The following is a 72089-nucleotide window of genomic DNA, read 5'->3' on the forward strand; positions in this document are numbered from 1 at the left end:
CCAGTTTTACTATTGGTGGTATGTGATCCCTTCAGATCTTCAAAAGCTGGTGAAGCATAGCAACTCCGACAAGACAGGAGAGATTAGAAGCTCCTCTATCAAAATGCAATGAAATGCAGCAAATTATCTTCAGCAATGGTTATGCTATAATGGATCTGCACTTGGACCTTTCAAAGTTTTGTATTAATTGAGATAAAATACCCCCCCCCCCCCCGAATGCTGCCACCCTGACAGATTTTTTTTAAATATCGCTCTTGCGCCCCGCTGAGCACGAAAACTGTGGGGAGGGGGCACAGAGGGGCGCAAGAGCGATATTTTAAAAAATCTGCATCAGCGGGGGTTACCCCGCAAGTAAAGGTATTTATCTAAATGAACACAAAACCATGAAAGGTCCTCTTTAAGAGGACCTGTCAGCTCTCCTTATATATGTCTGTTTTAATAACTATTTGCATCCCACATGAAATAAGTCTTCTGGAGCTTCTATTCTTAGGACTGCTTTTCCTCGATTACTCCTACTAGAAGTTACAAATTAATTGCCAGCAGTCTGCAATAAAGGTCCATCTAGGTATTAATAATTGGGGGTGTGCCCTGGATGATCTGGCACTGCCAGCACTGATTAAATAGTGGAAGACACACCTTCAACTGGTAAGACCCAGTTGGACCTTTATTGCAGGCGGAGGCAATTCATTCACAAAACTCTAGTAGGAATAACAGAGTAACAGCACGACATATAGGTATAGGAATAGATGTTCCAGAAATGTTGCTACATAGGAAAAGCAAGTAGTTCCTAAAACAGAAATGTCTGGAGGGGTGACAGGTCCTCTTTAACGGTGGTCAATTCAATTACCTCCAGGATTAGATATTTATAATTGTGGGAGTCTCGGTTCTTTCACTCGCATTGTACACTTCAAAATAGTTGCTGGGGAGGATCACAAAGCCGGGTCCATTTTTATAATCTAACACTTCTTTTTCCAGTTTTTCCAGATTGCGCTCTTGTCTTCGGCACCTCTGGTTTGCAATTCTAAGCTTTTTTCTTAGCTTATTAACCTGTTCTTCCAGCTGTTGTATTCTCCTCCTCTGCTGGACAGTATCTTCTACTGTGTAGTTGTGGTCACATATCACTGCTATATGACTAGGAGTATATGGAGGAGGCAGCAGCAAACCAATAGCAGGGTCTATTTCTGGAACGGCCGGGACAGGTGCACTTTGGTCCTCTTTTTTAACATCATTAGTGCTCTAAAATAAACGACAGAAACTTATGAACGGTACATATATATATGGAGTACTTATTATAGTATTAAAATTGTAATTTCTTTAGTTCTGCCCTGTAAAATCAAAAGTTTTGTTCCCCACTTGATGGGGTTGTTCTAATAGTATGGTAAATGGCAAGTCCACTCACCTACTTGCCAGCCCTGCAGAGGGTTCCGCCCTTCCCCATTTACACAGGAGAACTAGCTCATGCGAGGTCTGTCCCCAATCTGTGTAAATGAAGAGCAGCACTGACAAGCATGTAAACATGCATTATACATATTAAACCATTGAACATCTGTGCCAATAGTTTAATAATTCTTATTAATAGCTGCACAGTGCTCCAGACTAAAAAAAATAACCAAGAGCCATTGGCTCCTAAACTGAAAACTTTAGGAGCCAAATTAGATTTTTAGTCGCCAAATTTAAAATGCATATAATTATAATTAAAAAAAGGACTTGGAGGAGAAGATGAGACACAGGTCGCAGTAATGAGCCAGCACTACATATAGGAGAATACAGCACCACATACCTATTACATCTAGTGACATCTTCTGTCATGTAGATCTTCTCTTTCCTCTTCTCTATTTGACCCAGACCGCCATGACTAATTCTTTCAACCGCATCTCGTTTCTACAGAGTTTGTTACACAGACACGTTAGATTTCTCAATTTTTCCATCAACCTCCCCATCCTGCCCCGACAGTGATATCCTGCCACTCCCAATACTGTGCCCATTGTGCTCCCCAATGCCCCAGGTAGTATACTGCTGAAAAAATAGTGACCCCAGTAGAAAAAATGTCCCTATAGTGTCTACAGCTATTATAAATACCCCCTAGAGTACTCCCAGTAATAATAATACAACCCTAGATTGTGCTCCAGGTAATAATGCCTGTATAGTGTCCCCAAAAATAATGTCCCTCAATATGTCCCTGTAATAGAAATGCCCCTACAGTGCCTCCCTAATAGTAATTTATCCCCACATAGTAATTCCCCCTCCCCACACTGCTCCCACAGTGATTTCCCCCCACAGTAGTAATCCCCCCCACACACACTGCCCCTACATTGTAATTCCCCCCACACTGCTCCCACATAGTAATCCCCTCCCCACAGTAGTAATTTCCCACCACACAGTAATCCCCCCACACACACACTGACCCTACATAGTAATTCCCCCCACATAGTGGTTTCCCCCACAGTAGTAATTTCCCCACACACAGCCCCCACATAGTAATCCCCCCGACAGTAGTAACTTCCCCCCCACATAGTAATCCCCCCCACATAGTAATTCCCCCCGACAGTAGTAATTTCCCCCCCACATACGCTGCCCCCACATAGTAATTCCCCCCACACTGCTCCCACATAGTGGTTTTCCCCACAGTAGTAATTTGCCCCCACAGTAGTAATTTTTCCTACAAGGCCCGACAGTAGTAATATGCCCCACACTGCCAGCACATAGTAATTTTCTCCTACACTGCCTCCACGTAGTAATATGCCCCAAAGTTGCAATTTTCCCCCCACACTGTCCTCCATTGCCCCCCTTCTGCCCAGTAATGCCCCCCAGTTCTACCCTTCTGGCCAGTAATGTCCCCCCAGTGCCCCCCCCTTCTGGCCACTAATGTCCCCCAGTGCCACCATTCTAGCCAGTAATGTCCCCCAATGCCCCCCTTCTGGCCAGTAATGTTCCCAAAGTTGGCACAAAAAAAATAGTCTAAAATGTTTTACTCACCTGTGTCCTTTCGCCGGCGCTCACTCGCTGCTGGTACGGCCCGGGATGGTGCGTCACAGATGCGCACACATCAGTGCTCTGCGTCCTGGCAAAGGCAGGCGCGATGACGTCATCACACCCGCCAGATCTGGGCTTTTACTACCACATAGGCCTCAGGCCTTCTAGGCTTGAAGCCTATGACGGCGTCGGGGCAAGGAGTTATGGGCTCCCGTGCCCCGCCGCAATATTCAGCTGCAGCGCTGCGATCCAGTCCCAAATGACTTCTTAGTCTTGTCGCCATCTGCAAATTTTAAGGCGAATTGGCGACCGTTTTGGTCGCCATCTGGAGCGCTGCTGCAGACGTGCTGGTCCCAGCTAGTAATAGATACAATAGATTTGAAGGGGTTGGCCACTTTCTGGCTACTGTTGATCAATGCGTTTGTAAGATGAATATAGGACAATTACAAGTATAGCCTTGGTTGATATTTTTCTGTATTTCATAAAGTACGTCCCTTGTTGGCCAAGTCTTTTTTGCTGTCCACATGGACGTCCTGTCCATAAAATGGCTGACGATATAGGGTCACGTGACCAAACATATCAATCAATCAGTCTCCTCCAATACATTGCACATGACATTTGGAGTTTGGTGCATGTGTAGTGTGTTTGAATGGAGAGGGCTGCATGTCCGTCAGCAGCCATCTTTAGGACAGGAGAAAATTATAGATAGTGCTAATAGGGTGGCTCACCCCCAATGACTCTGGATAGGTGCTAAAAACCCAGAATTTAATCACCCTATTCAATAAATACAAAAAGATAAAATAAAACTGGTGGGCAAGCACTCAAAACATCATGGAGCTGACAATATTTAATACTGCATCAATAAAATAAACAACAATAAAATAGATTAAAATAATGAGATAAAATAAATAGCACAATATCGATATAATACTCGCAATAAAATGTCACTTTGGAAGATGATTCAAGGAAATGTTCCTGCCGGAATAAATATATTCCAAGTTATGTCCTTATTCGCACATCTGATATTACCGCTGATTTTATAACAGCCTGTATGTAGCAGCTCGTGCACGCTGTGGTCTAGCGTTGTAGCTTGTATGCCGATTATCTCAGAGCCGCGAGCTGGGAAAATTTGTAACCGCAGTAAAAGTGTCAACGTACGGATAAGAGTATTACACTCACCGGTAATCCGGTTTCCTGGAAGTCTCCATGACACCAAGTTCTGAGATTGACTTCCTTCTGATTGGACAGGAAAAACACAGAGAGGTTAAAACCCCCACCCCCTCCTCACATCACCAGTGTATTTTAACGAAGAACCCCAGGATGAAAGGATAATAGCTAATAGCAGAAAAAAAGGGTGGGATATATGTGGTGTCATGGAGACTTCCAGGAAACCGGATTACCGGTGAGTGTAATACTCTTTTCCCCAGTCGTCTCCATGACACCAAGTCCTGAGACAATATCAAAGATACAATTAGGGGGGGGACGACTGCCGACAGGACCTTACGTCCAAATCTTAGGTCATCATTAGCAGCTACATCTAGTCTGTAGTGCTTAGTGAAAGTATGAACTCTTTTCCATGTTGCTGCCCTGCAAATCTGTTGTAAGGAGGCTGAGGCTTTTTCCGCCCAGGAGGCAGCCATGCCTCTCGTAGAATGTGCGTTTAGGGAAGCAGGGACGTCTTTTCCCTGAGCTTTATATGCTTCGGAGATTGCCATCTTAATCCATCTGGAGATGGAACTTTTTGCCGCTTTCTTCCCTTTGTTAGGACCTGAAAATTGGACAAACAGATTTTTGTCTATTCTCCAAAGGCTGGTAGCTTCCAGGTACTTTAAGACCGCTCTCCGGACATCTAATGTGTGGTAAGTGATTTCCTGATCGTTTTTCGGATCGTCACAGAACGAGGGGAGAACAATGTCCTGAGACCTATGGAAGGTCGAGACTACCTTGGGGAGGAAAGTCGGAACCCTTCTGGCTGAGGTTATTGCCACCAGAATAATCGTTCTAATGGTAAGCCATCTGATGTGAATAGAGTCCAGAGGTTCGAATGGATCGGAGGTTAGACCCCCTAGTACCGTATTAAGGTTCCATGGTGGCACCATGTTTCTAATCGTAGGTCTGATCCTATCTGCTGCCTTAAGGAATCTAGATATCCAGGGATGTTCCGTTAGCTTGGTATTATACAGGGCTCCTAAAGCCGATACCTGGACCCTAAGGGTATTGGGGGATAGACCTAAATCTAGCCCTTCTTGAAGAAAATCCAGGATTAGTGAGATGTTGGCTCTAAACTGGTTGAAGGAGGTTCCGGACCAGTCCGCAAATTTCTTCCATATTTTTTGGTACTTGTCGTTGGTACTCTGCTTCCTGCTAAGAAGTAAGGTGTTTACTACTTTTTTTGATAAACCAAAGTTTAATAAGTTTGATTCTTCAGAATCCAGGCTGTTAACTTTAGTATTTTCAGGTCTGGGTGAGTGATGGGCCCCTGACTTAGAAGGTCCGGCCTCTGAGGTAGAAGGAGAGGAGCTTCCACGCTGAGGGCTTTCAAGAGGGAGAACCAACTTCTCTTGGGCCAGAAGGGGGTTATCAGGATTAGTGTACAATTTTCTTTTAGGAACTTCTGTAACACTCTGGGGATAAGCGGAAATGGGGGGAAAGCGTAGACTAAGTTTGTTGTCCAACTCTGGTTGAAGGCGTCTACTGCCCGAGGATGATCCCTGGGGTTGAGGGAGAAGAACTGGTTTAGCTGATGATTTCTCCTGGACGCAAACAGGTCTATCGTCGGCCTGCCCCATTTCTTTGTGATTAAGTGGAAGGCTTCTGGAGCTAACCTCCATTCCCCTGGGTCTAGTCTGTGCCGGCTTAGGTAATCGGCCTGAATGTTTAAAACTCCCTTCAGATGAACCGCTGAAAGAGATTGGATGTTGCCTTCTGCCCAGGAAAAGATTTTGTTTGCCAGGTTCTGTAGCAGGCGATGCCTTGTGCCTCCCTGGTGTTGGATGAAGGCCACGGCTGTAGCGTTGTCCGAGTAGACTAGGACGTGACGACCCTCTGCCAGCTGACTCGTGTGTTTCAGTGCTTCCCACACTGCCCTCAGCTCCTTGAAATTTGAGGATTGCTGACTCACATAGTTCCCCCATGTTCCCTGGTAGGAGTTTCCCTGGACGACCGCTCCCCAACCGTGGAGGCTGGCGTCTGTTGTGATGACTAGAGGGAGATCTTGTGCCCAGAAAATCCCATTTTCTAGGTTGGATTTGCTGAGCCACCAAGTTAGTGATTTTTTGGTCTCTGCATCCAAGAATATTTTTCTTTCTAGGGTTAGTTGTGATCTGTTCCATTTGTCTAAGACGAACTTCTGGAGTGGTCTTAGATGGAACTGTGCCCAGGCTACTGCTGGAATGCAAGAAGACAGACTTCCTAACACCTTCATGGCCTGTCTTATTGAACAGAATTTCTCCTTCTTGAACTTCCTCAAAGCTGTTTGAAGTTTTACTATCTTTTGAGGTGGCAAAAAGGATCTTTGGGAGACTGTGTCTAAAGTTATGCCCAGAAAAACCTTCCGTTTGGTTGGGATTAAATCTGATTTTCCCCAATTGATGAGCCAACCTAGGTTCTGTAGATGATCCAGGACTAACCCGAGATGGATTTCCATGGTCTCTATGTTGTCTGCCACTACCAGTAGGTCGTCCAGATAGGGGATCACACAAATTGCCTTTTCGCTAAAGGTAGTCAAGGCTTCCGCCATTATTTTGGTGAAAACCCTTGGGGCAGACGAGATCCCGAAGGGGAGACACCTGAACTGGAAATGCTGAATGTTTCCCTCCAATTCTATCGCGAACCTTAGGAACTCCCTTGACGACTTGTGAATTGGGACGTGATAATAGGCGTCGCTTAAATCTATTGTGGCCATCACTGCATCCTTCTTTAAGAGCTTCACTGCTGACTTCAGGGTCTCCATTTTGAATTTTTGATATCTTACATATTTGTTTAGATGTTTCAGATTTATAATTACCCTGGATTTCCCGTTTGGTTTCTTTATAATAAAGAGGCGGGAATAGAATCCCAGTCCTGTCTGATTTTTTGGAACGGGCTCTATGGCGGCCAAGGTTAATAGGTTTTTTATGTCGTTTTTTAAGGTCGTAGTTTGAGATGGGGGAAGGGTAGTGATCACATATTTCTGTGGAGGGGAAGAGAGAAGATCTATCAGATAACCCTCTTGTATAATACTTAAGATCCACCGGCTGTTTGTTACGTGCTCCCAAGATCTTAGAAAGGAGCTGAGTCTTCCCCCCACTGGTATGGCGTCATTGTTTACTGTTGGATGAGGAGGCTTCAGCCCGATTTGGGTTGAAGAGGAAACTTCTCCCTCTGCCTGCCTTCGCATAGCTCCACCTCCCAGTCTTCCCTTTATCTTTTTTATTCTCGGGCTGAAAAAATCGGTCACGAAAGGACTGCCTTTTTTGTTTATATCGTTCCTCTGGAAACCCCCTTTTTTTATTTGTCGCGTTGTCTAGGATTTTGTCTAAATCTTCTCCGAAAACGTACTGACCGTGGAAGGGGAGTGCGATTAATTTATTTTTAGATGTGATATCTCCTGACCACGCTTTAAGCCATAGTGCCCTTCTCGCTGTATTTGAGAGAACAGCTGTACGGGCGGATAGTTTAACTGATTCAGCTGCTGCGTCTGCTAGAAAGGAGGTTGCCATCTTTAATAGAGGCAAGCTCTCTAGAATTTGATCCCGTGGTGTCTTATTGACCAGATGTATCTCCAGCTGGTCTAGCCAAAGGTTTAGTGTTCTGGCCACACATGTAGAGGCAACGCCTGGTTTGAGAAGGGCCGCCGTAGTCTCCCAGGTCTTTCGCAAGAGACTCTCCGCTTTCCTGTCTAGAGGATCTTTCAACTGTGCTGAGTCTTCAAACGGCAGGGCCGTATGTTTTGCTACCTTGGCCACTGGCGCGTCTACTTTTGGAATGGTCTCCCAATCCGTACAGTCCTCTTGGCTAAAGGGGTAGCGCCTCTTAATTCCCCTTGGGATAAAGGATCCTTTATCCGGTTTTTCCCATTCTGACCGAATTAATTTCTGGACACTATCAGGGACTGGAAAAACAGCCTTCTTCCTTTCACCTAGACCCCCAAAAATTTCTTGCTGGGTAGACTTAGGAGCTTTAGGCATCTCCATCTGAATGGTGGCCCTGATAAGTTCATCAATATCTTCAGGATTGAACAGGAAGCGCTTATATTCACCCTCTTCATCTGAAGATGCCGGGTGTTTTTGGACAGATTCGGAGTCTGAGACCGCCAGCCCCTCAGAGTCGGAATCCAGGATAAGTGATTTAACACTACGGGAGTCCTGAGTGGGGGGAACTTTGGGGGGAGTAGGTTTTCTGGTAGTTAAGGCTAGCTGAACCTCTTCTTTTACCACTTTTCTAATGTCTTCAATTAAACTAGAAGACTCGGCCTTGATGACATTGGCGGTACATTCTTTACACAGGGGCTTGGATCCAGTGTTAGACAATCTTTTGCAGCAAATACCACATTTTCTAGTTTTTTTAGCTGCAGAAGCCGAATCCTTTTCTCCCTGAAATGGTAAGGGAGGAAAGGATGAGCAGACTGAACCCACCATACAAAGCATGTACCTGAGAACAGGTTACTCACTGTCCCAGGGTTTGATGCAGGCTCGGTTCCAGAGCCCGGCGTGAGGGGGGTGCTCATCCTGACTCCCGACCGCTTCAGAGATGCTTCACCAAATGTGAGAGCCGCGCTATGCAGGGCGCCGTTACACAGGTCCTGAGCGTTTTTATAGCGTCTCCATGTGCTTCTCATGCTGCAGGACCTGTGGCGCATGTTGATGACGTCAGCACGCTTAGCTCCGCCCCCGGCGTCTGACGTCATCCGCCTGCCGGCCGGAAGGGACACATCACAGTGCCGATCCGCCGTGTTCCTCCTTCCCTCTGCATCAAGCCCTCCGGGACCGCCGCAGAGGGAATCTTCGCAGGGGCACTACCTATGCGCCCGAGCCCAGGCCTAACCGAACGGAGGAGGGAGAGCTGCACTGCAGATCCGACCTCAGCCTGCAGATGAAAAAATAACTCCAGGTGAGCCCAAACGAGCTCCGTGCACCTCTCCTGCTTCCTATCCTGATGGGACAGGAAAAACACTGGTGATGTGAGGAGGGGGTGGGGGGTTTTAACCTCTCTGTGTTTTTCCTGTCCAATCAGAAGGAAGTCAATCTCAGGACTTGGTGTCATGGAGACGACTGGGGAAAATAAAATCTTGCTCACTGAGCACTCACCCCACCTGGCATAGGATCTTCACACTGGCTGGTATGCGCTCATATGTACGCACTTAGAGCAGATCGATAACCTATGGTGGGGTCCGACTAGCGTGCAGTTGTTCAGACTGCTCTGTGTATCGCTGGATTCGTTCGTAGAGTTTTTAAAGGGAACCTGTCACTGGGATTTTGGGTATAGAGCTGAGGACATGGGTTGCTAGATGGCCGCTAGCACATCTGCAATACCCAGTCCCCATAGCTCTGTGTGCTTTTATTGTGTAAAAAACCGATTTGATACATATGCAAATTAACATAAAAGAGTCATATCTTACTTGTGTGATCAGAAAAGAGATATATTTTCAAGCTCTGACTTATCTCAGGTTAATTTGCATATGTATCAAATTGTTTTTTTTTTACACAATAAAAGCACACAGAGCTATGGGGACTGGATATTGCGGATGTGCTAGCGGCCATCTAGCAACCCATGTCCTCAGCTCTATACCCAAAAACCCAGTGACAGGTTCCCTTTAAAAACTCTACGAACGAATCAAGCGATCTACGAGACGATCTTTCAGCCACATCCGAATATAACGCGAGAAAAAACCCAGCCCGTGATTTCACCCTCAAGGTCCCGTGAGAACCATACACGGAGCAATACACAGAACAGTCTGAACAACTGCACGCTAGTCGGACCCCACCATAGGTTATCGATCTGCTCTAAGAGCGTACATATGAGCGCATACCAGCCAGTGTGAAGATCCTATGCCAGGTGGGGTGAGTGCTCAGTGAGCAAAATTTTTATTATCCGCACGTTGACACTTTACTGCGGTTACAAATTTTCCCAGCTCGCGGCTCTGAGATAATCGGCATACAAGCTACAACGCTAGACCACAGCGTGCACGATGTTTTGAGTGCTTGCCCACCAGTTTTATTGTATCTTTAGGACAGGACCTGTACGTGGATAGGACAGAAGATTTGCCAAAAAAGAGGGCATGGCTTATGAAATATAGCAAATAGCACAGAATATGAATGAAGGCTATATGAGTAAGTTTCATATAATCATCTTACATACACAAATTGGTCAATAGTAGCCAGAAAGTGGCCAACCCCTTTAAGGACAGAGGAAATGTTATTTTTAAAGACCATAACAATTTTTTCCCCTAGTCAGCAATCTGAAACTTTGACTCTTGCATCAACTTCACTATATGAGACCTTGTTTCTTTCTGCATGATTTGTACTTTAGTTTTTTTTTTTTATTCCATTAATCAACTGGCCTGATCACTTTGATCAGATTCTAACAGTGATAACAACTTTAGCTATCACCATTACAAGGAACTCCACTCCGACCCAATCACTGACAGTCAAGTGCCAGAACATACGGTACTATTATTACACTAAGGCTTATTTAGTGTACACAATTTAGCATTTTATTTCTACATGCTGAATATAACCAGAAGGTGATAAATGGTTTCCTTCTATGAAAATATAGTGTGTCATCGATGCTCTTTAACCCATTTGCACACCTTAGGCCAGTTTCAGAAGGGCAGAAGTGCACTGTATTAAAGGGAGTCTGTCACCAATTTGACATTATAGACTGCTTACATAGTGCTGTAGCATAACTATACATGAGTCAAATTGTACCTTTGTTGTGTTGTTCTGAAGTTCGCTGGTTTATTCATATGTAAATGAGGGCTCGGACTGTCTTCTTGTCACATAACTCCTCCCTAGCCTGTTGCTTGGCCCTGTAAGCCCCTTGCGTCATCCAGTGTACTGGCCGAGATCCCACGAGTGCGCAGTTCACCGCCGGCCCGGGCATATGCAGTGTGATGACCATTGTGGGCAGCGGCATCGCCCCATGCATCAGCGGGATTTTATGACAAGACACGGAGGCTCCTATTGCATTAACTCTCTTTACTGTTACCATAGCAGCAAAGAATGAACAGTCAATCACAAGAAGAAAACCATAGTAACCAAACTCCTCCCACCATCCCAGTATATAATGGCTCAGCCCCTGGGATCACCCTCTTTCTTTGCTGCTGCCATGGCAGATGAGTATCCTTACTATCATATGTTTTTTCTTGCATTGTGATTTTGCTTATTTGTCCGCAGGGTTAATTCCTATTATTATCGTACCGTTATCCCGTTTCCCCCATGGGTTAATTTCGGTCTTATTTTGTTTTACAGTGTTTTAACCTACTTTTATCCCTATATCAGCCAGCATACCTGGGGTAGCTCCCCACATCTTTCGCCGCTTTGTTTCCACTCACCGGACGCTCCGGTCCCCCCTTAGGCCCTCTTTTCGTCTCCCCCTGCTCTCTGTTCTCTGCCGGCCGAACTCCCGCTATCGCGAGACTTCGGCCGCCATCTTGGTACTCCCTCATTCTTTCCCCGCGATCCCGCGGGATTTCGCGCTCTTTTGCCGCCGTTTTTCACCGAGATCTCGCGACATCTCGGCTCCATCTCCCCAGCACTGCACGGCACCCTCCTGGAGTCTCCGGTCGCCGTTTTTTCCCGGTAAGTTCTCCCCTCATGCGCCTATACATGCGCTTATTTATATCTTCAGGCCCTCATTGCCTTTTCTTTCTTTCTTCTTAGGTTGTTTTTCTGCTGCAGCTTCTGGTGGTCTGGGGTGAATTACTCCTGCCACTTCACCCACTATGTCCCGCCGCAGTGCTAGTTCCACCTCTAGACAGAGTGACCCCTCTGTCCCCACAAATCCTCCTGCTGTAAATAACCGCATAGAAACTTCCTCACAGGATAGGCAGAATGCCGTTTTACAACAATCTATTTCTAATGCGATCAGGGCAGCCATGGGATCTATGTCCTCTGCCCTGTCACAGTCTATTTCCCAGGCCTTATGCTCTCAATCTGCACAAAATGCAGGAGTTGATACTAACTTGCCCTCAGCCTCCAGAACCTCTATGACTGATGGTGAGCCATCATATGATCACGCGGTTGTCCCGCGTAAAAGAGCCTGCTCGCGACAGGCAGAACGCACTCGCGCTTGGAAGACGGCCAGGACCTTACCTGAGCCTGTGTCTGATTCTGATAAAGAATCCATAGAGGAGGCTCAGAACGAGTCCAATTATGACTCTAATGAGGAACTTGAGGATGTGATTCTTGATCCTCTTGACCTGTTGCCTAACCCAGCCCCCACTACGGCAACGACGGCTATGCCAGAAGGGCACCCCACTCGGGACAATCTCTTGGTTGATCCCCTGGGCGATCCATTATTTAACCCTGATGAGCTCCATCACCCCCGCTCTGCGGAATGGCTCCCGGCTACTCATGTAGCGCAATACCTGGAATCTAAGATCCGCACTCCGTTAAGTAAAGAGTCACGCAATAAATTGCGAGCAGAGTGCCCACGTCCTCTCATTCCTCACAAAGTGTGTGAGACGCCAACAGTGGACCCTAAGATGGTCCAATTCCTGTCGAAGATGGGGGTTTAACCCCAAAAAAGGGTTAGATTCGGCCCTAAGAGCTGTACAGGATAAACTCCTGGATATTACGGGCCCACTTGCCAGGATATTTGACATGGCGGAGTCCGCCAAAGCAGAAGGTACATCTGTGGACCCCATTGAACTAGGGGGATGGATTCAAAGGGCCATTTGTATTACGGGTAACGTAAACACCTCGTTGGCCATAGAAAGGCGGAAGGCCATTTTGATTAAGGTGGAGCCAAAACTCTCCAACCTTGCCCTGTCTGAGGCGGGCAAAGATGCGCAGGGTCTCCTATTCGGGGATTCATTTATAAAAGAATTGGGCAGATATGTCGGGGCTTTCACGGCTCTTGACAAAGCTCAGTCCTCAATGAAAAAAGAGTATTCAATAACCGTTTTTCCAACAGGGCCGGCAGCTCTAGGGGCCGACTGTCTGGCCGCTCTAACTTCCATCCCTTTAATTACAGATCCTCCCTTCAGGACCCCAGACACCAACCTTCCTTTTTCCCCTCCCGGGGTACACCAGGACGTTCCAGAGGTTATCGAGGAGCACCCTCCTTCCGCCGTCCAGTCGGTAAGTCTCCATCCCGCTCTCAAATTGTCTTCTTCAACAGATTGTGTCGGAGGAAGACTCCGTCTCTTTTTCCATGCTTGGTCCGCGATTACCACAGACCGGTGGGTTCTCAACACCGTCAGAGGTTTCACTATAGATTTAGTAGCCCCTCCAAACCTCTTACCTCCTCCCCACCCTATTCACCTATCCGGTGCTCTCCAATTACAACTTCACAGGGAACTTATGGAGTTATTCCACAAACAGGCAATAGAACATGTCACGACCCACACCACTGGTGTGATCAGCAATATGTTTCTAGTACACAAAAAAGGAGGTCAGATGCGCCCAGTCATCAATTTGAAGCCCCTCAACGCGTTAGTTCAGTATCGTCACTTCAAGATGGAGGGCATCCATCTTTTAAGGGACATGCTCCTGGCCGGCGACTGGATGGTCAAACTAGACCTAAAAGATGCGTATCTCACAGTCCCAGTGGCCCCGGCATCCAGGGATCTACTCCGTTTTCTTTGGAGAGATCAGATCTGGCGGTTCACCTGCCTACCTTTCGGCCTGTCCTCCGCCCCTTGGTGCTTCACCAAGGTAATGAAACCGGTTGTTGCTTGGCTCCGCAGCAGGGGTGTACGCATGATAATATATCTAGACGATATTCTTATCATGGCACAAACCCCGTCCCTTCTCCTCAGACATCTTTCCATGTCCATCAACCTTCTCTCGGGGCTGGGTTTTATCATAAATCAGGAGAAATCGTGCCTCACACCAGATACTTCGATAGAATTTCTGGGGTTCAGGATAAACTCCTCTTCCCTGACCCTTCATCTTCCCATATCCAAGGTCCGGTCGATTCGCAAGGAGCTGCGCCATGCTCTGCTTCGACCGCAATTTTCTCTACGACACTTGGCACGACTAATAGGACTTCTGGCATCGTCCATACAAGCCATTTTTCCGGCCCCCTTGCATTACAGGGCCCTACAACGGCTCAAGATTGCCCACCTCCAGGCAGGAGCCGCCTATTCCGACATGATCATTCTGGACAGGGAGACAAAGGACGAGATTCTATGGTGGATCCAGAACCTATCGGTCTGGAATGGCAAAGCCCTATTCGGCCCTCTTCCGGATCTAGTGATAGAGTCGGACGCCAGCTTGCACGGATGGGGAGCGCACTGCAATGGGGTATCCACAGGAGGCCCCTGGTCCCCCGAGGAGGCTCGTCTCCATATCAATGGTCTGGAACTGCTAGCAGGGTCATTAGCGATTCGCAGTTTCGCCAACGACACGGTCACAACCTGTATCAGACTACGGATGGACAATGTCTCCGCGGTCCGTTACGTCAACGGTATGGGAGGCACACGCTCTTCAGTCCTGACCTACCTGGCGAAAGACTTTTGGGAATTCTGTCTCGACAGGGGTATCGTGGTGATTGCAGAACACCTCCCGGGTCTTCACAATGTGTTAGCAGACTGGAATTCACGATACATTTCGGATTCCAGCGATTGGAAATTAGACGAGGGGATATTCCTAGCTTTGTCATCTCGGTGGGGTTCCCCCTCTGTGGATTTATTCGCGAACCATTTGAACACCCAGCTTCCCAGATTCTTCAGCTGGCGTCCAGATCCTCTGGCGGAAGCTGTGGACGCGTTCCTGCAACACTGGGGAGGAGCGTTAATGTACGCTTTTCCCCCCATTTGCTCTGATCCCGCGAGTTCTCCTGCAGGTTCAATACCAAGCAGCGGAACTCATTCTGGTCCTACCCCTTTGGAGGTCACAGTCGTGGTTCCCGCTGGTTCTGGAACTATTGGTGGATTTCCCGCTTCTCCTTCCGGACCAAATCTCCCTCTTACGGAGTCCGTCGGGGGAAGCCCATCCCCTTCTACAAGCAGGTCTCCTCCGTCTGCTAGCTTGCAGGATCTCGGGTGTCCCAGCTCACTGTCTGGAGTTTCAAACACGACTATTTTCCTACTGGAAAGCGCATGGGCCCCCGGAACCAGACGGGCTTATCGTTCCGCCTGGGACGCTTGGGCTCGTTGGTGCGGAGGACACTCTCTGGATCCCTTTCGTGCCCCTGTAGCTTCTGTCTTATCTTTTTTGTCTTCTCTTTATGATTCAGGTAAGGCCTATCGCACGATTACCTTTATAGGTCAGCGATTTCCTCTAGACACGAGGGTGTTGAGGGTTACCCGGTGGGCCAACATCCTTTGGTGTGTCGTTTGCTCAAAGGCTCTCGCCTATCTCGTCCTCCCAGACCTCGTTTTTCTACAACTTGGGATGTAGAATTGGTGTCAAATTTCTTATCCTCTTGGTCTCCTAATGCTCAGCTATCCCTACGCCAATTATCGGCGAAATTAGCAACTTTGTTATGTCTAATTTCTTGTAAGAGGGTTTCGGATGTGCGCGCCCTAGACTACGATGCGCGGTCATTTATCCCGGAAGGTGTCCAATTTAACATCTCCAGACGTACTAAAACAGGCATCCGTTTGGTATCCTATCCTTCTTTCTGACAGCTCCCGCAACTTTGCCCAGTTGCTTGCTTACAGGAGTACGAGTCCCGTACTTTGGCTCTGCGTTCTCCAGAATTTCCGCATTTATTTATATCTTTTCGGAGACCTTATGCCCCCGTCTCCAGTGTCACCTTATCACGCTGGGTCTGGCAGGCATTGATACTAATACCTTTACCGCCCATTCGGTTCGTAGTGCTTCCGCTACGTCCATGTCGGTTTCTGGAGCCCGTTTGGAAGATGTAATGCGCTTAGCGGATTGGTCCAGGGTATCCACGTTTCGGGAATTTTATTTCCGTCCCATGTCACATGCATTTACTTCTGTTGTTTCTCAGCTTTAAACTTGCAATAGGAGCCTCCGTGTCTTGTCATAAAATTTCATGATTTTCCTATTCCATGACGTAAAGTCATGATTTTATTAAAGACACGGAGGCGAGTATTGCCCACCCTACCCTCCCTAACCTAGATTGTAGGATGTTCGGATTGTATTATGTATCCTCGTCTCTCTTTCATCTCAGTTATTTAAGTGAGTTATAGTTAATTCTGTTTGGTGCATTCCTTTACCTTTTTGATTCTACCGCTGCCGTGTGTTTCGATTCCACAGGTTGAGACGACGATTGGTTTCCAGAGTTTGTTCCAAGAACAGGTCCCGTGTTGCTACGCCGTCAAGGTTCGTTTTCCTTTCTGTTGAAGGTGTTATCCTGTCTGCGTGGTCAAGAGTTTCGGTCCGAGATGACCAGTTTCGCAAGGTTTACAGTTCGGAGCAGCTGTACAAAGAAAGAGGATGATCCCAGGGGCTGAGCCATTATATACTGGGATGGTGGGAGGAGTTTGGTTACTATGGTTTTCTTCTTGTGATTGACTGTTCATTCTTTGCTGCTATGGTAACAGTAAAGAGAGTTAATGCAATACTCGCCTCCGTGTCTTTAATAAAATCATGACTTTACGTCATGGAATAGGAAAATCATGAAATTTTCTCTAGTACACTGGATGATGTAAGAGGCTTACAGGGCGGGCCAAGCAACAGGCTGGGGAGGAGTTGTGTGAGAAGAAGACAGACCGGCCTGGATACTTACAGTCCTCATTTACATATGAGTAAAACATCGATTTTGCCTCTGTTGAACTTCAGAACAACACAACAAAAGGTACCATTTGACCAGGGTGGATTTGATTTAAATCAAACTGATTTAAATCACGATTTAAATCACTAGTCAGTAAGGCTTGATTTAAATCATAGTTTTCTACATAAAGACTAATTCTTGCTGGTATAACTTATAATATGCAAGTAGATGAAGATTTTTAGAATAACAACTTTTCATATTAGGCTACTTTCACACCTGCGTTTAGGTGCGGGTCCGTCTGGTATCTGCACAGACGGATCCGCACTTATAATGCAAACGCTTAGATCCGTTCAGAACGGATCCGTTTGCATTACCATGAACAAAAAAAAAATATATATATATTTTTTTTTGTTCATGATAATGCAAACGGATCCGTTTTGACTTTACATTGAAAGTCAATGGGGGACGGATCCGTTTGAAAATTGAGCCATATTGTGTCAACTTCAAATGGATCCGTCCCCATTGACTTACATTGTAAGTCTGGACGGATCCGTTTGCCTCCGCGCGGCCAGGCGGACACCCGAACGCTGCAAGCTGCGTTCGGGTGTCCGCCTGCTGAGCGGAGCGGAGGCTGAACGCTGCCAGACATGCATTCTGAGCGGATCCGCATCCACTCAGAATGCATTAGGGCTGGTCGGATCCGTTCGGCGCCGCTTGTGAGAGCCTTCAAACGGAACTCACAAGCGGAGCCCCGAGAGCTAGTGTGAAAGTAGCCTTAGTTTGATTAGGTTAATTCTGTATTCATAGGTTTGTAGAAGTTAGGATTAAGGTCTTTTTCTCAACTCTGTTCATGTTATAACATTTTTGCTGTGAAGAGGCATGTGATCTCTGCTGAGTCAAATTCAGTTTTGAGAACTGCAAAAGTAAACCAAGCATCTGTGATAATATCTTGTAGGCAGAGAAACTGCCCAATAATCTTACAAAAACCTCTGGAACAACATGACATTGTGAATGGATTAATGGAATTTATTTACCCAAAAAATTAAACATATACAGCCTTATTCTACATAATTAAAAAACTAATCTTTATTTCATGATGGAATAACCTTTGGATGATAATATATTTTCCTCAAAAAGCATATTATATAAAAAAAATCCGATTTAAATAAAAAAATCCGATTGTGGTGACAGACTCCCTTTAATTATTGTGTTTCTGCCAGGCTTTTTCTGAAATGATTTGTACTGTCATAATGCTGTCAGTACAAATCAATACAGTTGAGGTTGTGGAGAGACACAGCATTATAGATCATTATAATCCATTTATCACCTTTTGGGTATATTCGGTATGCAGAAGAAAAATGATAAATTGTGTGTAGTATGCAAAACATAAAAAAATGCCCATCAGTATAAAAAAATAAATAAAAAAAAGACGCTAGAATAAGTGCAAGCAGGTGTTTTTGTGCTACCCATGGTTTCTGAGGTACTTTAGTGGTGGTTTTTCTGGCGTTTTTTGCACACCATGGTCCAGACTCACTAATGTGTCTGTGCCTAAATTCTGTCAAAAAGTAGCACAAACTGGCACAACTATGGTTTCTACACCTCTGACTTGCTCCAAAAAAAGTGAAAAGGAGGCAGAGCCTTACAGGGAAGGGTGTGGTCTAAATTTTGCACAAAACTGCTCTACAACTCTGGTGTAAAATTCTGTCCCTCCCTCTGGGGTCAAGGTGTTGAGGATCTAATTCTCTAGTCTTCTTCCTGCATCCTGTCAGTACATCCCCCTCTGGCCCCCTTCTCCACGATGGCTGAGATCACAGCTAACTGAAGGGGTGACTATTTTAGCTGCTATACAGCCTGAGTTATTCCAGGTTAGAGATATGAGTTACCGTTACAATCTTTGTTTCATTTTGTAGCTCAGCTGTAGCCTAAGGCCTCATCCACATTTCAGTTTTTCACTGACGTGTGCTGTCCGGATTTTCCATGGACAGCACAGTAGCCATTGACTTGAATGTGTCTGTTCACACATCAGTATTTTTTACTGGGTCAGTAAAAAAAAAAAAAAAAAAAAAATCAGAGACATGCACTACTTTGGTCCATGAAAAAAACACGCCCACTAAAATTTATGGGTCCGTGAACATCATGGAAACAACAAGGATGGCATCCATTTTTCACTTTAGACTAATTGGAGATGCTCTGGAAATTTATTTTCGGCTGAGCAACGTCCGTGGATTACAGATGACACAAGGAGGCTAAAAATAGACCAAACACTGATCCTTCAAGGGACATCTTCACAGATGAAACACGTACGCTTTTTTCACAGACATCAAACTGACACGGAAATGTGGACGAGGTCTATAAAAAAAAGCCCTAGAAGCGCCCCTTTCCCCTGCTGTCACACAGTCCGAACCCTGTTTGATTGTAACAGTACTGTCCTTTTCCAGTTGAACAAAACATAAAAAAATGCCCATCAGTAAAAAAAAAAAAAAAAAAGAAAAAAGGACGCTAGAATAAGTGCAAGCAGGTGTTTTTGTGCTACTCATGGTTTCTGAGGTACTTTAGTGGTGGTTTTTCTGGCGTTTTTGCACACCATGGTCCAGACTCACTAATGTGTCTGTGCCTAAATTCTGTCAAAAAGTAGCACAAACTGGCACAACTATGGTTTCTACACCTCTGTGGTCTGATTAGTGGGGGTTAAGATGATAATATGATAGATGCAAACTATGACATTTCCTTCACACAGTATTTTGCATTTTTTGGCTTGTAAAAAGGAAAAAAAGCCATGAATTTCAGGCATTTTTACAATAAATTTTTTGGGTGGTATTTTTGTTTTACAATTGTAACATGCTTTTTTTCCCTACAGAGAAGCCTATGGGAAAAAAAGAACTATGTGGATTGAAAGAACTACTAGCCTTCAGCAAACATTTGGCTGCAGAATTATTTAAAGGGAACCTGTCACCGGGATTTGATGTATAGAGCTGAGGACATGGGTTGCTAGATGGCCACTAGCACATCCGCAATACCCAGTCCCCATAGCTCTGTGTCCTTTTATTGTGTATAAAAAAACTATTTGATCCATATGCAAATTACCCTGAGATGAGTCCAGCGTGAAGAAGCCCAGCACCGCCCCGCATCCTCAGAATCTCCTCCTTGCTCCCCGACGTCAGCCAGCCAGAGCGCCGTAATCTTGCGATGCACGTTTTTTTTCCACGATAAAAGCACACAGAGCTATGGGGACTGGGTATTGTGGATGTGCTAGTGGCCATCTAGCAACCCATGTCCTCAGCTCTATACATCAAATCCCGGTGACAGGTTCCCTTTAAAACCTGCATAAAATGCTAGGAATAACGATACTAAAGGCAAATTTGTGCCTGACGAGAGAGTGAAGCTAGTATACTACTCTGGGCTTTTGGGAAAAATATATTCAATGCCTACTGGGTACCCTTTCTCATTATGGAAAGTGGCTAGTATGCGTGAGTAGTATTGTAGGCCAAGAAACACTGCTCTGGTAAAAAATATATGCAAATTAGCTTTTGTTTTTACTTATGCTGGCATCAGACAGGCTTAGGGTACTTTCACACTTGCGTTTTTCTTTTCCGGCATAAAGTTCCGTCACAGGGGCTCTATACCGGAAAAGAGCTGATCAGATTTATCCCCATGCATTCTTAATGGAGAGTAATCCGTTCAGGATGCATCAGGATGTCTTCAGTTCAGTCGTTTTGACTGATCAGGCAAAAAAGAGAAAACTGCAGCATGCTACGGTTTTATCTCCGGCGAAAAAAAACGGAAGACTTGCCTGAATGCCGGATCCAGCATTTTTTCCCATAGGAATGTATTAGTGCCGGATCCGGCATCCAGAATACCGGATCCGTCCTTCCGGTCTGCACATGCGCAGACTGAAAAAAAGGTGAAAAAAAATAAATGCCGGATCCGTTTTTGCCGGATGACACCAGAAAGACGGATCCGGCATTTCAATGCATTTTTTCGACTGATCAGGCATTTTTAAGAATGATCAGTCTTACTAATGCCATCAGTTGGCACACGTTTTGCCTGATTGCCGGATCTCTCTGCCGCAAGTGTGAAAGTACCCTTAGCTTTCTTTTTCTTTTGGAAGGAAAGAGAAGGAAAATTTCCCAGAAACACAAAAGGTATATTAGCTTTCCTTCCAAAAAGTAAAGAACATTAAGTCTTTCTGATGCCAGCAGAAGTAAGAAATGCAAATTTGTGTATATTTTCCCCAGAAACCCAGAGCAACATTGCCTGGCCTACAATACTGCTCATACATACTAGGTGCTCTCCATCATGAGAAAGCGTACCCCCCAGGCCCCAAAAAAGGACTCTCGTAAATCTTATTAAGAAAATACACTGAACAGTTCGAGGCTACCTTCTGATTTTCCCCTGGTGGCAGCCTCAAACTGTTCAATCACTGCTTTTTCATAAAAAATATTTTAAGACTATATTTAAGATTTTTTAACCCCTTCTCGACATCTGCAGTACATGTATGGTGGATTATGGGTGTTTAAATATAGCACTGGCTTAGGAACTGTATCACATATTCATGTTAGGTCCGTATATTCACTGATAACAAACATGGGAAAGGCGATAGTGTCTAACATGTTGACAATGATACTCCCAGAGATTAAGTCTAAACAGTAATTTTAACTTACCGCCACTGGCTTGATATCTGTGTAAGAGAACACCGTTGGGACAGCATTATCCTTGAGTAGTTTATTATTACAGGCTCTCTTAAAGCAGTCAGGTGTAAAGTGGTCAGAACAGATGCTACTGTACTTGGTTGGTTTAAAGTCAGCCCTTCTGACCGCAGCCTCCCATTTCTTACAAAGAAGTGGTCGAGTTAAGGGAAATCTAAAGAAAAAAGAAAAAACAATAAATTAGCGTAATACTCCTGGAAACTAAAAATGAATCAGAAAAGCGTCAAAGATTTGTCTTGGATATTCAATTCAAAGCTGATAACCTTTATGCACATAAGCTTCATTCAGATGAACGTAATAAGACCACATATTAGGGTCTGTACTAAAGTCCCAAGTCCTGACCTGAACTAACAGCATATGTCAGGAGAGTCACCTGGTGTATGCCCCAAACTGGGGACACAAAAGAACATCTAAGTAGTTGCATTGAACGCTATCCTGGTTGGGGGTGGGATCTTTCACCTACAACCTGTTAACACAGAAGTAAATTTTATACTAAAACATGGTTCCTAAGTATATCCAACAAAGTGAGCAATAATGCAAAAGCTGAATAAGCCCTGCCCCCTCCTTAATTCCCCAGCCAAAATGGAATAGATCAGCACAAGACTTAAAAGGGGTTATCCCCTGTTTACTCCTACTCTTCCCCGTCCATCTTCAATATGGCAGACTGTCCCGCTCCTCCCCACCTGCTTTCCTTCACACTGCCACTGCCCTGCCACAAGCCGAACATGAGCATTTACCTACAACTAGGGATGAGCGAATCGACTGTACTGTAAAAAACCATTTCCCGAACTCGGGTTCGGTTCCAAGTGGGAAATCGTTTTTTACAGTACAAATTAATGTCTGAAGTTATTACCCGAAATCTCGCAAAACTTGTCAAAGCAATATCTTCGGCTCATCGGAGCCAATACATTCTAATACTGTACGGAGCTCCTGCCCCGTACAGTATTGGAACGAAGTTTTATGCAAATTGACTTTGGATGTTTCATCCGAAGTCGATTCGCTCATCCCTACCTACAACCCATCAGCTGCAGCACTATTTGTGACTGCAACTGAGCGATTCACTTAGGGCCCTCTTCTGCTGTAGGCGGGGGAGGCCGTATGAATAAATGAATATATATGCATACAGCAGAAGACACGAATAGTGCTGCAGCTGATGGGTTGCAGGTAAACCGCATAGGGAAAGTGGTTAACAAAAAAAACTAAAGCCATAAACCTACGTTGGAATGCAGCACTCAATGGCCGCCAAGGCGCCTTAAAATTTGCAGATGGCGACAAGACTTTTTTAGCCTTGTCGCCATTTGAGATAGGGCTGCCACGCTGTAGCTGAATATTGCAGCGGGGCACGGGAGCCAATAATTTCTTGCCCCGCCGCCGGCATGTGTATTCAGGGCAGCGGCCCGCGCACCGAGTGCGGAGCTGTGTGGGGATAGATGTGGCCCGCACCGGAGTGTGCCGCTTTCCCTATCAGTCCAGACAGAACGGTGAATGTAATGTTACGCAGGAAGCTTTGCTCGCTGTTCCTCTGCCTGGAATGTGTAACACACCCCTTACTGGCCGCCGAGCTGCCGTGTGCTTCATATAACTATTGACAGTGAATAGAAGTGAACAGTGCGCACTTCCAGAACAAAGAGCCCGAATCGCTGGAAACAGGGGGCCAGCGGTTTAGACATGATGACGGTATAGTTGTGGAAACGCATAAGAGGCAGTGACTGGAGGGCTGTCCGTCCCCTCTGTGCTCCCCACACATAAGTGTACAGTGTGGCCCGTGCACCTGCATGTCTCTTCACAAGCAGTGCTTGCCCGTGTTTAGTGTAAGGCTCTGTTCACATCATGGATCTGGACCATTGTGCAAGCTGTTGGTATGCTGCGCAGTAAAATGTTGTTTTTTGCAGCTGAAACCTGACAGATCTTGTTATAGTGAATTGGGTGCCGTTTGTTTCTGTCATTTTAACCTTGCTTGTCATTACCGACCAGAAAGGGGGCACTCGGGGGGACATTACTGGCCATAAGGGGGGCACTGGTGGAACATTACTGGCCATAAGGGGGGCACTGGGGGGAAATTACTGGCCATAAGGGGGGCACTGGGGGGAACATTACTGGCCATAATAGGGGCACTGGGGGGACATTACTGGCCATAATGGGGGCACTGGGGGGACATTACTGGCCATAATGGGGGCACTGGGGGGACATTACTGGCCATAATGGTGCACTGGGGGGACATTACTGGCCATAATGGTGCACTGGGGGGACATTACTGGCCATAATGGTGCACTGGGGGAGCATTACTGGCCATAAGGGGGACACTAGAGGACAGTATGGGGGGAAATTACTACTGTGAAGCATATTTCTACTGTGGGGGCAGTGGGGGAGTAATTACTATGTGTGGGGAAATTACTATATGGGGCAGTGTGGGGGGAAATTACTATGTGAGGGCATGGTGGGGGGGATTAATCTAAGGTTTTATTATTATTACTGGGGGCACTCTAGGTGGCATTTATAATTGCTGTAGACACTATAGGGACATTATTTCTAGTGGGGTCACTATTTTTTCAGCAGTATAGTACCTGGGACATTGGGGAGCTCAGTATTGGCAGCAGGATGACATTGTTGAGGCACCAGGATGGGGAGGTTGATGGAAAAATTTAAAAATGTAATGTGTCTGTAACAAACTCTGTAGAGGCGAGATGCGGCTGAAAGAATTTGTCATGGAGGTCGGGGTCAAAAGGAGGAGAAGAGGAAAGAGAAGGTCTACATGACAGGAGATGTCACTGGATGTAAAAGGTATTTGGTGCTGTATTCTCCTATATGTAGTGCTAGCTCACTTCTGTGACCTGTGTCTCATTTTCTCCAAGTCTTTTTTAATTTTATTATATTATATAATATATATATATTTATTTATTTTTTCAATTTGGCAACTACATTTTTCAGTTTAGGAGCCAAATGGCTCCTGTTTATTGTTTTTAGTCTGGAGCACTGGAATGGCAGTGAGTTCCAGCGGGTACTTTTATAGGATGCCACCATTGTAACAAGTCAGTTCATGATATTCCAGCATCATCTATGAGTGGTAGTCTAGTAAAGTGCAAGCATTTAAGGAACCACAACCACTCAGTCACAAAGTAGCAGACCACAAAGTTGAAGAGTGGGGTCACTGAGTGTTGAGGCACACTCTCTGCTGACTCAGTAACTGCAGAGCTCCAAACCTCCTTGGACATTAAAAAAAAGTTATCCAGGAAAAGATATTTATGACATCCTCAGGATGGTTTATCAGTATCAGATCTGTGAGGGTGCAACACCCAGGCCTCGAGAGGCCTTCAAGTCAATGGGCCAAGCACTGCCACTATACGATGTACGACGCTGTCCTTGGGAATGTTGTAGAAATATTAATAGTTGTAATCTGCTCGCATCAAACTTTGTGTAAGGAAATGTAAACCCCCTTTCCCTCAGCCGCAGTCAGAGGTAGACACAGGTGTTACCATCTTGCTTGAATTCTCCTGAGCAACTCCTCCTTCGCCCTGCCCAGTCTGTTTCTTTTATTTACTCCCAAAAGGTGTAAAAGGGGCTGGCCCATAACAAGGATGCAGGAAGTGATGACATAGGAAGATGAGAACATAGCCAGCTCACAAACACATGTATACAATAACCACTGGAGCGAACTTTATCCAGCCTTGCTCAGTGATCAATGCCAGATAAAGTTACTATGATCCTCATGCATGTTTATTTACAGGACAACGTCATTATCTCCAGCGGCTGATCAGGCGCACTAGAGACAACAAACGCACGTTCCTTTTTTATATATTGTTCTCTTAACAAATGCATCCACGCCAAGCCAATACATCCGCGTCTTGCGCGGGGGCCCTAGCCGGCGTCCATACATCAGCCAACAAAACACTACTCTGCTGAACACATCAGTCTCCCCCGGCCCACAGCCCAGTGCTTAGCACGTGGAACATTTGCCGACGGAGACCTCTGCGCCCAGCAGCTGTGACAGGACATACACAGGAAGATATCCACTCCAATGGTTTACCCTGACACTGAGAGACATGGTGACAATACACAATATATTAAATACACATCCTAATAAAATGTCCACAACAGAAAGCTCAGCGGGGATGCCAAAACTTGGACTCCAGTTGATGTGATAATGATGACCTATCCAGAGAAGAAGTCTTCATTGTCATTTAACATGAGCACAAAAACTGTGCATGAGGAGCTTCATGGCATGGGTTTCCATGGCCGAGCAGCTTACATCACCAAGCGTCACACGGAGAGGTGTAATGAATGGCGTCACTCAGCTTTGGCGGAACGGAAACGTTCTGTGGAACAGTGAATCACGCTTCTCTGTCTGGCAATATAATGGATGAGCGTAGGTTTGGAGAATGTCAGGGGAACGTTACCTGTCTGACTGCACTGTGCCAACTGGGAGCAGAGGGATAATGCTATGGGGTTGGCCTAGGCCCCTTAGTCCCAGTGAATAGAAAGCTTAAAGGGGTTTTCCAGGTGTAAAATATTGATGATCTAGTCTCAGAATAGAGTTGCTGTATGGAGGACCTTCCTATAATAGCTGAAAGGTCTTATTCACACATCCATGACCGTGACAAGATCAGCTTTTCATCCATGAAGCATCCGATGATGGTCTTGGTGTCCATCCTTTGCCCTGTGTGTGTGCAATCATGGCGAGGTTGAAAAGGAGATATCCATTGCATCTTCTGCCAATGGTCAGATAAAAGCACTGACAGAATAACTCATGCTGCATTTTTCTGCCCAGTAAAATGGTGGACACAACAAGAGAGACACTGCGGACCACCATGTAGTCAATGGGTATGTATTCATCATAGAATGGATCCACCACATTTGTTGTTCTTCTCAAATAACAGAGCAGAAATGAAAGCACGGATGGGAACCCAGACGTACATATATTTATATGCGTGCCCTTTGATTGACATGCCCGGACATCCCACCTGACCCTGTCAATCTCGCGCCAGCGCCAATGCTCAGAGTAGCAGCGCAAGCACAGAGGTTCTGCCTCCACTACTGTTCATATGCTGCTTCCCAGAAGTGTAGCTGCGCAGTCGCTGCAAGTGAGATGTCCGGCCCTGTCAATCAAACAGCAGGGGGGAGTGACCTCAACTTTTCGGACACCCATCACAGGTGCAGAATTTTCATGGATTTGCTCATCTCTAGTCCATGGCTATTGATAAAAGCGCATCATGGCTCCAGGGTACTGTTGAGCGAACTTGTGTTTTAAAAGGGAACCTGTCACCTGGATTTTGGGTATAGAGCTGAGGACATGGGTTGCTAGATGGCCACTAGCACATCCGCAATACCCAGTCCCCATAGCTCTGTGTGCTTTTATTGTGTAAAAAAAACTGGTTTGATACATATGCAAATTAACCTGAGATGAGTCCTGTATGTGAGAGGAGTCAGGGACAGGACTCATCTCAGGTTAATTTGCATATGTATCAAATCGTTTTTTTTACACAATAAAAGCACACAGAGCTATGGGGACTGGGTATTGCGGATGTGTTAGCGGCCATCTAGCAGCCCGTGTCCTCAGCTCTATACACAAAATCCCGGTGACAGGTTCCCTTTAAGTTCGGCGTCTAAAGTTCGGGTTATCGAAGTATCCCGTTATGGATTCCGCTACCACGGACCATAACCGAAGTTAGAATCCATAACGGGATACTTCGATAACCCGAACCCAAACTTTAGACGCCGAACTGAAAAACACAAGTTCGCTCAAAACTACTGTTGAGCGAACTTTTGTTTTAAGTTCGGCGTCTAAAGTTCGGGTTTTTGAAGAATCGCGTTATGGATTCTAAATTCCGTTATGGTCCGTGGTAGCGGAATCCATAATGCGATTCTTCGCAAACCCGAACTTTAGACGCCGAACTTAAAACACAAGTTCGCTCAACACTACTCCAGGTGTCTACTAGAATGGAGCTTCTATGAGTCGGTCCATTCTAGCTACCTCACTGTCTAGAATAGAGCTCCTGCCGGTAGACCCAGAGAGTGGAGGAACCCCATCCCACGCACCCGAGCTCTCTCACCTAGCCGATACACCCCGGCCACCCCATGAGCGCGCGCCGCACAAAGCTCCACAGCGCATGCGCACGTCAGTGTATAGCCGGAGCGCGGAGACTATGGCTTCAAGCAGAAGTAAACCCCACCGACCCCTCACTTCTGTCCCGTACTTTACTCACTTGTGAAACGAGACGGGTCTATCCTTGTCATATCGGTTTTTGCAGCCGTAAGCAGAACAGGACTGCACCATGATGTCAGCGCCCTCCGCCTCGTTATGTTTTACAATGATGAGCTGGGCCGGTGTTCTTCCTCGCAGACAGAAACAGTCACACTAATAACGTCAAGCCTCCCGGTTCACCGTCCTAATGGATAACTATGTCTCACCAGCCTCTAATTGACGTTTTTAAAAAGAGAGGAAAAATTAGCGGAGTAGCCGTCCTCCCGGCTCCAAGATGGCTGACAACGCTTCAACTGTCCTCACGTTTGCTAACTCAGTGCGCGCTACCATTGGCCTGCTCGAGTCACGTGCTGATTATTTGCATATTCCATGACCAGTTCTCGCGAATTCGTCCTAGCGTTTTTAAAAATGACTTGGCTACGTCACGGCGGGGGTCGTTTGACGAGCTTACCTAATTAAATAACCCAGAGTCGTGTATTTCCTATGCAATTTGGGTTTTGGGGGGATTTTTAATATTGGCTATTATGCAGCTGCCTTGTGCTGGCACATACCTGGGTGTATGCGTTCTGACGTCAGTACCTGTGGCCATGTTGCTACACTGGTTGACTGAGGCAAAATAGTCTCCATAAGAAAATCCATTTCCAGTGTCCAATTCAATCATATCAAAGTCACAGAGAGGAGACCCACTATTAGGCTCCATTCACACGTCCGCAAATGGGTCAGTTTCCGCAATTTTGCGGACCCATTCATTCTCTATGGGGACGGAATGGATGCGGACAGCACACAGTGTGCTGTCAGCATCCGCATTTGCGGAGCGCGGCCCCAATCTTCAGGTCCGCAGCTCCGCAAAAGATAGAACATGTCCTATTCTTGTCCGCATTTCTATAGGGGTGCCGGGCGGGTGTGTTGCGGATCTGCAATTTGCGGGTCTGCAACACACCACGGACGTGTGAATGGAGCCTAAGTGAGCATTCATGTGACTGGATTTTTAGTCCGCGTCCCATCCGCATTTTCCGCAGTCTATTCATTTCTGTGGGGCAGCATTGGCAGACAAAAATGGCAATTTTTTATTTTTTTGGGTCCCACCAAAAGTGCAAGATACACATGCACTACATCCATATTTTATTTGAACAGGCCCTTCGGTCTCCTCACACCTTAGCAAGCACAGCGCCATTGATTGTATACTGGCTGTGCTTGGTTTTGCTGCTGATCCCTATTTACTTGAATGGAACAGAGCTTTGCTTATGCCACGTGACCGATGTAACATAGTACATAAGGCCGAAAAAAGACATTTGTCCATCCAGTTCGGCCTGTCATCCTGCAAGTTGATCCAGAGGAACATTGGCTTAGAAAGATGCGTAAGTGTTTACGGAGCGTTGCAGTCTCTTCAAACTGCTGATCGGCAGGAGTCCAGGGTGTCGGATCCCCGACGATCTGATATTGGTGCATCTGAGGGTAGACCATCAATGTCAAATTCCTGGATAACCCCTTTAAAGGGAACCTGTCACCTGCAAAACGCATATTAAACCGACCACAGTACCTTACAGTATCCCCCAGTGTGTTGCTAATCATGGTTTTCTTTCCTCTTTGTGTTTCTTCATACTTGTTAAAAACGCTGTTTTAATGCCGGTTGGCGCTGTCTCCGAGTCAGGCTTGAAGTCAAGGGGGCAGCGGCCTCCTTGCTTCAAGTAAAGCTAAGCCCGCCCCTTACCCCTCCTCTCTACAATTAGATGGACATGCTGGCGTGATGCCAGGATCGTGCTCTTCTAGCGCATGCGCGGTACGCTGCCTGTTATAGCGTGACGGCCGGGCGCGCGCACAATCGAACTGTCCGCCGCATCCGCAGTCAGCAAAATGCAGGCGGGTGAGTGAGGATCACGCTGTAACAGGCAGCGTACCGCGCATGCGCTAGAAGAGCGGGATCACGGCAGCATGTCCATCTAATTGTAGAGAGAAGGGGTAAGGGGCGGGCTTAGCTTTACTTGAAACAAGGAGGCCGCTGCCCCCCTGACTTCAAGCCTGACTCGGAGACAGCGCCAACCGACATTAAAACAGCGTTTTTTAATAAGTATGAAGAAACACAAAGAGGAAAGAAAACCATGAATAGCAACACACTGGGGGATACTGTAAGGTACTGTGGTCGGTTTAATATGCGTTTTGCAGGTGACAGGTTCCCTTTAATGAGGTATTCCCATCTGGAACATTTATAATATATCCATTGGATGTGCCACTTCTGAGACCAACTTCTGTCTGAAGAACAGGGCTTTGGAGCACTTTACATTCACTTCTATGGGACTTCTGAAAATAGCCAATGCCTGTGCGCTCAGCTATTTTTGAAAGTCCCATAGCAGTGAATGGAGAGCAAAATTTGTATGTGCGGCCATCTCTCCAATCGCTGCTATGGGAGTTCTGTAAATAGCCAAGCTGACACGGCTTTCTCTTCATTGACTTTGAGACCCGCTTCTTGAGATGGGAGCAGGTTCCAGAGGTGGCACCTGCAACTTTTTAAAATTTATGCCCCAGATGGGAATACCCTTTTCAAGGCGTTTTCTGATCCTCAAAGCAGTTTTATTTATGGCCCTGAAAGTGGTTAGCGTAAAGAAAAAAGAGCCACTACCAATTACCACATTTATGTAATTTTTATAGTGTTTTAATACTTCATAAAATAGTTAACACTTTACATTCCCCATATGTCTACTTTATGTTGCCATAATTTTGTAAATGTCATTTTATTTTTTTCGGAGGTTAGAAGGCTTAGAAGTTTCAAAGAACATTTAACATTTTTAAGAAAATTTCCAAAACCCACTTTTTTCAGGACCATTTCAGTTATGAAGTCACTTTGTGGGGCTTACATAGTATGAACCACCCATAAATGACCACATTTTAGAAACTACACCCCTCAAGTTATTCAAAACTGATCTTACAAACTTTATTAACCCTTTAGGTGTTCCGCAAGAATGAAAACAAAATGGAGGGGACATTTTAAAATTTCATTTTTTGGGGGCAGATTATCCATTTAAATCCAATTTTCCTAGAACACATCAAGGGTTAACAGCCAAAGAAACCTCAATATTTATTACCCTGATTTTGCAGTTTACAGAAACCCTATATTCACAGCCTGATGAACGTTTAAAAAATTAACAAAACAAAACCTTTATTAGAGTTTGTTTAAAAGGGGGCAAAAAGCCTATATGTCACAGTCTGTGACCATCAGGCAACCAGTCTCAAAAGTGCACAGAGAAGAGTAATAAATAAGTCCTCTGTGCAATTGAGGGACTGGGCTAAAGATCTGGCTTGCTGGCTAGTAATTGCCAATAAAATGCAAGTCAGAAATTGGAGCACGGTACACCGTGTGAATGGACGCTAGTGTGTTTCTGGCCTATATTGCTGCTGATTGGATATACCAGGTGTGGTTATAAAGCCTAATTCATAAGTCGCATGATGCTACAGTCCAGCTGGTCGCGCTGTCTCTACATAAGTGAAGCCTCTATGGACATATGTATACACTTTAATGTAGTGCAGTGTTCAGACCTGCCTATTTTTTTTATATATATATATATATATATATAGCTTGCGGCCAGGATAAGAAGTCTCAGCCCCACACCTGCAGCCAGTATATTGGACTACACACAATCGCTCTCAGCCAGTGTGTTTTGGCTCAAATCACACAGCTATAGCCAGTATATTGTGGCTCCATCCATACACAGCATTCACACTAAGGCTTCAGGGTAACGTATTGTATCAAGTACAGCCCTGCCTAGAGAGCCGTGCTCTAATGATTAACAGCAGCTCAACGCGTTTCCACGTGACAAGTGGTTGTCACGTATCATCAGGAGCTTATGTGCCTATGTCAGGACTACATGCCGCACTGTAGCGTGCTATGGCTCTGGCGCTGTAGTGGCCGCGCGCGGCCAGAAGAACGCCGACCTCATATGGCCAAAGCCCCGCCTATCGGGAGGGGCGTGCCGGTAACTCAGCCAATCAGAATTAAGGGCGGACTGCATAGTTCCGTCCTCTGACCGGAGGAAGCCGCAATACCGTGCTCCAATTTCTGACTTGCATATTATTGGCAATTACTAGCCAGCAAGCCAGATCTTTAGCCCAGTCCCTCAATTGCACAGAGGACTTATTTATTACTCTTCTCTGTGCACTTTTGAGACTGGTTGCCTGATGGTCACAGACTGTGACATATAGGCTTTTTGCCCCCTTTTAAACGAACTCTAATAAAGGTTTTGTTTTGTTAATTTTTTAAACGTTCATCAGGCTGTGAATATATTATTATTTAGGAACGTCTACCGACTCATCTGTCTTAGTGTGAAATAGTTTACAGAAACCCCCCATATGTGGTTGTGAACTGCTGTATAGGCACATGGCAGGGCTCAGAAGAAAAGGAGCGCCATATTGTTAATGGAGATCAGATTTTGCTGGAATGGTTTTCAGGTGCCATATCACATTTGAAGAGACCCTGAGGTACGCCTAGAAAGAAAACCCCAAAAAGTGACCCCATTTTGGAAACTACCCCCCTCAAGGAATAAATTTAGTGGTGAAGTGAATGCTTTGCCCAACAAGCTCTTCATAGAATTTAGAAACAGATGGCTGTGAAAATGAAAAATTAACTTTTATTTCCAATATAAAGTTGCTTTAGCCCCACATTTTTTATTTTTACAAGGGGTAACGGGAGAAAATGCACCTCACAATTTGTTATGCATTTTTTTTCTGAATATGGCATCACCTCACACGTCATAAACCACTGTTTGGGGGAATGGCAGCATTCAAAAGGGAAGGAGCGGCATCGGGATTTTCTAACATGTAATTTGCTGAAATTAGCTTAGGGCCCATAACTAGGTGTTGAGCAAACCCGAACTGTAAAGTCTGTACCGAACTTTGCGAGTTCAGGTACCCGAACACGAACTTTTCTGGAAAAGTTTGGGTTTGGTGTTCGGGCATTTAATAAAGCTTTTGAAAGGCTGCAGGGCAGCCAATCAACAAGTTTTTAAGCTGTGGGCACATAGAAGCCATCACATCCATGCCTAGTAATGGAATGGTTGTGATTGACCGGTGCATCATGTGACCCAGCCTGTATACAAGCTGGATCACGTGTAGCACCGCCCATCAGCTCTGAGTAGTGCAGGGAGCTGAAGCGAGGGAGAGTGTAAGGAATTCGTTTTGTGGGTGACCTGTAGCGATATTTTGTGAGTGCAATGCACCATCTTTGTACCCCTGACAGAAATATAATAATAAATTCTGGCTGTTAATTCTGTGGTTGACCTATAGTGATTTTTTGTGGGTGCAATGCACCATTTTTGTACCCCTGACACAAAAATATAATAGTTAAAGGGAATCTGTCACCTGGTTTGACCATATTAACCAGCTCCCGACCGCCTAACGCAGGGATGCGTTCTGCGGGCGGCCGGGTTATTCCTCCTTGACGTATCGGCGCGTCATCTCGCGAGACGCGAGATTTCCTGTGAACGCGCGCACACAGGAGCACGCGTTCACAGGATCGCGAAGTAAACAAGTTTATCTACAGCCTGCCAGCAGCGATCATTTGCTGGCAGGCTGTAGATGCGATTTTTTTAACCCCTGAAAGGTATATCAGACGCTGTTGGTCCCTATCGACCACCAGAGGACACAGGCAGCTCTGTAAGTAGCACCAAGCACCACACTACACTACATCCCCCCCTGTCATTTATTAACCCCTGATCACCCCATATAGACTCCCTGATCACCCCCCTGTCATTGATCACCCCCCTGTAAGGCTCCATTCAGACAAGAATAGGACATGTTCTATATTTTTGCGGAACGGAAGTGTGGACCCGGAAGTGCAGATCCGCAATTCCAGATCTGAGCGGGACAAAGTCTGTCCCCATAGAAATGAATGGGTCCGCAATTCCGTTCTGCAAAATGCAGAACAGAATTGCGGACGTGTGAATGGGGCCTAAGGGTCCCTTATCACCGCCAGTTAGTTAGCCACTTGTTAGGTAGTTAGCGCCCACCGCACCGTAGTCACTGATTAGTCGCTGATTAGCGTCATCGCTGTCGCTAATCAGCACTAGTACTATATAGTATCTGTAAGTGATCAAGACTGATCGCAATCAGATCTATATCAGTACATTAGGGTCACCTTAGGCTCTACAAAAAACGCAGTGTTCGCCCGATCAGGCCTGATCTTGTGCGCACACTTGCGTTCAAAATGAGTTTTTTTCTGATCACTGCAAAAACACCGTAAAATCGCTGCGGCGCTATAAAAATCACTTTTGAACTTTTTGGATCTTTATTAGCGATCGCAGCTTTTTTTTTTTTTGCACATTTTTTGGCAGACATTTTTTCATCCATATTGATCGATGCGAATGAAGAAATCTGTGCCGTTCATTTTTTCTTTCAGCCCAGAGGCTGAACGAAAAAAATAAAAATCTCATTACCCGTATGCTCAATATAAGGCCTCATGCACACGACCGTGCCGTTTTTTGCGGTCCGCGGATGCGCAAAAAATGGAAGGCGCCCGTGTTGACTTCCGCAATTTGCAGAACGGAACGGGCGGCGGCAATATAAATGCCTATTCTTGTCCGCAAAGCGCGGACAAGAATAGGACATGTTATATTTTTTTAGCGGGGCCGCGGAACGGAGCCACGGATGCGGACAGCACACTGAGTGCTGTCAACATCTTTTGCGGCCCCATTGAAATGAATGGGTCCGCATCCGAGCAGCCAAAACGGCGGCTCGGATGCGGACCCAAACAACGGTCGTGTGCATGAGGCCTAAGGAGAATAGCAGAAACTCCTAATGCTGGCCATACATGTAATGATTGCGGAGACCCTCAAATGCCAGGGCAGTACAAACACCCCACAAATGATCCCATTTTGGAAAGAAGACACCCCAAGGTATTCGCTGAGGGGCATATTGAGTCCATGAAAGATTTAACTTTTTGTCACAAGTTAGCGGAAAGGGAGACTTTGTGAGAAAAAACAAAAAAAAATCTATTTCCGCTAACTTGTGCAAAAAAAAAAACTCGCCATGCCCCTCACGGAATACCTTGGGGTGTCTTCTTTCCAAAATGGGGGCCCCTAAAATACCAGGGCAGTATAAATACCCCACAAGTGACCCCATTTTGGAAAGAAGACACCCCAAGGTATTTCGTGAGGGGCATGGCGAGTTCATGTAAAATTGTATTTTTTGTCACAAGTTAGTGGAATATGAGACTTTGTAAGAGAAAAAAAAAACATTTTCCGCTAACTTTTGCCCAAAAAAAATATATTCTAGGAACTCGCCATGCCCCTCACGGTATACCTTGGGGTGTCTTCTTTCCAAAATGGAGTCACTTGTGGGGTATTTATACTGCCCTGGCATTTTAGGGGCCCAAAAGCGTGAGAAGAAGTCTGGAATCCAAATGCCTAAAAATGCCCTCCTAAAAGGTACTCGTTGGACTTTCGGCCCCTTTGCGCATCTTGGCTGCAAAAAAGTGTGACACATGTGGTATCACCGTACTCAGGAGAAGTAGGGCAATGTGTTTTGGGGTGTATTTTTACATATACCCATGCTGGGTAAGAGAAATATCTCTGTAAAATGACAACTTTGTATAAATAAATGGGAAAAGTTGTCTTTTACAGAGATATTTATCTCACCCAGCATGGGTATATGTAAAAATACACCCCAAAACACATTGCCCTACTTCTCCTGAGTACGGCGATACCACATGTGTGACACTGTTTTGCAGCCTAGGTGCACAAAGGGGCCCAAATTCCAATGAGTATCTTTAGGATTTCACAGGGCATTTTTTATGCATTTGGATTCCAAACTACTTCTCACGCTTTAGGTCCCCTAAAATGCCAGGGCAGTATAAATACCCCACAAGTGACCCCATTTTGGAAAGAAGACACCCCAAGGTATTTCGTGAGGGGCATGGCGAGTTCATGTAAAATTATATTTTTTGTCACAAGTTAGTGGAATATGAGACTTTGTAAGAAAAAAAAAAATAATAATCATTTTCCGCTAACTTGTGCCAAAAAAAATTAATTCTAGGAACTCGCCATGCCCCACACGGAATACCTTGGGGTGTCTTCTTTCCAAAATGGGGTCACTTGTGGGGTATTTATACTTCCCTGGCATTTTAGGGGCCCTAAAGCATGAGAAGTAGTTTGGAATCCAAATGCATAAAAAATGCCCTGTGAAATCCTAAAGATACTCATTGGAATTTGGGCCCCTTTGTGCACCTAGGCTGCAAAACAGTGTCACACATGTGGTATCGCCGTACTCAGGAGAAGTAGGGCAATGTGTTTTGGGGTGTATTTTTACATATACCCATGCTGGGTGAGAGAAATATCTCTGTAAAATGACAACTTTGTATAAATAAATGGGAAAAGTTGTCTTTTACAGAGATATTTATCTCACCCAGCATGGGTATATGTAAAAATACCCCCCAAAACACATTGCCCTACTTCTCCTGAGTACGGCGATACCACATTTGTGACACTTTTTTGCAACCTAGGTGTGCAAAGGGGCCCAAATTCCAATGAGTACCTTTACAATTTCACAGGGCATTTTTTACGCATTTGGATTCCAAACTACTTCTCACGCTTTAGGTCCCCTAAAATGCCAGGGCAGTATAAATACCCCACAAGTGACCCCATTTTGGAAAGAAGACACCCCAAGGTATTTCGTGAGGGACATGGCGAGTTCATGTAAAATTTTATTTTTTGTCACAAGTTAGTGAAATATGAGACTTTGTAAGAAATAAATAAATAAATCATTTTCCGCTAACTTGTGACAAAAAAAATAAAAACTTCCATGGACTCACTATGCCAATCAGCGAATACCTTAGGGCAGTGATAGCGGACCTATGGCACGGGTGCCAGAGGCGGCACTCGGAGCCCTCTCTGTGGGCACCCGCACCCTGGAGAAAGTCTATGGTGTACCAATATGCCTTTGACTTTTCCTGCCATTCATCAGTGCAGGACATGCTATGAACAGCACAGGCAGCACATTAAATGTAGGCAGGTTATTATAGACAAATGATAAAGTACATGGAAGATATATGATATTGGTGTTCAGGTTAAATTGCCGTGTTGGCACTTTGCGATAAATAAGTGGGTTTTGGGTTGCAGTTTGGGCACTCAGTCTCTAAGAGGTTCACCATCACTGCCTTAGGGTGTCTACTTTCCGAAATGGGGTCATTTGTGGGGTGTTTCTACTGTCTGGGCATTGTAGAACCTCAGGAAACATGACAGGTGCTCAGAAAGTCAAATTGCGTAAATTAATTTTTTTGCACCATAGTTTGTAAACGCTATAACTTTTAATCAAACCAATAAATATAAACTTATTGCATTTTTTTTTATCAAAGACATGTAGAACAATACATTTAGAGAAAAATTTATATAGAAATGTAGTTTTATTAGAAAAATTTTACAACAGAAAGTGAAAAATGTCATTTTTTTGCAAAAATTTCGGTCAATTTTGATTAATATCAAAAAAAGTAAAAATGTCAGCAACAATGAAATACCACCAAATGAAAGCTCTATTAGTGAGAAGAAAAGGAGGTAAAATTCATTTGGGTGGTAAGTTGTATGACTGAGCAATAAACCGTGAAAGTAGTGTAGTGCAGAATTGTAAAAAGTGGTCTGGTCATTAAGGGGGTTTAAGCTAGGGGAGCTGAGGTGGTTAAGCTCTCACCATTGCCATGTTTAATAAAATACCTTATCTCCTGCAGTGGTTTTCTTTCTTATATTCATGCTTTTATTTTGCTAAAAAAGCGATCTTTGTATTATGCAAATGAACCCTGAAGGTGTTCAGAGGGGTGTTATTCTTCAGCCTCTGAGGCCAATAACGCCCCCTGCAGTGCCTAGACCGCCTTAATTTAGAGCCCAAGCACGCCTCCTCGTTATGCAGTATCGTCCCACACCCTAGTTTAACGGTGCTGCCCCCTCTGCTACGTCAGCTAATTCATTCAAGCCACGCACCTGCAATCTTGAATTCGTCCGGCTGAAATCTCGCGCAGGCGCAGTACCGCCTACTGCCTGCGCCTGTGCGATCCAACCACTAATACAAAGATCGATTTTTTAGCAAAATGAAAGCATGAATATGAGAAAGAAAACCACTGCAGGAAATAAGGTATTTTATTAAACAGGGCAATGGTGAGAGCTTAATATGGTCAAACCAGGTGACAGATTCCCTTTAATCCGTCTGTTAGTTCGATGGGTGATATATACCCTTTTTTGGTGTGAGATACACGTGCACTTTATACGTGACAGGGAAATTAATATAGTTAATCCGTCTGTTAGTTTGGTGGGTGACATATACACATTTTTGGTGTGAGCTACACCTGCACTGCATATGTGACAGGGAAATTAATATAGTTAATCTGTCTGTTAGTTTAGTGGGTAACCTCAAAGAATGAGGAGAGCATCAAATAAGGGATGTGGCCCTGGTCGTGGTGCTGCTGGTGGAGCTCCTGTTGCAGGGAGAGGACGTGGTTGATCTGTGCCAGCTAAACACCCAAATGAAACACCTTCCTCAGGTGCGAGTAAGCGACAGAACGTTCAGCATCATTTTGTAGGCCCGAATACCAGTGTACGAATGGTGAGGCCAGAACAAGTAGAGGCGGTAGTAGATTGGATGGCTGACAGTGCCTCCAGTTCTTTCACATTGTCTCCTACCCAGTCCCCTGCTGAAAGCGCTAAGTTGGCACCTGCATCCCATGGGCATCTATCACTCCCTTGCAAATCAGCCAAGCAGTCTAAACCCCAAGTTATGCAGCAGTCTCTTATGCTTTTTGATGACTCTGCTGGCGGGGTTTCCGTGGGCCATCCACCCAGCCCTGCCCCAGAAGTGGAAGAGATTGAGTGCACTGATGCCCAACCACTTATGTTTCAGGATGTGGACATGGGAGGACCACCGCAGCACGACTCTGATGATGATGACGAAACATAGGTGCCAACTGCTGCGGCTTTCTGCCGTGTGCAGACTGGCAAGGAGGGCAGGGGTGAAGAGTGGGTGGACGATGATGTGGAGTATGATGAGGTTATAGACCCCTCATGGAATCAAGGTCATGCGAGTGTTGTGTGCAGTTCGGAGGAAGAGGTGGTGGTCCCATAGCACCAGCCACACAGCAAAAGAGGGAGCAGGGTGCAAAAGCAGAATGGCCGTCCCCTGGCTAGTATGCCTGCTACTGCCCACCGCACCCAGGGACTGAGCACACCAAAGCCAGCTCCAAGGAGTTCCCTGGCGTGGCAGTTCTTCAGACAATGTGCTGACGTCAAGACGCGAGTGGTTTGCACGCTGTGCAATCAGAGCCTGAAGCGAGGCATAAATGTTCTCAACCTGAGCACCACCTGCATGACCAGGCATCTAAGTGCAAAGCACGAACTGCAGTGGAGTACACACCTGAAAAACTACCAAAGATCTCAGGCTTCTCTTGCTCCCTCTTCTGCTGCGGTCTCTTCCTCCCCCTCTGGAGTGACAGTGGCACCTGCCACCCCGCAAACAGAGGATGTGGCAACAACAACACCATCGTCAACCAGAATGTCCACACTGTTCCATGAAAGTGTTCAGCTGTCCATCCCCCAAACACTGGAGAGAAAGAGGAAGTACCCCCCTACCTACCCGCGATCCCTGGCCCTGAATGCCAGCATTTCAAAATTCCTTTGAAATGCTGTCATTCTGTCTGGTGGAGAAAGAGACTTTTAAAAACCTTATGGCGGTGGCTGTCCCACAGTACGTGGTTTCCAGCCGCCACTACTTTTCCATTCGAGCCATCCCTGCCCTGCACAGCCAAGTGGCGGACAAAATCAGGTGTGCACTGCGCAATGCCATCTGTGGCACGGGCCACATAACTACCAATACGTAGACCAGTAAGCACGGGCACGGATTTTCCTAACTGCACACTGGGTAAATGCAGTGGTGGCTGGGCCTGAGGCGGATAGCAGTTTGGCGCATGTCCTTCCACCATAGAGGATTGCCTCCTCTACCGCCTCCTCTTCCGGTCAGCGTATAACCTGCAGCACCAACTTTAGCATAGCCACAAAAATAAAACACACCGCACAGAAGCTGTGGACGGGCATGGAACAACAGACCGATGAATGGTTGGTGCTGCTGAGCCTCAAGCCTGGCCTAGTGGTGTGCGATAATAGGCGAAATCTTGTAGCAGCTCTGGGACTAGCCGGTTTGAAGCACATCCTTTGCCTGGCGCATGTGCTGAATTTGGTGGTGCAGAAGTTCCTGAAAACTTATCTCAATATGTCAGAGCTGCTGCAGAAAGTGCGGGCCGTCTGTGCGCACTTTCGGCGTTCTCACCCTGCTGCTCGCCTGTCTGCGCTGCAGCATAATTTCAGCTTTCCCGCTCACCGCCTCATATGCGACATACCCACAAGGTGGAACTCCACCTTGAACATGATGAAGAGACTGTGCGACCAGCAGCAGGTGATAGTGGAGTTTCAGCTGCAGCACGCACGGGTGAGTCTCTCTGCGGAACAGCACCACTTCACCACCAATGAGTGGACCTTCATGCAGGACGTGTGTGCCTTGTTGCGCTGTTTTGAGTACTCCACCAACATGCCCAGTGCTGACGACACAGTCCTCAGCTTTACTATTCCACTTCTATGTCTCCTTGAAAAAAACACTTCGGGCGATGATGGAAGAGAATGTGGCACAGGAGGAAGAGGGATAATTTCCACGGTTTTCAGGGCAGTCATTCACAAGTAGCTCGGAGTTCATTCACCAACAGAGGCCAGGTACACAACTGTCCAGCCAGGGCACAGTTCTGGAGTATGAGGAGGAAGAACCATGTTCACAGCAGGGTGGCACCCAAAGCAGCTTATAGGCATCAATGGAGCATGGCTGGGGGGATACAGAGGACACAGACGATACACCTCCCACAGAGGACAGCCTTTCGTTGCCTCTGGGCAGCCTGGCACACATGAGCGACTACATGCTGCAGTGCCTGCGCAACGACCGCTGAGTTGCCCACATTCTAACCAGTGCTGATTACTGGGTGGCCACCCTGCTGGATCCCCGTTACAAGGACAACATACCGTCCTTAATTCCGTCACTGGAGCGTGATCGGAAGATGCGTGAGTACAAGTGCACGCTGGTAGACGCGCTGCTGATGGCATTCACACCTGGCAGCGGGGGCTCAGTGGAAGCAGAAGGTGAAGGCAGAGGAGAAAGAAGTCGCCAACGCAGCTGGGGCCCCACCAGCACCTCAGAAGGCAGGGTTAGCATGGCCGAAATGTGTAAAAGCTTTGCCAGCACGCCACAACAACCAGCACCACCAGTTGATACGGAACGTCTTAGCAGGAGGCAGCATTTCAGCAACATGGTGGAACAGTAGGCGTGTACATGCCTACACGTACTGACTGATGGGTCTGCCCCATTCAACTCCTGGATCTCCAAATTGGGCATATGGCCTGAGCTTGCCCTTTACATCTTGGAGGTACTGGCCTGTCCTGCAGCAAGTGTATTGTCCAAACATGTGTTTAGCACGGCACGGTGTGGTCACAGACAAGCGCAGCCGCCTGTCCACAGCCAATGTGAACAAGCTCACGTTCATTAAAATGAACCAGGCATGGATCGCACAGGACTTGTCTGTACCTTATGCTGAGTAGACAAATATACCGGCCGCACCCAGCCATTTTTATACTCCAGCGCACTTTCTCTTTGCATTCTCTTTTCTATTTTACAATGTTTTGGGGTCTTCCCAAATTTATAAAAAAATAAAGAAGGAAAGAAAAAAACAAAAACAGTGTTGGCTACCTCCTCCACCGCCGCTTCCACCTACATGTCCACATCCATCGCTTCCTCAACCTCCTACTCCACTTTGACCTCCGCCTCCTAGTTCAAGATTATTATTTTACATTTTTTTTTATTCTATGTTATTTTAAGTAATTTCCCTATCCACATTTGTTTGCAGGGCAGTTGTCTTGCTCTTACCCCCATTTTACTTCCTTTTGCAGCCCTCTAGCCCTTAGGCCTCATGCACACGACTGTTGTGTGCACCCGTGGCCGTTGTTCCGTTTTCCGTGATTTTCTGCGGACCCATTGACTTTCAATGGGTCCATTGAAAACTCGGAAAATGCACCGTTTGTCATCCGCGGCCGTGATCCGTGTATCCTGTCCGTCACTGGCCACCAATGATATTCAAACTGAGGAGGGAGGGGGGTCTGCCCCCTGCTGCCTGGCAGCCCCTGATCTCTTACAGGGGGCTATGATACGCACAATTAACCCCTTCAGGTGCGGCACTGAGGGGTTAATTGTGCTGATCACAGCCCCCTGTAAGAGATCGGGTGCTGCCAGGCAGCAAGGGGCAGTCATGTACACAGTTCGTAGTATATTCTAACTTGAAGCGTCCCCATCACCACGGGAACGCCTCTGTGTTAGAATATACTGTCGGATATGAGTTTTCACGAAGTAACTCAAATCCGATGGTATATTCTAACATTGAGGCTTTCCCATGGTGATGGGGACGCTTCAAGTTAAAGTGTACCATCTGATTGGAGAAAACTCAGATCCTATGGTATATTAACTCCTGACTTTACATTGAAAGTCAATGGGGGACGGATCCGTTTGAAATTGCACCATATTGTGTCAACGTCAAACGGATCCGTCCCCATTAGCTTGCATTGTAATTCAGGACGGATCCGTTTGGCTCTGCACGGCCAGGCGGACACCAAAACGACTTTTTTTTCATGTCCGTGGATCCTCCAAAAATCAAGGAAGACCCACGGACGAAAAAAAATTTTGCATCGCCATATACTAAAGTCCATAACTTTTTTTATTTTTTCACCTATGTAGCTGTGTGGGGGCTTGTTTTTTACAGGACGGGTTGTAGTTTTTATTGGTATCATTTTGGGGTACATATATCTTTTTGATCACTTGTTATTTTTTTTGTGGACGTGAGGTGACAAAAACATCAATTCCATAATTTTTTTCTACATTATTTTTTATGGCGTTCACTGCGCGGAGTTAGTAATATGATACTTTTATAGATCAGATCGTTATGGATGTGGCAATACCAATTATGTGTATTTTTTTTTTATTTATTTCATTTTTTTAATGACATAAATGAACGGATATGAGAAAAAAAAAATGGTATATTATTTATTTCTATATATATATTTTTTCACTTTTTTTAAATATATATTTTTTAAGATCCAGTGGGCCTGATGGCTAGTCATCTATTGAAATGCACTGTATAGTGTCTATTACAGTTACACTAAGGCTGATCAGACCCTCAGGGTCTGATCAGTCTTAGGCCTAGTTCACACAAACGTGTGTGATCCGTGGCCGTATTGTGGCCCGCAAATTGCGGGCCGCAATACACGGCCACAGTTCCGTGTGCATTCCGCATCACGGATGCGGACCCATTCACTTCAATGGGTCTGCAAATCCGGAATTGCGGAACGGCCACACGGAACGGGACCCGTACTTCCGTTCCGCAAAAAGATTCAACATGTCCTATCTTTTTGCGGAACAGGCGGATCGCGGACCCATTAAAGTGAATGGGTCCTCGATCCTATGCGGCTGACCTACGGCCGGCAACCGTGCATTATGGCCCGCAATTTGCGGGCCGTAGCACGGGCATGGGTCACACATGTTCGTGTGAACTCGGCCTTAGGTACATGGCATTCATCGGGCTGCTGCCATCACAGCAGTGGCGGCCTGGTGAAAGACAGAGAAAGCTCCCTCTTAACCCCATGGATGCCGTGGGCAGCTGCTGACCGCGGCATCTATGGGGTTAAACGGCCGTGATTGGTGCCAGCGCCGATTTCGGCCGTAGCAGCAGAGTGTCAGCTGTAAGTTACAGCTAACACTCTCTGCTGATGGCAGCGGCTTCTGAGCTCCTGCTATCACACTGAGGCCGGCTGGCAGGAGGCAATGGGGGCATCTGGGGGGCATTATGGGGGTAATTAAATTACTAGGTGCACTGGGGGTCATTATATCAATGGGGGCACAGTGGCAGTCATGCCTGAAACCAGCATTTTTTTAAACTAAAGCGCTCCGATTGGTTAGTTTGCAGAGACTAACCAATCGGAGTGCTTGCCAGCAAAGGACCATTCTGATTGGTCCCTTGTTGGCTTCCCCAGTGTCTCTGCTCTTGAGGAGAGCGGAGACTCCGGGGCTTTTGACGCCTTATAGTGTCACAGCCCCGGTAAGCAGTTTGGACGTGACTGTATGTCCAAATGCAGTAAATTGTGTGAAAGCAAATTTTTGCTGGGCAATGTGTCATTTTTATTGAAACCATTTGGGAGTGTTTTATGCCTTTTTGATGACTTTTAATTCAATTTTTTGGGTGGCGAAACAATGAAAAAATGGCAAGATAAATATGTTTATATTTTAACAGTGTGGGCTGCGGTGATGCCTATTATATGTATTTTCTAAAATATGGGGAAAGGGGAGGTTTGAATTAAAAAAATATATATTTTTAAAACTTAAATATATTTTTTTACTTCTTTTAACTCCCCCTAGGGGACTTGAACATTTGATTATCTAATCGCTTCTTCCATAGACTGCAATGAATTATCACTGCAGTATATTGGAGATTCACTGTGTTCTTATGGAGCCCTGCCACAGGAAGGGTTCCAAAGAAACATCCGTGTGACAGGCCAGGGTCCAAGGCTGCTATAGAAACCGAACGGCTCCCTCGATTTCAGAGAAAACGGATCTGTCCCCATTGACTTACATTGTGTAAGTCCCAGGACGGACAGAAAAACGCTGCAGGCAGTGTTTTGGTGTCCGCCTCCAGAGCGGAATGGTGACTGAACGGAGGCAAACTGATGCATTCTGAGCGAATCCTTTTCCATTCAGAATGCATTAGGGCAAAACAGATCTGTTTTGGACTGCTTGTGAGAGCCCATGATGAATGATCTCACAAACGGAAAGCCAAAACGCTAGTGTGAAAGTAGCCTTAGGCCTCCTGCACACAAACGTGTTTTTTTTCCGTTTACATTCCGTTTTTTGCGTTCTGTATACGGACCATATTTGGAACCATTCATTTCAATGGATCCACAAAAAAAAATGAAGATATTCCGTATGCCTTCCATTTCCGTATTTCTGTTCTGTTAAAAGATAGAACATGTCCTATTATTGTCCGCATAACGGACAAGGATAGTACTGTTCAATTAGAGGCCATATGTTCCGTTCTGCAAAAAAACTAAATGCACACGGATGTTATCCGTATTTTTTGCGGATCCGTTTTTCGCGGACTGAAAAATACTGAAAAAGCCATACGGTTGTGTGAGGGAGGCCTTTCCCTGATTCTGCAGTTTACAGAAACGCCCCATATGTGGTTTTAAACTGATGTAAGGGCACACGGCAGGGCGCAGAAGAAAAGGAGCGCTGTATGGTTATTGGAAGGCAGATTTTGCTGGAATGGTTTTTATATGCCATGTCCCATTTGAAGCCCCCCTGATGCACCTCTACAGTAGAAACTCCTAAAAGTGACTCCATTCTGGAAACTAGGGGATAAGGTGACACTTTTAAGGGTACTGTTTTGGGGTACATATGATTTTTGGCCGCTCTGTTATGTTTTTTGTAAGGAAAGGTAACCAAAAAATTGCTGTTTTGCCTCTGTTTTAATTTTTACCATGTTCATCTGACAGGTTAGATATAGAGCAGGTTGTTACGGATGCAGTGATATCAAATATGTCTACTTTCTTTGTTTGTTTCAGTTTTACATAAAGCATTTTTGAAAATAAAATATGTTTTTGTGTCTCCATTTTCTGAACGCCATATTTTTTAAAAATTTCCGCCGATGGTCTTGTGCAGGGGCTAGTTTTTTGCAGGAGGAGATGACATTTTTATTGGTGCTATTTTTGGGTACATATGATTTTTTTGATCATTCATTATTACACTGTATGGGGCAAGGTGACAATTGGTGTTTTTGGCACAGTTTCTATTTATTTTTACAGTGTTTATCTGAGGGGTTAGATCATGTAATTTTTTTATAGAGCAGGTAGTTACGAACGTGGCAATATGTAATATGTATCCTTTTTTTCTTTTTTTAAGTTTTACACAATAATATAATTTTTTAAACAAAAAAAATCGTTCATTTCTAACGATAATTTGTTTTCCCTTAGTCCTAACAGTGGCACAAATGGGGTATTCTGCCCCTGTGGACTGGTTAGGACAGGTGGAAGTTTAATGAACAAATAAAAAAACACCGGCATGCACACGCCCTCCCTGCCCCCAATAAAGAGGGGTGTGACCCTCCAAAGAATGTGTAATTACAAGTAGACAAACATAATCATAATAACCTAGGGGGGGAAATTTGTGTGCCACTGTTAGGACTAAGGGAAAACAAATTATTGTTAGAAATTAACGATTCCCTTACGTCCTAACCAGTGGCACAAATGGGGATTTAGCAAGTAGAAACCCCCATGGGAGGGTCCTCATGCCTGGCGGAAGATAACACTGTCCGGCCAAATGAGGAATAACTATGTATTCTGGTATCCACTCTATAGTGTGAGATAAAAGTGGAGTGAGAACTCCAAGAAGCTGACTTACAGATCACATCCAATGGGATCGAGCTTCTCTCTGCAAAAGAAGTGGCCACTGCTCGAGTAGAGTGGGCCCTTACAAATTCAGGGGGCTCCGAGCCCTGAGACATATAAGACTCCCGAATTGCCTCTTTAATCCAACGACTGATGGAGGGCTTAGAGGCTTTCCTCCCCTTATGGGTACCGGAAAAAAGGATAAGGAGGTTTTCATCCTTCCTAAATACCTTGGAGCGTTCCAGGTAAATCCTAAGACATCTCGCAATATCGAGAGTATGGAGCCCTCTTTCCTCAGAGGAGGGGGGTGGAGCCAAAGTTGGTAGGGAGATCACCTGATTGATATTGTCAAAGGAAGGAACCTTTGGGATGAAGGTAGGTAAAAATTTTAGAAGTACCCGATCCTGTAGGAACTTTGTATATGGCTCAAAGGCAGAAAAAGCCTGGAGTTCCCCAACTCGCTTTGCAGAGGTAACAGCTAACAAGAAGGTGATCTTCCAGGTCAGGAACCTGAATCCCGCCTCCTCTAGGGGCTCAAAGGGGGGAGATGATAACCCCCTGAGCACGACCGACAAATCCCAGGCCGGGATAGGTCTGATTACTGTAGGCTTTAATCTTGAGGCTCCCTTCAGGAATCTCTTGATAAGGGGGTCTTGAGAAATAGCTCTGTTGAGACAAGCAGAGATAGCTGAAATCTGCACTTTAAGGGTAGCTGGTGATAGCCCCCTGTCCAGACCGTCCTGAAGAAATTGGAGGATCATCGGGATGGAAGCTTCAGCGGATCTTTGCTGATGTCTTGTACACCAGGATGAAAAGATCTTCCAGATTCTGGAGTAGGCCTTATTAGTAGCTTCTGATCTGGAGTGCTCCAGGGTTCTCAAGACAGACCCCGATAGCCCTTCTATCCCTGGAAGGGACTGATCAACCTCCAGGCCGTCAGGTTGAACATTTGAAGATTTGAGGAGACCTGGGTGCCCCCCGACACCAGTACTCTCTCTGGGGGAAGCCTCAGAAATTGACCCCGACTCATCTGTAAGAGTTGGGTAAACCAAGCTCTTTTCGGCCAGTATGGGATAATGGCGATAACTGACGCTTGGTCCTGCCTGATCTTCATCAAGACCCTTGGTATCAAGGAAATTGGAGGGAAGATGTAGGCCAGCCTGAACCTCCATGGGATTGACAGTGCATCTATTGCCACCAGGTTGTCCTCCCTGTAAAGGGAGCAATACTTCTCCACCTTGGTGTTGAACCTCGTTGCCATGAGATCGATCTCTGGCATGCCCCACCTGAGCGTTATCTCCTTGAAGACCTCTGGATGGAGTGACCATTCTCCGGTTGGAAGACCTCCGCAATCACATTGTGAACTCCGCGAATGTGAACGGCTGATAAGTGGGTGAGGTTCAGTTCTGCCCAATCCAAAATCACACCTATCTCTCTCAGGAGACTTTGTGACCTCGTGCCTCCCTGCTTGTTGATATACAGTACAGCGGTCATGCTGTCTGACTGTACCTTTACTGCTTTCCCTCGAATGATGGGAGCAAAATGAAGAAGAGCTAGTCTGATTGCTCTGATCTCCAGGAGATTCGATGACAATAACCTCTCCTGAGGTGTCCAAGTTCCCTGGACTGTCTTGTCCTGAAGATGCGCACCCCAGCCTACTAGGGATGCGTCTGAAGTAAGTATGATCCAAGAGGGTTGGATCAGGGACTTGCCGTCCGTGAGGTGGGACCACCACCTCAGAGAGGATCGGACTTTGTAAGGCAGGGAGAGCACGGAATTGAGTCCCACCGGACTGTGATACCACTTGGCTAATACCTCCGACTGGAGCGGACGTAGGTGCCATAATGCCCAAGGTACCGCCTCTGCGGTTGAAGACATTAGTCCCAACATCCTCATCCACGTTCGAATCGTTACCTGTTTTGGTACAGAGAGAGAACGGGCTGTTTGTTGCACGGATTGCCTTCTTTCGGGAGTGAGATGAATTGTCATCCTGATTGAATCCACCATGAACCCCAGGAACCTTACCGAGGTGGCTGGTTGAAGTTGGGATTTGTCCCAATTGATTATCCATCCTAACTGATGTAGGAATGTAACAGCCTGTTGGATGTGTTGGGACAGGATCGCTTGGGAAGGAGCTCTGAGGAGCCAGTCGTCCAGGTATGGAACTATGCTCAGGCCCTGAAGCCTTAGAGCGGCCACCACAGAGACCACTACTTTGGTGAAAGTGTGTGGGGCTGAAGAAATCCCAAATGGGAGGGCCACAAACTGAAAATGTTTTAGGACCCCCCCGATGTTTACCGCGATCCTTAAGAATCTTCTGGACCCAGGATGGATGGGAATATGGAGATAAGCATCCTTGAGGTCTAAGGTTGCCAAGAAATCTCCCGGCATAAGAAGATTGGTCACTGACTGGATAGTTTCCATACGGAACTTCTTTTGTTTTATGAAACGGTTGAAGAACCTCAGATCTATAATCATCCTCCAACCTCCGGTATTCTTGGGTACCAGGAAAACTGGGGAGTAGATACCTGTTCCCCTCTCTTGGAGAGGAACCTCTTCTAAGGCCCCCTTCTGGAAGTATTCTAGCACGTAGCTTTCTAGAATCTTCTGTTTGTTGCTGGGAAGAAGCCTTGTCTGAACAAACTTGTCCAGAGGCAAACAGCTCAAGTCTACAAGGTAGCCATGCGAAATTACACGCAGGACCCAACTGTCCTGGATATGATCCTGCCAACAAGGTAGAAAGTGCTGTAGGCGGCCGCCTACGGGAATGTGGGGAGAAGGGAGCCCGAGATCTCCAGTCAGGCCGGCTAAATACCAAGAGCCTCGAGGAGGCCCGCAATCAGAGCGCCGAGGACTTCTTGGGGGGTCTAGAACCCCGAGAGGATCTTCCTCCTCTACGGGAACCCCAATTCCTCTGGGGTCTGGGTTGCGGTTCCGCTCTGGAACTATACCCCCTGCCCCGACCACAAAAGGACTGCTGGGGAAGGGACTTGCCCTTCTTGTCCGACAGCCCCTCCATTATGTGGTCAAGCTCTGCACCAAAGAGTTTGCCGGGTTCATATGCCATGGCACAGAGGTTATGTTTTGAGGCCGTATCGGCCTTCCAAGGTTTCAACCAAAGCGGACGCCTGCCCGCGGTTGAAAGAGCCATGGTCTTGGATGCCAACTTCAGTTGTTGTGGAGCTGCGTCACACAAGAAGTCAATGGCTAGGCTGGCCGTCTTACATGAGGCCAGAATGTCGTCCCTAGAAACCCCTTGGTCCAGGTCAGACTGGATTTGCGAAAATCTAGATCTTAGAAAATTCGCCACTTCGGACGAGGAAATTGCGACTGAGGCGGAAGCGGAGGCCAAGGAGTAAGTGCGGCTAAGGGCGCAGTCCGCCTTCCGGTCCATTGGGTCCAGCAAACTTGACCCGTCGTCTGAAGGGATCAGGGTCCTTCTGGATAACTTTGCTATAGCCATGTCCACTTTAGGGACAGGCCCCCAGGACGATACCTGATCCTCTTTAACCGGGAACACCGCCTTGAACCTTTTGGTCAACACTGGACCTTTCTCTGGCTTTCTCCACTCTGTTTTCATCAGAGATAGGAGAGAATCATCCGCTTTAAAGGCCCTAGGCCCCCTAGAGGCAGAGGATGAGGCTTCCCCCGGATCAACGTCCTGGTCCCCCGACCGGACGGATTTTAGTAGTCGCTGGGCCTTCTCCAGCGGGAAAAAATATGCGAAACCATCCTCCTCATCCGAGGAGGAAGAGGCTGAACCCTCTCTCGCCTCCTGAGCCCCTGAGACCTCCATAGCACGATGGGGGGAGGAGGGACGATGACGCTTGGAGACCAGGGCACTCTTCAATTCTTGTATGGAGGCGTTGACCTGGGTCATGTTGGACTCCATGTACCCCTTCACCCAATCGACCACGTCGTGGACAGATGGCTCCAGCTGGGGGAGGGTCTTGGCCCTGCAGGATGGGCACCGGGAGAAATCGAAAGAGTCCTCCAGGACGATCTGACAGTCATGGCACTGCAGGTGGCGCCTCTTGCCCGCGGACTTCCTGCTGGGCTCTCGCTCACCGTCACCGGTAGACGACATGGCTGAAAATTAAAAAGAGAAATGAATTTAGCAAAATTCAAGAAAACAAGGCTTAATCGCAAGCTTTAGGATCTTTACCCAGAAGATCCTAGCAAGCTCAATATAAACAGCACAAAGAAGATTTTCAGCACAGAGGTAACAACACTCTAGCACCAAACCACACTCAAGGTTAACAGCAAGCTGCGCTCCAGGAGACTGAACCTGGAGCTTCATCCAGTTTAAATAGGGTTGTTGGCGCCAAAAGAGAAAGCCCCGCCCACAAGGGGGCGGGGTAAACCTCTGAGTATATATCTTTAAACTAAAAGACGAACTAAAAGAAATAACTTTATATTGTGGACCCAGAGAGGGCCCTGAAAACATTTAAAGGCCCCCCACGGCCCTATAATATGGAAATACACCTCCGGCCGATGATCCGATCGGCCGGAGCAAAAACCTGGAAGTGACGTCACCTGACGTCACTTCCGCAGGATGGCGGCGCCCAGCAGGACATGTGGGACGCAGCCACCGCCGCTCCAGCACTCCAGCACGGAAAAGGAGGTAAGCCCCACAGTAGCAGGGCTCTCTGCAAGGGAGGCAACCAGCGGCATAACCGGAGGACCCCCTCCGCCGCATCGGAGGAGCGGAGCAGTTCCCAAGGGAACATGTAAAACCTTATGAGATTCAAAATAGAATAAAAGGGGGGAAAAAACAACACTCTCTCCACCGCAGGGATGGAGGAGTGCACCACCCGTCCCGTCCTGTCCGCAGGACAGAAAAAAACACATTCTTTGGAGGGTCACACCCCTCTTTATTGGGGGCAGGGAGGGCGTGTGCATGCCGGTGTTTTTTTATTTGTTCATTAAACTTCCACCTGTCCTAACCAGTCCACAGGGGCAGAATACCCCATTTGTGCCACTGGTTAGGACGTAAGGGAATGATGTTTTAGTGCAGGCATCGCCAACCTGAGGCTCTGCAGCTGTTGTAAAACTACAACTCTCACAATGCCCTGCTGTAAGCTGATAGCTGTTGGCAGTCTGGGCATGATGGGAATTGTAGTTTTGCAACAGCTGGAGAGCCTCAGGTTGGCCATTCCTGTTTTAGTGTCTCCATAGTCTGAAAGCCATAGCTTTTTTATTTTTTGGCCGATTGTCTTAGGTAGGGTCTCATTTTTTTGTGGGATGAGGCGACAGTTGGATTGGTACTATTTTGGGGGGCATTCGCCTTTTTGATCACTTGGTGTTGCACTTTATGTGATGTTAGGTGACAAAAATTTGCTTTTTTGGCACTGTTTTTATTTTAAAAAAATTATGGTGTTCACCTGAGGGGTTAGGTCAGCGTCCTCAGTGATCCCTCTGTGCCTTACAACTATTGGGTGTCCAAGCTGGTCACGTGGCACGATCTGTCGCTCTACGCCTTGGAGGGGCTGGCCTGCCCTGCCGCCAGCGTTTTGTCAGAGCGGGTATTTAGTGCTGCTGGCCGGGGGCATAATAACTGATAAGCGCATCCGCCTGTCAACTGAAAATGCTGACAAGTTGACTCTTATCAAAATAAACAAGGCCTGGATTGCCCCTGACTTCTCTACTCCACCAGAGGAAAGTGGCTGAACATAACAGCACTTTAAATGTGGCTTTTATGGTGTATTGAATACACTGTATTCCCATGCACCCCTTCCACCACTAAAAAGGGTATATGGTTCAATCTTCCTTTTCTGCTCCTCCTCCTCCTTTATCATATCAACATGCTTATTAGGCTGCCCTCGCTCCTAATGTTTTAGAGGGTCAGCTCAGCAGCAGACCCTCACCCCTAATGTTTTAGAGGGTCACCAGCCGGCCCTCGCCCCTAATGTTTTAGGCTACTTTCACACTGGCGTTTCTGGGTCCGCTTGTGAGATCCGTTTCAGGACTCTCCCAAGCGGCCCAAAACGGATCAGTTCAGCCCGAATGCATTCTGAATGAATAAGGATCCATTCAGAATGCATCAGTTTGGCTGCGTTTGGTCTCTGTTGCGTTTTTTAGGCGGTCACTAAAACGCAGCTTGCAGCGTTTTGGTGACCGTCTGACTATGCGGAGCCAAACGGATCCGTCCTGACTTACAAGGTAAGTCAATGGGGACGGATCCGTTTTTCACTGACACAATATGGTGCAATTGAAAACTGATCCGTTCCCCATTGACTTTCAATGTAATTCAAGACGGATCTGTTTTTTTATGAATAATGCAAACGGATCCGTTATGAACGGATACAAGCGTTTGCATTATCGGTGCGTATCCGTCTGTGCATATACAAGACTGATTCACACCAAACGCGAGTGTGAAAGTAGCCTTAGATCGTCAGATCAGCAGTAGGCCCTCGCCACTAATGTTTTAGATGGTCAGATCTGCAGCAGACCCTCACCCCTAATGTTTTTGATGGTCAGATCAGCAGCAGGCCCTCGCCCATAATGTTTTAGATGGTCAGCTCAGCAGCAGGCCCTCGCCCCTAATGTTTTAGATTGTCAGATCAGCAGTAGGCCCTCGCCACTAATGTTTTAGATGGTCAGATCAGCAGCAGGCCCTCACCCCTAATGTTTTAGATTGTCAGATCAGCAGTAGGCCCTCGCCACTAATGTTTTAGATGGTCAGCTCAGCAGTTGGCCCTCGCCCCTAATGTTTTAGATTGTCAGATCAGCAGTAGGCCCTCGCCACTAATGTTTTAGATGGTCAGATCAGCAGCAGGCCCTCACCCCTAATGTTTTAGGCCTCATGCACACGACCGTTGTTGTGTTCCGTTCCGCAAAATGGGGTACCGTTGTTCGGTGATTCGTTTCCGTTTTTGTTTCCGTGTGTCTTCCATTATTTTTGGAGGACCACCATACATAAAGGAAAGTAAAAAAAAATCTAAGACAGGTTTGCCATGGGTCTGCAAAAAATCACGAAAAACGGCACAACGGACACGGAATAAAACAACGGTCGTGTGCATGAGGCCTTAGATCATCAGCTCAGCAGCAGACCCTCACCCCTAATGTTTTAGATGGTCAGATCAGCAGCAGGCCCTCGCCCCTAATGTTTTAGAGGGTCACCAGCAGGCCCTTGGTCCTAATGTTTTTGAGGGTCACCAGCAGGCCATCAATCATAATTTTTCAAGGGTGTGTATGATGCCCTCCTTTATGTATAATAAAGGGTGTATTGGAGTGCAGCTTTCTTGTAATTTTTGGCAGCCCTTTCACTTAGTGCATAGGCTTTATGAGTGTAGGAGTCCCACTACCTGAACAATTGTACCACAGTGTGAATGAGGCCCTCCTTTATGTGATATACAGGTTGTATCAGAGTGCCTCTTTCTTGTACTTTTTTGGCAGCCCTTTCCCTAAGTTCATAGGCTTTATAAGTGTAGGAGTCCCACTACATGAACTATTGTACCACAATGTGAATTAGGCCCTCCTTGATGTGATATACAGGTTGTATCGGAGTGCCTCTTCCTTGTAATTTTTGCCAGCACTTGCACTTTATATACAAGTAAATATACAGGAAAGAATGTTTCCTAACAATTGTTCACCTAAAATCGATTTTATATTTGGTTTTGTGCGTATTATTGTCAGTCTGTAAAAGTGGCGTACTACTCGGACAACATCGTTCCAAGCAGCGACTTGGGAGTCCAAGATGCATCCAGACATTCTCCCCATGCTGTTCCTGAACCATTTCAGTGGTGTTTCCATCAATTTCTGACCTTTTCACGTGAACCAGACACCCTCCCCTCTTCAGATCAGGGGGTGCCTGGTTTAATTCTGGTTCTCCTATTGACTTCCATTGTACTCTGGTGCTCTGTAGAGCACCAGAGCATCCCAAAGTGTTCTACTCAAGCACCAGAGCACCTGAGCACTTTGGTGCTCGATCAACACTACTAGGAAAACCAGTCTGGGGCTGGATCTCCTCGGCTTCCATAGAAGGCAGGTCCCCATCCCGTGCAAGGCATTGGGCAGCCTCTGCACGGCATCGGGCTGCCTTGTCATCCATCGGTTCCCCGCCACAGCAGCTCGGAGACCCAATGGGCTCCCTCACCCGCCGCAAACCCCTTATATGCCGCGGTCAGCGCTGACCACGGCATAGAAGGGCTTAATCCGCCAGCATCGCTGTAAAAGCCAATGCCGGCGGATTAAGCCCTTCTATGCTGTGGACAGCAGGGGCCCGGCTATCAGTGACTGCTGGGCCCCTCCAGTGATCGGGCGCACACTGCTCAGGTGTCCACCAATCACCATGATGTAATATTACGACCAAATGCGGAAAGTCACTTGCCGCCATGACGTACTATTACGTTATGTGTCAGGAAGGGGTTAAATAATGGACTTCCACGGCCATCCTTATGGGGTTAAAAACTATTTGTTTATTTGTGTCACCGCATTCCATGTGCCATAATATATATTTTTTTTATTTTTCTATTAGGCTACTTTCACACTAGCGTCGGGGTTCCGCTTGTGAGCTCCGTTTGAAGAGTCTCGCAAGCGGCCCCGAACGCATCCGTCCAGCTACCAATGCATTCTGAGTGGATGCGGATCCGCTCAGAATACCTCAGTCTGGCAGCGTTCAGCCTCCGCTCCGCTCAGCAGGCGGACACCTGAACGCTGCTTGCAGCGTTCGGGTGTCCGCCTGGCCGTGCGGAGGCAAACGGATCCGTCCAGACTTACAATGTAAGTCAATGGGGACGGATCCGTTTGAAGTTGACACAATATGGCTCAATTTTCAAACGGATCCGTCCCCCATTGACTTTCAATGTAAAGTCTGGACGGATCCGTCTGAAGCTACTTTCACACTTAGAATTTTTTCTACAATATAATGCACACGGATTCGTTCTGAACGGATCCCAAGTCTGCATTATATGAGCGGATCCGTCTGGGCAGACCCCAGACGGATCCGCTCTGAACGCAAGTGTGAAAGTAGCCTTAACGAGGCTGTGTAGGGGCTTGTTTTTTGTAGGATGAAGCATAGTTTTTATTCTGTATTTTGGGTGACAGAATAAACAAAAAGCTGTGCTTCTGGCACTTTTTTAATTCACATGTAAGATAATTTTACATGTTCATACATTACACATCATTACACTTGTAGCAATACCAGAAACCACAGTTTTTCTCATAATAAAACATATTGTACTGGGAAAAAGTAGTTGACAATTTTTTTTTTAGCTTTTTTCTTTTCAATAAACTTAAAACGGTTATCCCATCTTAGACAATGGGGGCATATCGCTAGGATATGCCCCCATTGTCTGATAGGTGGGACCCGCACCTACAAGGAGAACAGAGCGGAGAAAGTGGAGGAGGGCGCACTGCGCATGCGCAGCCGCCCTCCATTCATTTCTATGGAGCCGCCGAAAATAGCCGAGCGCTGGCTCGGCTATTTCTGTCGGCCCCATAGAAATGAATGGGAGCGAGGCCGCTAATGCGCGGTGTGCTCCCATTCACTTCAATGGGAGAGGCGGGGAGCTGCGCCTGGTGGTGGACGGATCCTGGGAAACCCGGGGTCCTCCAGCCACAACTCTCCCCGCTCCATTCTCATTGTAGGTGCGGGTCCCAGAGGTGGGACCCGCACCTATCAGACAATGGGGACAATGGGGGCATATCCTAGCGATATGCCCCCATTGTCTAAGATGGGATAACCCCTTTAATGATTTTTTTAAAAATTATTTTTAATCCCATCATGGAACTGAAAGGGATTTTCCGGTTGTAGAATATTTATGAGGTGTATCATCAATATCTTATCTGTGGGGGTCCGACTCCTGACTAACAGGGGTAGGCAACCTCTGGCACTCCAGCTGTTGTGAAACTACAACTCCCAGCATGCATGCTTGATCTGCTCTTCCCATAAGGCCTCATGCACATGACTGTATGTATTTTGTGGTTCGCAAAAAATGGATCTGCAAAAAATACGGATGACGTCCGTGTGCATTCCGTATTTTGCTGAACGGAACTGCTGGCCCCTAATAGAACAGTACTATCCTTGTCCGTATTGTGGACAATAATAGGACATGTTCTATTTAATACGGAAACGGAATGCACACGAAGTACCTTCTGTTTTTTTTGCGGACCCATTGAAATGAATGGTTCCGCATACAGTCCGCAAAAAACGAAACGGACACGGAAAGAAAATACGTTTGTGTGCATGAGCCCTAACTCTCACAGAAATGAATGGAGCATGTTGGGAATTGTAGTTTCACAACAGCTGGAGTGGCGAAGGCTGCTGTCCCCTGATCTATGGGATTGAATATTTGAGTAATCTCCGATACTGTCCATTAGTAGGGTTTCCGCATGTCCCCTTTGTTCTTTATCAGGCATGGCGCTCTACATTTTGAAGTGACTGATACTACAGCTCTTTGCCAGAACTACTACAATGAAGGAGAAGCTCTTCTCCATAATTCAAGATGTTAGAAGCAAGGTTTTACTGTAAATCATACTTAGGCTTTGATTAGAAAACAAACTCACAGACTGGCTGCCCTTTATTAGTGAATTTATGACTCAGTGATTTGCGTCAGTGATTTTAAGCCAAAACCAGGTGCGGCTCTAAACCTATAGGTGCTGATCTTTCCCTTAGGCCTCATGCACACGGCTGTTGTGCGGCTGTTCCGTGCATTGAGGACTGCAATTTGCGGTCCCCAATGCACAGGCGCCATCTGTGCGGCAGCCGCAACGGATCCAGACCCATTCAATTTGAATGGGTCCGGGATCTGTCCACACCATGAAAAAATAGAACAAGTTCTATTTTTTTGTGGTGCGGAGCCACGGACAGAAACACCACGGAAGCACTCCGTAGTCCTAATTTATGTGCGTGGGTTGCTGGACCGATACGAAAGGAGTGAGCAGAATTTTTTTTAACATTCAAATCAAAATGTTTAATGCACTTTGCAAGAATAAAATTTAATTGATATTTCGTCAATGGCGATCCATCGAGATGCACAAATAAAGGGCCATTAGAACAACTTTTAAACTGTAACCATTCTTTAAAGGATGATACCGGACAGATAGCTAGGTCGTTAATCTTATTCATTACAATCCAATTACCTTTCCCAGCCTGATCAGTTTTCGATCTTGTCAGAAAAATGTATATTTTATGTAAAGTTAATTTCAGATGAGAAATGAGTAATGGTGCTGCTGCTCTCCTATTTTTTGCAGTGAATTCGGAAATACGAAGAGCTCCAAAGAAAGCTAATAAGAATGCTGTTTTAAACAAATAAGTTTCGTATTTTGTCATACATATAAAAGGTAAGTATAAAATACATTTTTTTTAATATTCTATAGAGAGTGGATAAGTTTTTGGCAAACTGGTTCCCGTTTTCACTGATCCTTTTATGATCTGTTTCAGAAGAAAGTTGGAAGAAAAGGGGGGAACACCCAAAATCTTCTAAAAATAGAAAATACCCATCAACAGCTTGTTAATATACTGTCCTCTTCTTCCAATTTTCAACAGATCATAAATGTAATGGATCGCTGGGGGAATCTCACCATCCATATAACTATAGTCATAATACAAACAAAAATGTTTCCATTTGTTCCAAGCCGCTGAATAAGAGGCCCATGTATTAGTGGCAACTGCCTTACTGACTAGCATAGTGATGAGAGACCAGTCAATTTCCATAGTCTTTCTGGGCAAGGGATTCCTTTACGTTTCCACTTCTGTCGGGACAGAAAATCGGCGGTTTCGTTAGATTTAGCTGTAACATATTGGGCCTTAACCCACATATTATTATTCAAACATATAATGATAATTTGTCTTAACAGCTTGATGACATCCTCAGACTTAGCAGATAAGCAGTTTAACGCAAACACCACTCCTCTATTATCTGAAAAGAACAAAATACGCCTGTTTCTGAGTTGTTCGTTCCAAATAGTTAACGCGACCAAGTTTATATTTTTTATAATATTCTTTGAAAACCAGACGGCCAAGTTTCTGCTGACCATTGGTTACCAAACAACACGCCATAACCAATGGATGCCGCTGCGTCTGTGTATAAATGTAATGACTCAGCTGTGAAAAATTCTTCTTGCCAAATAGATCTACCATTAAAATTCGGAAGGAATTGCAACCAAATTTTTATATCATCCTTGTAAGATTTTGTTTAGGCGAATATGATCTTGCGGTTTCTTTTTCCCAGCTGTGGCAGCATAAAGTCTTTTGGAAAAAATTCGACCCATTGGGATAACCCTAGTAATAAAGTTGAGGGAACCCAATGCAGATTGAATCTTTTTCAAAGTACACTTTTTACTTCTTAGCAGATTCAATAATGATCTTTTTGTAGATACAATTTTTTCGGATGGGATCCTGAACTCCATATTCATGGTATCTATTTCGATTCCAAGAAATGTAATTAAATTCGTAGGATAAACAGTTTTTTCCTCCGCTAAAGGGAGGTTGAAATAATTGGCTATATTTTTAAAAGTATTTAATAAATTTATACATTCTTTGGAATCGACCGACCCAATGAATAAAAAGTAATCTAGATAATGCAAGGTATATCCTCCATTATAATGATACTCTACCATCCATTGGATGAATGTTGAAAAAGCTTAAAAATAATGGCATGATAGTGAGAAACCCATTGGAAACCTAGAGAATTGTATCCGGATGGGTCTATTGGTAACAACCGAAATGCTGATTTAATATCTGTTTTAGCTAATAAAGCGTTTCTACCAGCTTTTCTTAACATCCTCAGGACCGCCGTACGCAGGATTGCGTCTTTGCGGCGGCCCTGCTCTTCTGGGTGGACGCGCCGGTGCGTCCTCTCGCGAGACGCGAGATTTCCTGTGAACGCGCGCACACAGGCGCGCGCGCTCACAGGAACGGAAGGTAAGAGAGTTGATCTCCAGCCTGCCAGCGGCGATCGTTCGCTGGCAGGCTGGAGATGTGTTTTTTTTAACCCCTAACAGGTATATTAGACGCTGTTATGATAACAGCGTCTAATATACCTGCTACCTGGTCCTCTGGTGGTCCCCTTTGTTTGGATCGACCACCAGAGGACACAGGTAGCTCAGTAAATATGTTGCACCAAGCACCACTACACTACACCCCCCCCCCTGTCACTTATTAACCCCTTATTCACCCTTGATCACCCCTGATCACCCCATATAGACTCCCTGATCACCCCCCTGTCATTGATTACCCCCCTGTCATTGATCAACCCCCTGTAAAGCTCCATTCAGATGTCCGCATGATTTTTACGGATCCACTGATAGATGGATGGGATCCGCAAAACGCATACGGACGTCTGAATGAAGCCTTACAGGGGCGTGATCAATGACTGTGGTGATCACCCCATATAGACTCCCTGATCACCCCCCTGTCATTGATTACACCCCTGTCATTGATCAACCCCCTGTAAAGCTCCATTCAGACGTCCGCATGATTTTTACGGATCCACTGATAGATGGATCGGATCCGCAAAACGCATACGGACGTCTGAATGAAGCCTTACAGGGGCGTGATCAATGACTGTGGTGATCACCCCATATAGACTCCCTGATCACACCCCTGTCATTGATTACACCCCTGTCATTGATCAACCCCCTGTAAAGCTCCATTCAGATGTCCGCATGATTTTTATGGATCCACTGATAGATGGATCGGATCCGCAAAACGCATACGGGCGTCTGAATGAAGCCTTACAGGGGTGTGATCAATGACTGTGGTGATCACCCCATATAGACTCCCTGATCACCCCCCTGTCATTGATTACACCCCTGTCATTGATCAACCCCCTGTAAAGCTCCATTCAGATGTCCGCATGATTTTTACGGATCCACTGATAAATGGATCGGATCCGCAAAACGCATACGGACGTCTGAATGAAGCCTTACAGGGGCGTGATCAATGACTGTGGTTATCACCCCATATAGACTCCCTGATCACCCCCCTGTCATTGATTACCCCCCTGTCATTGATCACACCCCTGTAAAGCTCCATTCAGACGTCCGCATGATTTTTACGGATGCACTGATAGATGGATCGGATCCGCAAAACGCATCCGGACGTCTGAATGAAGCCTTACAGGGGCGTGATCAATGACTGTGGTGATCACCCCATATAGACTCCCTGATCACCCCCCTGTCATTGATTACCCCCCTGTCATTGATTACCCCCCTGTAAAGCTCCATTCAGATGTCCGCATGATTTTTACGGATGCACTGATAGATGGATCGGATCCGCAAAACGCATCCGGACGTCTGAATGAAGCCTTACAGGGGCATGATCAATGACTGTGGTTATCACCCCATATAGACTCCCTGATCACCCCCCTGTCATTGATCACCCCCCTGTCATTGATCACCCCCCCTGTCATTGATCACCCCCCTGTCATTGATCACCCTCTGTAAGGCTCCATTCAGACATTTTTTTGGCCCAAGTTAGCGGAATTATTTTATTTTTTTCTTACAAAGTCTCATATTCCACTAACTTGTGTCAAAAAATAAAATCTTACATGAACTCGCCATACCCCTCACGGAATCCAAATGCGTAAAATTTTTTAGACATTTATATTCCAGACTTCTTCTCACGCTTTAGGGCCCCTAGAATGCCAGGGCAGTATAAATACCCCACATGTGACCCCATTTCGGAAAGAAGACACCCCCAGGTATTCCGTGAGGGGCATATTGAGTCCATGAAAGATTGAAATTTTTGTCCCAAGTTAGCGGAACGGGAGACTTTGTGAGAAAAAAATTAAAAATATCAATTTCCGCTAACTTGTGCCAAAAAAAAAAAATTTCTATGAACTCGCCATGCCCCTCATTGAATACCTTGGGGTGTCTTCTTTCCAAAATGGGGTCACATGTGGGGTATTTATACTGCCCTGGCATTCTAGGGGCCCCAAAGCGTGAGAAGAAGTCTGGTATCCAAATGTCTAAAAATGCCCTCCTAAAAGGAATTTGGGCACCTTTGCGCATCTAGGCTGCAAAAAAGTGTCACACATCTGGCATCTCTGTATTCAGGAGAAGTTGAGGAATGTGTTTTGGGGTGTCTTTTTACATATACCCATGCTGGGTGAGATAAATATCTTGGTCAAATGCCAACTTTGTATAAAAAAATGGGAAAAGTTGTCTTTTGCCAAGATATTTCTCTCACCCAGCATGGGTATATGTAAAATGACACCCCAAAACACATTCCCCACCTTCTCCTGAGTACGGAGATACCAGATGTGTGACACTTTTTTGCAGCCTAGGTGGGCAAAGGGGCCCATATTCCAAAGAGCACCTTTCGGATTTCACAGGTCATTTTTTACAGAATTTGATTTCAAACTCCTTACCACACATTTGGGCCCCTAGAATGCCAGGGCAGTATAACTACCCCACAAGTGACCCCATTTTGGAAAGAAGAGACCCCAAGGTATTCGCTGATGGGCATAGTGAGTTCATGGAAGTTTTTATTTTTTGTCACAAGTTAGTGGAATATGAGACTTTGTATGAAAAAAAAAAAAATAAAAAAATCATCATTTTCCACTAACTTGTGACAAAAAATAAAAAATTCTAGGAACTTGCCATGCCCCTCACGGAATACCTTGGGGTGTCTTTTTTCCAAAATGGGGTCACTTGTGGGGTAGTTATACTGCCCTGGCATTCTAGGGGCCCAAATGTGTGGTAAGGAGTTTGAAATCAAATTCTGTAAAAAATGACCTGTGAAATCCGAAAGGTGCTCTTTGGAATATGGGCCCCTTTGCCCACCTAGGCTGCAAAAAAGTGTCACACATCTGGTATCTCCGTACTCAGGAGAAGGTGGGGAATGTGTTTTGGGGTGTCATTTTACATATACCCATGCTGGGTGAGAGAAATATCTTGGCAAAAGACAACTTTTCCCATTTTTTTATACAAAGTTGGCATTTGACCAAGATATTTATCTCACCCAGCATGGGTATATGTAAAAAGACACCCCAAAACACATTCCTCAACTTCTCCTGAATACAGAGATGCCAGATGTGTGACACTTTTTTGCAGCCTAGGTGGGCAAAGGGGCCCATATTCCAAAGAGCACCTTTCGGATTTCACAGGTCATTTTTTACAGAATTTGATTTCAAACTCCTTACCACACATTTGGGCCCCTAGAATGCCAGGGCAGTATAACTACCCCACAAGTGACCCCATTTTGGAAAGAAGAGACCCCAAGGTATTTCGTGATGGGCATAGTGAGTTCATAGAAGTTTTTATTTTTTGTCACAAGTTAGTGGAATATGAGACTTTGTAAGAAAAAAAAAAAAATATCATCATTTTCCGCTAACTTGTGACAAAAAATAAAAAGTTCTATGAACTCACTATGCCCATCAGCGAATACCTTAGGGTGTGTACTTTCCGAAATGGGGTCATTTGTGAGGTGTTTGTACTGTCTGGCCATTGTAGAACCTCAGGAAACATGACAGGTGCTCAGAAAGTCAGAGCTGCTTCAAAAAGCGGAAATTCACATTTTTGTACCATAGTTTGTAAACGCTATAACTTTTACCCAAACCATTTTTTTTTTACCCAAACATTTTTTTTTTATCAAAGACATGTAGAACAATAAATTTAGAGCAAAATTTCTATATGGATCTCGTTTTTTTTGCAAAATTTTACAACTGAAAGTGAAAAATGTCATTTTTTTGCAAAAAAATCGTTAAATTTCGATAAATAACAAAAAAAGTAAAAATGTCAGCAGCAATGAAATACCACCAAATGAAAGCTCTATTAGTGAGAAGAAAAGGAGGTAAAATTCATTTGGGTGGTAAGTTGCATGACCGAGCAATAAACGGTGAAAGTAGTGTAGGTCAGAAGTGTAAAAAGTGGCCTGGTCTTTCACGGTGTTTAAGCACTGGGGGCTGAGGTGGTTAATAAAGGCAAAGCCTGGTCAAACGATGTATAATGTACCGTAGCAGAATCCTTATTAATCATATCATTAAGTGAATCGCCTTCTGGGTAAGATAAATTATGAATCAATCTATAGCTATTAGGTTCCTTTTTGGGCACTAAGCCTAATGGAGAAATTCTGAAGTTGGTAAATGGAGGTGAAGAAAATGGCCCAGCAACTCGGTATTCTAAAATCTCTTTATTTATCTTATCTAAAACAATTTTTTTGTTGAACTGAACAGATTTTAAGTTATCGGAAAAATAACAGCCCTGCCCAGTAAAGGCAGGTACATAAAAACCATTAGTAAATCCATTAATTAACAATTCCACCTTCTGTTTGTCTGGATACATTTTTATACTGGAGATTAGCCTTGATATGTTCAACGGCGTCACCTCCCCTATTTGATTCTTTATTAACAATTTGTTTCTTGAAGCACTTATTTGCTGGGTGGTTTCCGGAACAAAAAGTGCATTTGTGTCTGTATTTGCATGTGGACTGCCATTTACAAGTGGCTTTATTAAACGCAAAGCAAACAACTTTTTTGGGGGTTTGCTGACGAAAATTATGATTCCGTTGCGGGAGCATGAGATTGATCCAAAGACCAACATCTTTTTGACCCCAATTTAAGTCGTTGTAGACGGCTAACTTTTGCTGGAAGGATTCATCATATGAATACCAAGCAGATCCCCCAAAATTTCTATAAGGCTCTAAAATGGCATCTAAATGATGGAATAAGCCACTGCAAAATTGGGGAAATTTTTCGCCATTACTGCAGAGTAAATACAAAAACCCTGAAGCCAATTAAAAAAGGATTTTTGTGGATTCTTTTTCTTTTCGTCCTCATCTTTTTTATTATCAATTTTGTTTGACGGTAACAGGGATAATAAATCTACAAATTCCCTGTGCCAGATCTTTTCTTTTGTAGATTTGGTCAAATGAAAACCAAGAGGTGATATTTGACAAGGCATGGATTCAGTGTAAGCGCTCTCTTTAATACCACTAGCTGCGTCCAATGATAGCAAAATACATTTATCTTTTGCTAAAGATTTGGGAATTTCAGGGTATATCTGACAATCAGATTCAGATGAAGAGTCCTGAGAGGACCAAGCTGAATCCTGATTTGGTGGCTGCGTTTTTAAAAGATAAAAATGACATAAATTCATTGAATAATTGAATACAATCTTGAGGTATCTCTGTGGATGTGTGAACTGCCTGTGACCCTGAAAGTATAGTGCCCAGTAATAAACAGTCACTATTAGTATTAATACAGGGAGTGCAGAATTATTAGGCAAGTTGTATTTTTGAGGATTAATTTTATTATTGAACAACAACCATGTTCTCAATGAACCCAAAAAACTCATTAATATCAAAGCTGAATATTTTTGGAAGTAGTTTTTAGTTTGTTTTTAGTTTTAGCTATTTTAGGGGGATATCTGTGTGTGCAGGTGACTATTACTGTGCATAATTATTAGGCAACTTAACAAAAAACAAATATATACCCATTTCAATTATTTATTTTTACCAGTGAAACCAATATAACATCTCAACATTCACAAATATACATTTCTGACATTCAAAAACAAAACAAATCAGTGACCAATATAGCCACCTTTCTTTGCAAGGACACTCAAAAGCCTGCCATCCATGGAATCTGTCAGTGTTTTGATCTGTTCACCATCAACATTGCGTGCAGCAGCAACCACAGCCTCCCAGACACTGTTCAGAGAGGTGTACTGTTTTCCCTCCTTGTAAATCTCACATTTGATGATGGACCACAGGTTCTCAATGGGGTTCAGATCAGGTGAACAAGGAGGCCATGTCATTAGATTTTCTTCTTTTATACCCTCTCTTGCCAGCCACGCTGTGGAGTACTTGGACGCGTGTGATGGAGCATTGTCCTGCATGAAAATCATGTTTTTCTTGAAGGATGCAGACTTCTTCCTGTACCACTGCTTGAAGAAGGTGTCTTCCAGAAACTGGCAGTAGGACTGGGAGTTGAGCTTGACTCCATCCTCAACCCAAAAAGGCCCCACAAGCTCATCTTTGATGATACCAGCCCAAACCAGTACTCCACCTCCACCTTGCTGGCGTCTGAGTCGGACTGGAGCTCTCTGCCCTTTACCAATCCAGCCACGGGCCCATCCATCTGGCCCATCAAGACTCACTCTCATTTCATCAGTCCATAAAACCTTAGAAAAATCAGTCTTGAGATATTTCTTGGCCCAATCTTGACGTTTCAGCTTGTGTGTCTTGTTCAGTGGTGGTCGTCTTTCAGCCTTTCTTACCTTGGTCATGTCTCTGAGTATTGCACACCTTGTGCTTTTGGGCACTCCAATGATGTTGCAGCTCTGAAATATGGCCAAACTGGTGGCAAGTGGCATCTTGGCAGCTGCACGCTTGACTTTTCTCAGTTCATGGGCAGTTATTTTGCGCCTTGGTTTTTCCACATGCTTCTTGCGACCCTGTTGACTATTTTGAATGAAACGCTTGATTGTTCGATGATCACGCTTCAGAAGCTTTGCAATTTTAAGAGTGCTGCATCCCTCTGCATGATATCTCACTATTTTTGACTTTTCTGAGCCTGTCAAGTCCTTCTTTTGACCCATTTTGCCAAAGGAAAGGAAGTTGCCTAATAATTATGCACACCTAATATAGGGTGTTGATGTCATTAGACCACACCCCTTCTCATTACAGAGATGCACATCACCTAATATGCTTAATTGGTAGTAGGCTTTCGAGCCTATACAGCTTGGAGTAAGACAACATGCATAAAGAGGATGATGTGGTCAAAATACTAATTTGCCTAATAATTCTGCACTCCCTGTAGAGGTATGCTCACCCTCCTGTATATTGATGGTTGCGATGTCTCTTGCAGGTGCACGGGATCGACAAGGAGCCGTTGCAGCAGATCGTTGGTGAGTGGAGGACGTCAGGCGCTGATCCCTTCTCGCGCTGAGTGGCGCAGAAGTTTTGTGACGGCGTCTTCTTGTATCTAAAGAAGGAGAAAAGTGTCTCTTTTCTCTTCTCACTCTCTTTGCCGGCGGCGGAGATGAGGTAGGAGGAGGAGCATTACTGCTGGCAGTCTAAGCGATGTGCTCTGAGATCACTCCTAGCCCTGTGCTCCTGTGATTAGAGGAAGCGCCGGCTGAATTAGAAGATTGCCGATCCTGGGGCGCAGACGGAAGGTCCTGCTGTAAACAGTGTCGTAGCCAAGATTCTGGCCACAGGAAAGGCTTGGACTGGCCCACAAGGGAACAGGTGAATCCATCGGTAGGCCCCTAGTCTCCTACCACCTGCATAACTGCCACACAGTAAACTAACAGCCCTTTATATAGACAGGTAGCATGCAGCATCTCAACTAGCCTACATCCATAAAAAAAATAACCAGGGAGTTTATTTAACCCCTCTAGTCTTTAAAGGGAACCTGTCAGCGGCAAAAGCCATCCCAAACCGCCAGCAGTACCTTCAAGTAGCCGGCAGTGAGTTTCGAATGATGATTTTCTTACTGCATTCTGATGAGGCAGAAGTATAAAAAACAATCTTTTATCCTCGGTCCGCACTATTTTCCAGTCAGGCTTGAAATCAAGGGGGCAGCGAGGTAACCGCGCCCCCTTCCCTGCCCCTTCGTCTGTGACTGACCGCGCTTATGCCCAACAGGTGGCTGGCTTTGCCGAACAGCTGTCTGTCAGTCACAGGAGAAGGGGCAGGGAAGGGGCGCGGTAACCTTGACTTGAAGCAAGGAGGCCGCTGCCCCCTTGACTTCAAGCCTGACTGGAAAATAGCGCGGACGGAGGATAAAAGATTGTAAGAAAATCATCATTCGAAACTCACTGACGGCTACTTGAAGGTACTGCTGGCGGTTTGGGATGGCTTTTGCCGCTTACAGGTTCCCTTTAAAGGGAGTCTGTCACCTAGTCTGAGCGTTTTAGACCGCTCAGATCAGGTTATAGGTTGTTCAGCCGCCATTACGATGGTACCTCTCTTGTCTGTGTCCCTCGTCGAGATCGTGAAATATACACTTTATAAACTTATGCAAATGATCTTCGGCAAGTGCCCAGGCGTGGCGTTACTGCCACAAGTGTCCAGGCCCCTCGGCGATGTGCCCATAAAATCACACCTCTGGCCCTCCCTTCTTTCCTACTATCACGTCCTCCTCTGCCTCCCTGATCTCATGCGTGTGCTGCTCCACAGTTGGCCTGCACGGGCGCACTGCTCTGCCCATTATGAGCAGAGGAAACACTAGTCTTATTGCGCATGCGCTGGTCTTTGGGTGCCTCTTGCCACTTCCGCCAGCTGGATTTCGCGCCAAGGACTGGCGCAAGTGCAATATGACTGGCGGTTCCTCTGCCCATAATGGGCAGAGCAGTACGCATGTGCGGTCCAACTGTGGAGCGGCGCACTCGTGAGATCAGGGAGGCAGAGGAGGACGTGATAGTAATAAAGAAGGGCGGGCTAAAGGGCTGAAAGAGGTGTGATTTTCTGGGCACATCACTGAGGGGCCTGGGCACTTGCCGAAGCTCATTTGCATAAGTTTATAAAGTGTATTTTTCACGATCTCGACGAGGGACACAGACAAGAGAGGTACCATTGTAATTGGGGCCAAACAGTCTTTAACCTGATCTGAGCGGTCTAAAACACTCAGATTAGGTAACAGACTCCCTTTAAATATGGTTCAACTGCACTGCACTAGCTGCCAGGTTTCTGCTGTCTAAGGGCTCATGCACACAACCGTATGTATTTTGTGATGCGCAAAAAACTGATCCACAAAAAATACGGATGACGTCCTTGTGCAATAGAACAGTCCTATCCTTGTCCATAATGCGGACAATCATAGGACATGTTTTTTTTGCGGAACAGAAATACGGACATACGGAAACAGAATGCACACGGAGTAACTTCTGTTTTTTTTGCCGACCCATTGAATGGTCCCGCATACTGTCTGCAAAAAAACGGAACGGACTTGGAAAGAAAATACGTTCGTGTGCATGAGCCCTAATGTCTGTGATTGTGGATGACGGCGATTGCAGATATTTAACTCCTTAGATACAGTGGTCCAAAGTGACCATGGTATCTGAGATGTGAAAATGTGCTCCCACGCCGGTAACAGCCTCTCTCCCCTGAGATCGGGTAGCCTGTTACTTTGCAGTGATAAGCTTGTGCCTGCTTGAGGCTGCAATGCCTGTCACTGGTATATTCCAATACAGGCCTGCAGGTGGCAGGACTGCATTGGAATATATTGAATGCTGTGTTCTGTAATGGATAAAATACCATTACAGCATACAATTGGCAATCAAATGATTGCTTATTACAGTCACCTAGGTTGACGTAAAAATAAAAAATAAAATATATATATTCAAAAATGTAAAAGATGAAGTCATCCCCTTTCCCTAAAATAATTTAAAAAAAAATCAGACATTGCCACGTCCGAAAACGCCTGTACCATGTAAATTTTTATACTGTAAAATTTTATAAAAAAGTGATCAAAATGGTATCACTGAAAAGTACAGAAAGCCCTGCAAATAATGAGTCCTCACACATATATGGTGATAATTATTTTTTATTTCTTCCAGTTTTAATTTTATTTCAGTATTAAAACACAAGAAAAACTATATAAATGTGGTACCACTGTATTCTAATTGACCCAGAAAATGAAGATAACAGGTAAGTTGTACTGCCTAGGAAACAGCGTAATAACAAACCCCATAAAACCGTGGCAGAATTGCATTTATTTGTTTGTTTTTTATTCTACTGCATTTGGAATTTCTTCCAGCTTCCCACTACATTGTATGCAATATTAAATGGCGCCAAAGTACAACTTGTCCCACAGAAAAACAAGCCCCCCAAAAAACAAGGCCTTTTTTCGCTTTTTTAGAACGGAAAAGTAAAAAGGGTATGACTCTGAAAAGGCAGGGAGTAAAAAATGAAAGTTCAAAAAGGGAAAATTGCCCAGTCCTGAAGGGGTTAACAAACTACCCAGGGTAATATATATATATATATATATATATATATATATATATAATTTTGTAGGAAGGAACAAGGGGTCATCATTGATGGTCGGTACGTGTCACCGAGGTTCCTGGCCTCGGCGAGGTAAGAGCCAGTTTTTCTCAATGTCAGTTTTGCAGTTTGCAGTCTGACACTTCAGCTGTTTTAGTATTGGCTGCAAAGCTAACCCGGGACAGCTCTTATTGGGAGTAGTCAAAGTGATGGGTGGGTGGCTACTCCCAACGTTCCAGACCGGGTCTTGGTTTGGGATATAAAACACAGGCAGCAATGCCAGTCTCTGTGTTGAGGCCTGGGAGTTTGGGCCGGGATTAAGGCCTGCTACCATGTTTGTGTGAAAGCACGTGGACTCTGCGTTACTGCCTGGTGTGAATGAACACCAGAATCAAGGAGACAGGTTTTTTCTAGAAACTGATTTTTTTTGTCACTTACTTAGGCCGTTGTTTTGGTCCGCATCCGAGCCGCCGTTTTGGTGGCTCGGTTGCGGACCCATTCACTTCAATGGGGCCGCAAAAGATGCGGACAGCACTCCGTGTGCTGTCCGCATCCGTTGCTCCGTTCTGTGGCCCCGCTAAAAAAATATAACATGTCCTATTCTTGTCCTCGCTTTGCAGACAAGAATAGGCATTTATATTGAAGGCTGTCCGTGCCGTTCTGCAAATTGCGGAACGCGCACGGACGCAATCCGTGTTTTCCTGATCCACAATTTGCACCACGGTCATGTGCATGAGGCCTAAATGTGTGAATAAACACTGAACTGTTTAACTTAAAGACTTTGTTATTGTCTCTATACTGCGTCTGCTAACCTGCCTACCAGAGCGAATCCCCACAATATACACTCACCTAAAGAATTATTAGGAACACCTGTTCTATTTCTCATTAATGCGATTATCTAGTCAACCAATCACATGGCAGTTGCTTCAATGCATGTAGGGTTGTGGTCCTGGTCAAGACAATCTCCTGAACTCCAAACTGAATGTCAGAATGGGAAAGAAAGGTGATTTAAGCAATTTTGAGCGTGGCATGGTTGTTGGTGCCAGACGGGCCGGTCTGAGTATTTCACAATCTGCTCAGTTACTGGGATTTTCACGCACAACCATTTCTAGGGTTTACAAAGAATGGTGTGAAAAGGGAAAAACATCCAGTATGCGGCAGTCCTGTGGGCGAAAATGCCTTGTTGATGCTAGAGGTCAGAGGAGAATGGGCCGACTGAGTCAAGCTGATAGAAGAGCAACATTGACTGAAATAACCACTCGTTACAACCGAGGTATGCAGCAAAGCATTTGTGAAGCCACAACACGCACAACCTTGAGGCGGATGGGCTACAACAGCAGAAGACCCCACCGGGTACCACTCATCTCCACTATAAATAGGAAAAAGAGGCTACAATTTGCACGAGCTCACCAAAATTGGACTGTTGAAGACTGGAAAAATGGTTTCTTGAACATGACAATGAGTTCACTGTACTAAAATGGCCCCCACAGTCACTAGATCTCAACCCAATAGAGCATCTTTGGGATGTGGTGGAACGGGAGCTTCGTGCCCTGGATGTGCATCCCTCAAATCTCCATCAACTGCAAGATGCTATCCTATCAATATGGGCCAACATTTCTAAAGAATGCTATCAGCACCTTGTGGAATCAATGCCACGTAGAATTAAGGCAGTTCTGAAGGCAAAAGGGGGTCCAACACCGTATTAGTATGGTGTTCCTAATAATTCTTTAGGTGAGTGTATATATATATATATATATATATATATGCATTTATACTAAATTTCATATATTTTGTATGCATTAGGTGGCTTCTAGGTACAGAGGAAGTCCTCTTTCCCTAGTGATCTGCGTTCTCAAAGTTGCTGTAGGGACCCCCATAATCAATAGTCTTGGGTGTTTTGCCTGCCACTAATGTGATTAGTTAGTATTTGCATGTTGCTGTACAGTGGACCCCCAGAATAAATTTTACTGGTGGGCCTTAGGATCCCCAGTCTGAAAATGAAGCGGGATCTGTATGCAAATTACTTCTAATTGCATTTCTTTACCTCTACTTGCGGCAATCCACATGCGTATAAACATGCCTAAGACACTTTAGTTTGTACTTCCTCCACCTTCGCACCACCGATGTCGCTGTGTCCTCTGCACTCACACATGGTGCGGGCTCTCCTGTTCAGATGCATTTACTATTAGGCTTCATTCACACGTCCGCGGATACACGGAGCCGCGGATCCGCAAAACACGGAAAGCGGCAATGTGCGTTCCGCATTTTGCGGACCACACATTGCCGGCACGGAAGTGCGGATCCGCAATTCCGTGTCCGGGCAGCACATCATGCTGCCCCATAGGAATGAATGGGTCCGCAATTCTGTTCCGCAAAATGCAGAATGAAATTGCGGACGTGTGAATGGAGCCTTATGCAGCTGACCAGGAAGAGAAGGGAACACATCTGTTGGCAGAGCCTGTGTGAATGCAGCGTTGACGACAGTGCAATGAAAGCGTAGGTACTATCTAATAAAGCCTCATGCACACGTCCGTGGAACACGGTCCGTGAGATACCGGCCTGGATTCCTGCTGAGTCCAGGAGCGCAAGGCGTCATTGGTTGCTATGACGCCGTGCGCCCGCTGCTGTACAGTAATACACTCGTATTATCTACGAGTGTATACGAGTGTATTACTGTACAGCAGCGGCGGCACGAAGCACATGGCGTCATAGCAACCAATGACGCCGTGCGCTCCTGCACTCAGCAGGAATCCAGGCCGGTATCTCACGGTCCGTGTTCCACGGAAGTGTGCATGAGGCTTAAAACTGTCTTTCTTCCACAGGACAGAAGAAAGACCTGATTTCCTAAAAAGCCGAGAAAGCAAAGAAAAGGCAAACTCTTTTGGATCGTGAATACATTTACAAATTCTGTCCACCGCTTCCAGCTTTTGTCATACTTCAGTGTTACTGCTTATATTCATGCAAGCACATAGCAAACACAAATTCTTTCTTGTATATCATAAAATAATGTTCTCTATTTT

The 72089-nt window shown here is 45.6% G+C and overlaps 1 protein-coding gene across 1 annotated transcript; it reads right to left on the minus strand.

Annotated features, from left to right (window-relative positions):
* Positions 1-347: 347 nt before the first annotated feature.
* THAP1 (THAP domain containing 1) lies at positions 348-28028 on the minus strand. The gene is made up of 3 exons (XM_040417387.1): positions 27713-28028; positions 21468-21666; positions 348-1236 (listed from the first exon to the last, which is right to left on the minus strand). The coding sequence occupies exons 1-3, from the start codon at positions 27781-27783 to the stop codon at positions 856-858; spliced, it is 651 nt and encodes a 216-aa protein (XP_040273321.1). The 5' UTR covers positions 27784-28028; the 3' UTR covers positions 348-855.
* Positions 28029-72089: the final 44061 nt, after the last annotated feature.

This window comes from Bufo bufo, chromosome 2, assembly GCF_905171765.1.
Source record: "Bufo bufo chromosome 2, aBufBuf1.1, whole genome shotgun sequence".
Taxonomy (NCBI): Eukaryota; Metazoa; Chordata; class Amphibia; order Anura; family Bufonidae; genus Bufo; species Bufo bufo.

Coding starts and splice junctions, on each gene's coding strand:
- THAP1 (XM_040417387.1), bottom strand. CDS start 27,783: ATGGTGCAGTCCTGTTCTGCTTACGGCTGCAAAAACCGATATGACAAG. Junction 21,667..27,712: donor AGACCCGTCTCGTTTCACAA/GTGAGTAAAGTA, acceptor TTTTTTCTTTAG/ATTTCCCTTAACTCGACCAC. Junction 1,237..21,467: donor CAGATATCAAGCCAGTGGCG/GTAAGTTAAAAT, acceptor CGTTTATTTTAG/AGCACTAATGATGTTAAAAA.